Genomic DNA, 72,089 nt, shown 5'->3' on the forward strand with positions numbered 1-72,089 from the left:
TTTAAAAGGGGGCCACCTCCCTCCATTCGAGGAGCTTGAGTTGGGAAGAGGAAGACGAAGCTTGCTGGGAGATGAGCGGAGGTGGCAGATTGAGAGAGACAGAGAAGAAAAGGCAGTGACTGTGCTTGTGTAACATACTCTGTAGTGAGGAGCAAAAGGAAAGCGCTGCCCCACTTAAAATACCGGACAATATTTTATGTCTGCCCCCCGGGGGTCCACACTACTTAGGAGGTTCAGTTGAAGAGGCTCAAGGCCCACGCACCCATTCACAAGAACACAAACTGATCAATGTGACGCTCTTTAATATTCATAGAAAAATAAACGGAATCTCATCTTTTTACAAAGAGCGGTTTGAGAAAAGTCCACATGGGGTAACGTTGAGGTCATTCATGAACCTTACAGCTTTCACTGAAAGCAAACCATTCACTGCAACTGCCATGGCAGATAGAGAGGCAGCTGGACACTCTGTGCCACGTCCGGTCCAGTGCAAGCATCCGAGGATGGAAGGTGTCTTCTCCGGGACAGCCATCCAGATTGTCATGGTCAATTTGCTTTGATCTATCCACTGCTTTGAGGTCAGTCCTGGTCAGTTTGAACCCGTCAAGTCCTACCCTGGTCAGTATGTGCTTCTACCCTGAAGGTACCTTCAAGTCCCACATGTTTCTCACTAACCCTGTTATCCCAGTCAATGTTTTTGAGAACATGGTGGCTTCATCCTCTGCTCAGACACCTTCATGGTCAGTGTGCGTGTGTTTTTTGACTGGCACCATGGTGTGTGCCGTTCTTCCTTTTCATCTCTGTGTCCTTCTTTCCCAGAATTTCAGGGTCTGCCCATTCCAGGTGTCTGATTTGTGGTCAGTGTGCTTTTGCCCAGTCTGACCCATTGTGTCCAGTCCGGGTATCCAAGGCAGCTTTTAGTTTAGTGCAGTTGTCTAATCAGGAGCTTTGTGTTCAGCATAAACATCTCTGCAGCAATTCCTGGGTGAAAATGTCTCTTCCAGGGTACCAATACTTTAAAGCAGGGGCTGCAGAAGATGATTTGCCCCACTTGGACCCCACAGATTGCCATCAATCGCAGCTCCTTCTAATGGAGGACGGTACTAGGCCGCCTTACAAATGGCCCACAGCCACTGTAGGTGTTGAGCGGTAATCACTTCACTCGGAGAAATGTCACTTTACTGGCATCGGGTGCCAGTTTTGCCGAGCCCGACTTGAAGAAGACCAGCTGGCGACCTGTAAAGCAGAACAGAACCCCCGAGTTAGACATCGAGATGCGGTGTTCCCCCACGACTTGAGACCTAATGACGTGTGCTGCCCCCAGAAAGGAGACACAGAGACAGAGAACAAGGCCTTTGGCTCCCGTGACAAATCTGAGGGCTGAGTGGAGCAGGCGGGCAGACAGGCCTCACGGAGGAATGTGCCAGCAGTTAGGATTCACGCTTGCAGCGATGACATCTGTGTTTCAGCTGCACGCTTGAGCTAATCATCTAGAGCCCGCGCTCCATCAAGTGGAGGAGAAGGACTTTGATGACAGCTGCCTCTCCTGCAGCTACCCAGAGGTGTCCGTGCCTGCTTGCCATTTTCCCCAGTGAGATGGCGCACTGAAAGAAATCTTGGCATTTAGTTTGAGAGCAGCGAGGAAGACCTCTCAGCTTGTGCGTGGGACATAAGAGGGCATTTTCTTAATCAAACTGTAGCGGGCAAGCCTCACATTGCATGCGCAAATTTGCTCAAAGGTAAAAGCAAGACCCTCACCTGTCCACGTGGTCTGGTTGGTGAGCACAAATGCACGACACTGGCGGTGACTCTCACAGATGGCAATGGCTTCACCAACATTAAAGACAGACAAAAGGCAACCTTCGTGGTGGTAGGAGGGCCAGCAGCGGTAATTCTCTCCAACGATGGCAGAACCAGTCACTGGCAAGAAATCTGAAAAGAAGTAAATGCCACCATAAATAGTACAAGTGCCTACCTACAATCTGCCAACTCTTCCCAAGTAATGTTAGTAGAAAACAATCTGCCCTGTCTGGCCAATAAACAAGTGACAGCCGTTCCAAAATAGGACCCCCTCATTTAGGACATTGACACTCAGTGGCTAAACAAAACCCGTCAGTAATTCCAAGAAGTGCCAGTTGTTAGATTAAAAAAAAAAAAACTCTCCCAGAAGTGCCAACTGAAATAAACAAACTCCACTCCACCCTGGCATGCTAATCCACATACATGAACTGCCCTCTGCAACTGCAATGCCAGTTTGAAAAAAAACACCCCCCACCCTCACCAATCCATGCCAGTGCAGATAAACATACTACCATCTTTATAAAAGTAACCCTAACAGTGCCCATCTCAACTGAACTCGTTCCAGAAATATTAATCTGGGGAAAAAGAAAAGCACGTCGTCCAAATAGTACCAGCCTCAAGCTGTGCCAACAGGAATAAACAAACTGCCCACCAGTGAGTGGAAAGGGCAGTCAGTCAGGAGGGGTGTGGTGAGCAGGAGGACAACGGCACAGCCGACTACTGCAAGTAGCAAGTAAATTGGCATGAAAACTCACCTGAGTGGGACACATCAGGAGTCGAATTGCGCAGATACTGGCCACTCTGGTACAAAGTCAGGACCTTCTCTAACTGGGCAAGCGTCTGGTCAATCCCCCATCGCAACTCTCCTGAAGAGAACAGAGCAGAGAGGAGGGAGGGCTGCGTTAGAGAATGAGCTGGCACGGGTGACACTGGCAACACCAGTGGGGAGAATTGGCATGTAGGACTAGCTTCCTAACGACTAAGGGGAGGTGGAAATCGGGACTGCTACGGGGTGGGGGTCTTTAGCGTTAGGATCTGTGCATTCATCCCAACAACTGAAGGGCTTTTCATTGGGATCCATAATGTTGTCATCAGGGCTCACGTGCAATCGAAAAACCGAGCAACTGCCATTTTTACTCTCTCGTATACTTAGTATAGGGCAGTGGTTCTCGATCTGTGGAGCGGGCCCCCCTAGGGGGGCATGAAGTAACAAAAAGGGGGGTGCGAAGATGTGAAAAAAAGAAAACAAGAATCAAAAATATGAAAAATACATCTATTGAAACTAAAACAAATTAACTTAAACTACATTCTGATACTAGAAAAATAAATATAGAGTTAGATAAATGTCGATAAAAGTTAAGTAGGTATAATAAAATATGCATCTATGATATATCATTAATTAAAAAAAGAACAAATTGGTATTAGTGGGCTCCTTTCAAAAAAACGTTAGGGGGGGCGCGAATAAAACTGTTATGAAAACTCGGGTCGCAAATACTTAAAGGTTGAGAAACGCAGGTATAGGGAAAGTATTAGAATCGTCCAAAAATTTGATTTTCGAGATCTGGATGAATCTCAACATTTTAGACCTCCCAGAGTCCAAAAATACCATTTTTGGAATTATGTCTCTGTGTGTGTGTGTGTGTGTGTGTGTCTGTGTGTGTAAACACGATAACTTGAGGGCGCATTCACTTAGGTCAACCAAATTTTGCATACAAGTATTAGGTACAAAATGTAGATTTCTAACAACTATTGAGCTATTACATCTCGCCTGAAGAAGGGGCCTGAGTTGCCTCGAAAGCCTGCATCTTGTAATCTTTTTAGTTAGCCAATAAAAGGGGTCATTTTGCTTGAATTCTCATGCGCTATTTTCTCTAACCGAAAATGGTATGTTACCTGAAATGTTTCCTCCAAAAATCTTAAAAATGTGATCATTTCATATCATATTATGGTAAAGCACCATATTTTAAGCATTTTTTGTTGCTTTGCCTTTTTCCGAAAAACGACCAGTTTTCGAGATAATCGCAATTTTCCAGTTGATGTTCGAACATACATACAGTATTTAAGAACATTTTTGCTTTACTTAAACACATTTTTGTATAGGAGTATGTGAAAGCCAGCCCGACCACAGACAGACAGACACCATCTTAAGTCCACCACACACGATTTATTGACAGTATATACAATGTCCACAGTCGTCCCGCACAGCACACAGTGCTTCCAGCACCAAACACCTCTTACTCAACCTTTCCCTGGTCCTCTTCGGGCCACCTTCTCTCCACCCTCCGAAGCCTTGTCTCCTTCCGCCCGACACCAGCTCCTCGACTGTTGGAAGGCGGCCCCTTTTAAGCTGCCCCGGATATGCTCCTTGATGAACTTCTGGTGTGGCGGAAGTGCCAGCTGAGCAACCGAGAGCACTCCAGGTGACCCTGGAATACCCTCCGCCACACCAGGAAGTGCTGGCTTCCAGAGCTTCAGCATCCAGAACCCGCCCCCTGGGGTTGGCCACGGGCCCCTATAGGGTTGAGCTTCCCAGCTCGGTTCCCATGACCCCCATAGCAACCAGGGCAGCTGTCCTCTCCTGGCAGAGGTATGGCACCCAGCCGCCCGTGACAAGTATTACAGTACACACAATTACTAAAATCTCTTGCAACTTTTGGCCCACTTCCGCTTACTGAAAGTGGTAATTTACCTGAATTGTTCGCCAAAATAAAATTTTTTATTCATGCAGCTGCCTAGTCTGATTTATTAAACTTTACTTTTACTGTATACTAATTGTTCGATATATTATTAATTTGATTTGATTTGTCGTTGATGGTTCTTTATTGTCAGTCAGTCATTTTCCAACCTGCTATATCCTAACACGGGGTCACAGGGGTCTGCCGGAGTCAATCCCAGCCAGCACAGGGCGCAATGCAGGAAGAAAACCCTGGGCAGGGCGCCAGCCCACCCACACATACGAAGCACACACACACTAGGGACAATTTAGGATCACCAATGCACCTAACCTGCATGTCTTTGGACTGTGGGAGGAAACCCACGCAGACACGGGGAGAACATGCAAACTCCACGCAGGGAGGACCCGCGAACCCAGGTCTCCTTACTGCGAGGCGGCAGCGCTACCCACTGCGCCACTGTGCCGCCCGTTTCTTTTCATTGTCTTGCGGTTTACTCCTCAAATATCCATCCCCATATCTGAGTATACAAGAAAGTCGAGGAGGGACCACTCCCGATTAGTTTCAAAATTGAGTTTGTTTGTTTAGTTTTTGGAGTTACTAGGTCTTTCCTGATGTTATAAGGTAGTGGTGATGGCCAAATATGTCTTCATTCCGGTCATAGGACGATGGAAGAAGCTCGTATGTACTCAGTATTTTACATACTCCACTGACCAATGAGGAAAGCCTGCCTACCAATGAAAATGTCGGATTACAATCATGTGATTTAAATGCTGGGACTGCGTGATTTAAATGGCATGTGTTGTTGATTCATCCATCCATCCATCCATTTTCCAACCCGCTGAATCCGAACACAGGGTCACGGGGGTCTGCTGGAGCCAATCCCAGCCAATCCTGGACAGGGTGCCGACCCACCGCAGGACACACACAAACACACCCACACACCAAGCACACACTAGGGCCAATTTAGAATCGCCAATCCACCTAACCTGCATGTCTTTGGACTGTGGGAGGAAACCCACGCAGACACGGGGAGAACATGCAAACTCCACGCAGGGAGGACCCGGGAAGTGAACCCGGGTCCCCAGGTCTCCCAACTGCGAAGCACCCACTGCGCCACCGTGCCGCCGTTGTTGATTCATGAAATAAAAAAACAATATTGTGTACATGAAGCTCAGGAAAAACAAAATCTAGAGATTGTAAATTATAGGGGTGACATAATTTTTTCAATTTGCTGAAAACTTGAAAGATGAGGCATACTGGGTTTGTCCATAGTGGGTGAGAGGGCTGTATGGCCATCACAGAACTTACCTTGAATTTCACTGGACAACATATCATCTCCATTATTGATCAGTCTTCATAAAGCACATTTCACAGAGCACTTTACGAAGCAATTACTACCACACATGGCACTTTCACTGGGGATAAAAAAGTATTAAGGGCCGAATGTCGCCTTGAACACGGGATCGGCTCTAGCCCCTTGCAACGTCAGATTGAGTGGATTGCACCGTGTTTGTATGTATTATGACCAAGGCGGAAACTGGCAAGTGAGAAGAATTGTGAATAACAGGAATCGGGAGATAAGTGGAGCTTTTAAGAAAGAAGCAAAGTGAGAGTCGCTGAACTGAGTCAGAGAGTCGCACCCAGGAAATCCAACAAAGAGAGACAGGCCAGAAGTCTGAACGTAACTAAATATTCTGTACCTAACTTACCAATAATCTCTTGAAAATTTGCCATAAATTTTTGTGGACATTTCAAAAACGTTCACATGTCACCATGTTTTATATAATGATGGTTTCACATTGTGATTGGCAGCCGTGCATGGTGACAGTAGACATGATGGCGTGACTAAAAAGTCATAAAACACTGCTGTCTACTGTATGATGATTGAAAATGGCAACAAAAACAATTATTAAATTACTAAAATAATAATGAATCGCAACAGTATGTATGCCATGTGGGTGCGATTCACACTGTCATTAATGGGATCCATGTGGTCTTCACCAGACACCAGACTGAAGTCTGGTATGTAGTCTACCATGACATTCCAAGCAGAGTTCATGGTTTTCATCAAAATCCAAACAGTGTGACCTGAAATTAGATACAGTTCACTAGCAGCCGCGCCGTCTGAACTGAAATCGACATTTTCTTAAGTGGTCTTCATCAGAAGTCTAATCTAGCATATGTTCAATCTTCAAAATCTCTCATTCCATCCAGTTGGGTATGGGTGGCCTTCACTGGGATTGACGTCACCTTAGCAGGGATTGATGCTCCCATATTGTCCAGACTGGAATCCAGTTGGTGTTCACTTGAAATCTGTATGGTCGTCTGTCTTTTTTAAAGACCCTCTTTATATGTTTCAGATAACAAGAAAGGCACCAACCCAATGCACGGCACACTCATGTCCGCACCCATAGTCACTCACATCACGTAGGCCAACTTAGGGTTGCCAACTAGCCTAAAACACACAGATGTAATGTCACCGGAGATAAATGGCTCAGGATCCCATCCCTTTCCATTTCATGTCCTGACACAGATAAACTGGCCAGGAAGTAAGAATGGACAGCCTATCTGTATGAGCGTAAGGTTTGAGAAAGAGCAATCACACTGAGTGATCTCCTGAGCGGAGTCCAAAGGCGTTGTGACATGGATTCATTCGGGGAGGGGTGAGTGAGTGTAACGGTAAGAGCCACAGTGCAAGTGTACCCCTGCAGTTAGAAACATGGTGGGCTGTGGAAATTTCCTTTAGTTCAAATGGATAAGACACCATCTACTGACTTGGAGGCAAAGTCACGGCCATCCTCTCCATGTTAGGGCGTGAAATGGAAAGGAAGGGTGGGCCATGTAACAGTAACACATGGGGCAACTGACATGTCATTGCTGTTGCTCTGTCACTGGCTTTAGTTTTGCTTCTTTTTGTAATTTCATTTCTTTTATTATTATTTTTTTGTTATTACTTTCTTTTATTATGCAATTTGTTGCATTAAGTTTTGCCATTTACATGAATCCTTTTGTAATTATCATTGTTTGGTTTCCTCGTCTTACTTTTCTCCTTTCGCTCTTTATGTTGAGCCGAGGGGGGTGGGCCCTTTCTGGTGCTAGAGGTGTGTAGCTAATGGGGGCTCCAGCTCGTTCAGGCCCTGACGTTACTGCTGACCACCGATGTCATTGGCTCTTTAGCCACTCATTTCTTGGAATAATTTTATCTTTTTTATATTTGGTTATCCTTGTCCTTTAGTATTTTGACATTTTGTAGCTCTTAGCTTTTTACAGTCAGCCTTTTGTACTTAGTACTTTTGAATTTTTTGGCATTTAGCATTTAGGATTTTTGCAATTCCTGGACTTTAGCAATTCTGAGCCTTTTAATAATTTGGGATTTTAGCAATTCCACTTTCAGCTGTCAGAATTCTGGGCCTTTCTACATTTTTGACCTTATTGTAATTTTGAATAACGTGGCTCTCTGAATACATTGCCTATGTTTTATGGATTTATTTCATCACTTGGCCTATCTTCTTTATTTGTATTATTAAAGTAATGAATTAGCTAATAAATCAGTTACATTTAAATCAAGCTTGTTTAGGAACTCACAGATTTCGTCTCATTTCTTTCATCAAATATCATGACAGGAATGTGCAGTGGCTGGGCCAGGATTCACACATCACCTCCTGGAGTTATGGAACAGCTAGCATTTCATCCTTGGTTCAGATGTCTTCTCTTTTTTAATTCTTTAACATATTATTTTGTAATTGAATGTAATTTTGTACTCTGTTTTGTAAATATTATTTTGCTTAGTTATATATATATATATATATATATATATATATATATATATATATATATATATATATATATATATATTCACGGCATTCATAGTCTGAATGAATCACAATCTGATTGTATGGGTGGTTACCTACCAGGTAATGCTTGTAGTGATTCAGACTACGAATGCCGTGAATGTAATTACCCCGATCTACATGCTGTCAAATGAATGAACCACACGCCGTGGCACAACGTTAGGGGCTTCGCCTCTGGCGCTGACATCCGAGGTTCAATTCCCGAGAGGGAGTGCAGTGAGTGTGTACGCCTGATGAGCCCAGAATTAGGGCGAAACACGTGTCACGTACTCTTTGCATTATTTGACAGTAAACTATTTCAACCATATATATATATATATATATATATACCGTGGCGCAACGTTAGGGGCATCGCCTCTGGCGCTGACGTCCGAGGTTCGATTCCCGAGAGGGAGTGCAGTGAAGTGTGTACACCTGATGAGCCCAGAATGAGGGTGAAACACGTGTCGTGTACTCTTTGCATTTATTTGACAGTAAACTATTTCAACCATTCTATGATCTGCTCCTCACAAACTGAGGGCACCGTGGCGGATGTTAGCAGATTGCTGGCCAACCACAAAGCGTTACCTGGTAGGTAACCACCCATACAATCAGATTGTGACACAGACTACGAATGCCGTGAATATATATATATATATATATATATATATATATATATATATATATACATATATATATATATATATGTATAATATGCTTAGATAGATAGATAGATAGATAGATAGATAGATAGATAGATAGATAGATAGATAGATAGATAGATAGATAGATAGATAGATAGATAGATAGATAGATAGGAAAGGCACTATATAGATAGATAGATAGATAGATAGATAGATAGATAGATAGATAGATAGATAGATAGATAGATAGATAGATAGATAGACAGATAGATAGATAGATAGATAGATAGATAGATAGATAGATAGATATGAAAGGCACTATATGATAGATAGATAGATAGATAGGAAAGGCACTATATAATAGATAGATAGATAGATAGATAGATAGATAGATAGATAGATAGATAGATAGATAGATAGATAGATAGATAGATAGGAAAGGCACTATATAGATAGATAGATAGATAGATAGATAGATAGATAGATAGATAGATAGATAGATAGATAGATAGATAGATAGATAGATAGGAAAGGCACTATATAGATAGATAGATAGATAGATAGATAGATAGATAGATAGATAGATAGATAGATAGATAGATAGATAGATAGATAGATAGATATGAAAGGCACTATATGATAGATAGATAGATAGATAGATAGATAGGAAAGGCACTATATAATAGATAGATAGATAGATAGATAGATAGATAGATAGATAGATAGATAGATAGATAGATAGATAGATAGATAGATATGAAAGGCACTATATGATAGATAGATAGATAGATAGATAGGAAAGGCACTATATAATAGATAGATAGATAGATAGATAGATAGATAGATAGATAGATAGATAGATAGATAGATAGATAGATAGATAGATAGATAGATACTTTATTAATCCCAAGGGGAAATTCACAATACTGATCAATTCAATACTAGGTCTGTCCATCTGTCGAATTCAGAAAACTTGAGGTAGTGGCAACCTCAGCAAGCTGACCTGCACTTGTGGGTTTATAACAACAAAGTGATAGCCAAATGAAGTTGCAGAGCAGAAAGAAAAAAAAGAGCAGCTGAGCATCGAGCCAATCGCAGAGGTCGACGATGAGATGAGAAACACCATAATAGGAGGAGGAAGAAGAAGAGGAGAAGCACCAGCTGCTGAATGTCAAGTGCGGGATACAGAATGTGAGAATGAGAAAGACGGATAAATGCATGGGAGCTGGGGTCCTTGAGCAGCAACTGGAGCTAGACTAATAAGCGTCCAATGTGGGATACAAAATGCAAGAACAACAAAGATGGAGAAATGTATGTGCATTTCACTAGTAATATTATATTATATTTCTGTATGAAATATTATGTTATTTTTATGTCGTCTATTATGCATATTTGGCTTATGTTCCTTGTCTTATGTATGCTGAACCCAAGGAGGCAGGGCCCACTAATGTCAGCGCTGAGGGACCACCCCAATTTCATTTAAGGAACTAGCAGGCCATAAGTGTACTGACACAGAGGTAGTTGTACCGTTTAATGGAAATGGTCAGGAGATGTGAAGTAGTCAAAAAATCAAGCCAAGTTCAGTCAAGTAACGTTCGTCAAGTTCAGAACGTTAACCAAAAATGAAAAGTCTTGTCCAATTAACAGGGCAGAAAACACAAAGAATCGCAACACCAACATTCAACTTTTTATCCGGAAATGCACAGGTGACCTTCATACAGTTGCTCAGGTGACGTCACACGCTGCACATTTCTGAGTCATATGGGAATGATCACCATGGTAACTATTGATGTGATTGTTCTTAAAGTGGCAGCACCCATAAACAAACAACATGGCATCACAGAATAAATGGTAACTTTTTAACAACTTTCTGCATGTGAAGTAATGCCAACTTCAGAGTCCATAACTTAAAAAATCCAAACTGCACGCATATATTTTCAGAAGAAACCTCTGGAAAGGAACAAAAAAATGAAAGAAAAGTGCCAATCATAACAGTAAGCTGGCATCTGTGGCATTAGTTTTCAGCTCTTTTTATTTGACACCCATTTTTGGATTAATATTGTGTTCTGGATTGCCATAAATGTAATTCTGCTGGATTTTGGACTTTCTTCTCTGCTTTAGGATTTTGATTTTAGTTTTCAGTTTTAAGAGATTTCTTGCAATTATTATTTGAGTTTCGGACGCTTGCTTTTGAATAAAACTCCCAAGTCACCCTGCGCATGATAAAGCTGATTTAGTAAATGGATGGATGGATGGATTATAACAAGGAAGCCAGGTTAAGGATGCATGACATAAGGATTTCAAATAAGCACCTAGACCGTAATCCTCATATTTTTAACTGGGATCCAAGTGGTCTCCATCAGGATCTAAATGATGTTAACCTGGGATTTACCAAATCCTCACGATCCCCCATTTTGTTCTCCTAACATGCGGCGTTTAGTGCTTTCTCAGTCCCATAGACCACGTTCTGAGAATGGCATCATGAAGCATAGCTGGAGGCCAGTGGGCTCAGTTGCGACTCACCCTGGCCATGGACGCCATATACACCGATGAGGGGGCTGCATCTCATTCCCTGCGCCCCCCCCCCCCAACACCGTGGCTGCAGACAATGATTGCCCTGTTGAAGATGAGATAGCATCATGCCCCGTCTTTCCGGCTCAGCTTCACGCACCAGCAACAAGCAGACGAACTAAAGTGCCGTCTGACATGCCATCTGTCTGATGAGCGCACAGATACTAAGAAAGGCAATGTGGCACCCATCCAAGTCAGGCAGGGGAGAGGACTAGGAGAGCCGCTGCAACACGATCCACCCTGCAGCTAAAGCCATCAAACCCTGGCATAACAAACCAAATAGTGGGCATAACTAGCAGGGCACAGAGTACTTCTCACCTGTGGAATTGACGATTTCGTCCAGCAGCGGTCTCAGGGATGCAGGGGCACTGTGAGGCAAGAGGTACGTAAAGAAGAACCTGCCAAGACAAGGAATTAGAAGAATGAATACCAGTTGAGGGCACATTCTTGCCAAGGCCATGACTCCCAGTAACCTCAGCCTGGCACCAACCTGTAAGCGTTGTACAAGTTCCTCTTCTCATTCATGCCCTGGCAGTAGCCTTGTCTGGAACAGTTCAGGGTGAAGTTTCGTGCAGGGAACTCCATGAAACAATCTGCGCTTGAGGAACACAGGGTCTCATCTACGCTGGCATCATCGAGATCTGTCACCTTCAGCTCCCCATCCACAACTACAAACTGCCGTGGGCGGAAATCCAGCAGGGCGATCGAACCCAATGGGGAGTGGGCCAGGTATTGCAGGAGTCGGACCAGGCTGAGACAGATCTGGGTGAAGGGGAAAGAAACAAGAAGGAGAGGCGTCAACTTGGAAGACGGCAGATGTCTGGTGCCCCATCTGACCCTCTGTGTTCCAAAGGGTAAGGCACAACAAAGAAGAAGTAACGACGCTGAGACAACGGCGACGCTGTGGGCACTGCTGGTGCCACAGACACAACAATGCCCTCTCTGCATTCTTTGTTTGCAATGAACAATCTCCCATTGTTGTTTTCTAACCAAGATGCCAAACGCGTGTTAGCAGTACGACAGTTAAATAGGAGGCCAGCCAGCTCTTCTATGAATACGCCTGCTGTCCAGTCAGTTGTGGCAGAGAGCCTTTAAGGATCCAGATGTCCAGTCTCACAAGTGGCATTAGGATCTCCATAGAGCACCACCGTGTCATGGCATCAGTACCCTGACCACTATCTCCTGGCATCAGCAAACGTTCACACTAGAGCATAAGTCTCTCATGGAGTCAGCTGGTGATTTCATCCCAATGGCATGGCATCAGTTGCTGACTAAACAGCACCACAACTACTGCATGGATTTGCCCACTGACCACACTACAGAACCACAATTCCCTGGCATCAGCCTATGCCCACATTACGCTACGGGTCTGTCATGGAGTCAGCTGCTGATTCACCCCAATATCATTGAACTAGGGGGCTCCGCCCCCTGCTCACTTCACTCGCCAACCCCTGGTGTTGTGAATTTACAAAGAGTGTGATGTATGAATGAGATATAGCATAGTGTGAAGGTGTAGATGACGCATATAGGAAGCAAATAAAGTTGTCCATGTCCAAAAACGGGCTCAGAGAGGTAGATGCTAAGTTTGTGTATGGTTTGTCCTTGTGATTTGTTGATGGTTATGGTCAAGGCAGGTCTAATGGGGAACTGTCGCCGTTTAAGTGTAAAAGGTAATTCCAGGTCAGAAGTTGTAAGGTAATTGTAGGAATTAGAACAGTATTGTTAGCATGTGATTCTGTAAGAAGTTTTGCTTTAATAACATTGTGTGGCATGGTGCTGACGACTAAACGTGTACCATTGCATAAACCCTGTTTAGTGTTAAGGTTTCTTAATAGCATGATTATTGTTCCATTTTTAAGGCTAAGATTGTGTTGTGGTAATCCGGCTGGGTTAATAGTGTTCAAATATTCTAAGGGGAAATTAAGATGGTCGTCGTCGTCATCAGAGTCAACTTTGTCAGAGCTTAGAAAGAGCTGTGCCACTGCAGGAAGTAATGAAATGACCTGGTTATTAATGTGATCAACATTAATATTTTTTGGACAGAATATAGTTCGTTGTGTTAAAAGGGGTATTTGGTGTAATGAGATTGTTGTTCCAAATATCTCCGTAACTCTATTGAAAGCAATGCTAAATGTCTGCGTGTTTTAAGGTGGATTGAAGAATAGCTGAGCGCATGGCATGTAGAACAACAGCTAAGCACTGTGTAAAATCTCCTCCTAATAAAAGTACCTTTCTTCCAAATGGAATATTATTAATCATCAACGTTTGTAGAAGTTTATGAATGGTGTTGAGTAAGTGACTGGATGCCATTAGATGCAAAAGCAAATGAACTATTGTAGGATCTAATGCAGTTCATAAAGTTTTTACTTTTAGGTACTGCGTTAGTTAGAAGCTTCTGTAGATATGCAGGATATGAATGTAAAGGAGGCAGTCAAATTTGACCCTTCTGACAATAACGTGTAAATTCATTACTTGTATTGCCAGTTGTTTCTTCAGGGAAGTTAAGTGAATGACAATGATTGCAAATGACATCCATTAACCCCAATGAATTTTCATGAATAGTGGACTCATTATTGAACGCGTTGTGAGCTAACTGGCGCAATCGTTTAGCAGGTGTCTGTCGTTGATGTCCTTCACGTGAATGTTTTGTCTGTGCCGTTTGAGAGGCGCGTCGTTGTATGTGCAGGATTTGGGACGTGCTATTCTGGAGCTGTAATCGATTTGCCTGTGCTGTGTGAGAAGCTCGTTGCAGTTTACGGCGTTAATTGTTTGTATTGAGCCTTGCCCGTTTTTGTATGTCGGTTAGTCGTCCGACATGTATTTTTTTTTTCATGCGGGTTCGTGTGTTTGGTCCCGTCACTCGAGCCGTATCGTTTTGTACCCGTGAGCGTGAATTCATGACTTGTTTGTTCTTCAGCGTTAGAAATATGGATAAGTAATAAGGAGGATCGTACTCACTGTTAATATGGAGCCTTTTCTGTGGTTGAACGGTTAATAGTGCATCAGTGTAATGAGATCGACCTATGCTGCATAATATGAATGTGTTCAGATGATGTATATTTAATACGGACAGTTCGTTCAGTAATGGGGCTTTGTGTCTCATTTCTTATTTATGTTAGTGTGGTCGTGGGTCCGAGCTGTGCCACTCCAGGAAGTAATGAAATGACCTGGTTACTAATGTGATCAACATTAATATTTTTTGGACAGAATATAGTTCGTTGTGTTAAAAGGGGTATTTGGTGTAATGAGATTGTTGTTCCAAATATCTCCGTAACTCTTTTGAAAGCAATGCCAATTTTCTGCGTATTTTAAGGTGGACTGAAGAATAGCCGAGCGCATGACATGTGAAAGAATAGCTAAGCACTGTGTAAAATCTCCTCCTAATAAAAGTACCTTTCCTCCAAAGGGAATATTATTAATCATCCACGTTTGTAGAAGTTTATCAATGGTGTTGAGTAAGTGAGTGGATGCCATTAGATGCAAAAGCAAATGAACTATTGTAGGATGTAATGCAGTTCATAAAGTTTTTACTTTCAGGTACATCGTTAGTTAGAAGCTTCTGTAGATATGCAGGATATGAATGTAAAGGAGGCAGTCTAATTTGACCCTTTTGACAATAACGTGTAAATTCATTACTTGTATTGCCAGTTGTTTCTTCAGGGAAGTTAAGTGAATGACAATGATTGCAAATGACATTCATTAATCCCAATGAATTTTCATGAATAGTGGACTCATTATTGAACGCGTTGTCAGCTAAGTGGCGCAATCGTTTAGCAGGTGTCTAAATATGGATAAGTAATAAGGAGGATCGCACTCACTGTTAATATGGAGCCTTTTCTGTGGTTGAACGGTTATAGTGCATCAGTGTAATGAGATCGACCTATGCTGCATAATTTGAATGTGTTCAGATGACGTATATTTAATACGGACGGTTCGTTTAGTAATGGTGCTTTGTGTCTCATTTCTTATTTATGTTAATGTGGTCGTGGGTCCAAATCCTGCTTTTTGTGTATGTTTCGTGTGCTATGTCCGTAGTCTGTCCCGTTTTGTGTCCAATGGGTTTGTGTGTCGCTCGCGTCTGACTTCTTTTTTTTTTTTTTGTGCTAGGGAGCGTTGCCTCATTTGTGTGTCGTGGGTCTCAATTCTCTTCTTTGTGTATGTTCCGTTTCGCGTCTGACTCCTTTTTTCTGTGTGCTATGGGCGCCTCATTTCTTATTTTACGTTGCTTTGCATCCGGTTTCCGTTGCTTGGAAGGGGGGTTTTGTGGGGGCGCTTGCGCAGTACGTCTTTTGCGGCTACGGCCCATGGCCGGATGTCCCTGCGTCCATCCGGTTTACCATTCTCGGTTAGTAATATGGATCAGCTGCTCACCACACACTTCATGGAGTTGGCTGCCGACCACACTACAGCATCACTGTCTCTCAGCATTGGCCATTGACCAGGCTACAAGCACAAGTTTCTCATGGAGTCACCGTCTGAGCAGACTACAGCACAACAAGCTCCAGCCCTTGGCCACTGATCGCACTAAGGCACCAGAATCTCATGGCATCATCTGCTGACCACACTAATCTAATATTCGAATGCTCCACACCACCACCACCTCTTCATGGCAGTCGTCGGCCTCCACACTACAGCACAAACACCAAATGGAGCTGGCAACTGACCACACTATAGCACCACGTCATATGCCACCAGCTCTTGACCACACTATAAATACCAGAAGGGTGTCCACTCCAGTACTTCTAAGTCCAAGCATGCCAGGAAGTCTGAGTGGTGGCTACAATTGGTTCAAGAAGTCACTGCTGGCCAAACTGTGCTTACCCTGAAGCGCTCCTCCCAAGATGTCTGCAGCAGCTGGATCATTTCCAGAGGTGCTCCCAGTTCAGTTATGGTGGTCAGGGTGTCCTTGATGTCACTGTTATCCTGGTAACAATATCCATAGAGCTGCAGGAAAGAGAACATTTGGTTAAGAGTGCGGGGGAGGGGGGGGGCAAAAGCAAATGTCCAACATCAGGTATGGTGACCACACTTTTTACTGCCCAGAAAACAGGAGAAACTTGGAGAAACACACATCACGACCATATTGACAACTGAAGTCAGGTGAAAATCCTAAACATGGTGGCCACACTGATGCTATTTATGGAGGTTTAACGCAGGACAAAGTCGGGCATTGGGCACATTTCAAAAAAATGACAATGACAAGTGGAAATCAGAGACCAGCTATGGCTCAGTCATACTAACATGATGTGCTGTGACTTCCTCAAACACCTAACTGAGAACCTGGCAACCAGCCCGAGGGGTACACAGTTACCCAATAACGATGCCTAGTGAGCCCAGACAAGAATAAAGAAGGCAGTAGTAATGTCATTTATATATATATATACTGGAAGGGGTACCCAGTGCTGCCCAGAAAGAGGGCACTGACTAAATGTTGGAATAAAGGATAGATAGATAGATAGATAGATAGATAGATAGATAGATAGATAGATAGATAGATAGATAGATAGATAGATAGATAGATAGATAGATAGATAGATAGATAGATAGATAGATAGATAGATAGATAGATAGATAGATGTAAGGCACTATATGATAGATAGATAGATAGATAGATAGATAGATAGATAGATAGATAGATAGATAGATAGATAGATAGATAGATAGATAGATAGATAGATAGATAGATAGATAGATGTAAGGCACTATATGATAGATAGATAGATAGATAGATAGATAGATAGATAGATAGATAGATAGATAGATAGATAGATAGATAGATAGATAGATAGATAGATAGATAGATAGATAGATAGATAGATAGATAGATAGATGTAAGGCACTATGTGATAGATAGATAGATAGATAGATAGATAGATAGATAGATAGATAGATAGATAGATAGATAGATAGATAGATAGATAGATAGATAGATAGATAGATAGATAGATAGATAGATAGATAGATAGATAGATAGATATGAAAGTCATCAGTCATCGTCCAACCTGCTATATCCTAACACAGGGTCATGGGGGTCTGCTGGAGTCAATCCCAGCCAGCACAGGGCGCAAGGCAGGAACAAATCCCAGGCAGGGTGCCAGCCCACCACAGGACACACACACCCACACACCAAGCACATCTATCTATCTATCTATCTATCTATCTATCTATCTATCTATCTATCTATCTATCTATCTATCTATCTATCTATCTATCTATCTATCTATCTATCTATCTATCTATCTATCTATCTATCTATCTATCTATCTATCTATCTATCCTTAAACAGTCATGTATAAATGGTAGTTGGTTATTAGAGAAACCTTTGTAATTGCATTAACACCACAGAAACTTGTTATTCTGTTCACTTGGGTTGCAACGTACTGGCATTCCTATAATTGGATTCTGAAACCAAAGGTTTCATACAAAGGGGTCTATTCATGTCTTGAGAGAAGTGGGCAAACAGGATCTAACCAGGAGAGAAAAAGAAGGGGAAGGCCCAGATGCACAACTGCACAAGAGTATAAAGACGTCAGACTTTGCAATTTGAGAAACAAATGCCTTACAGGTCTTCAGCTGGCTTCTTCATTAACTGCACACCAAATGCCAGCTTTATCTGCAACAGAGCTTTTGTGCAGCTGTCCGGCCATGGAAACCCATCTCATGGTGTTCCCACTGCCCAGTTCTTGTGCTGTGTGTGCTGATGTTGCTCTTAGAGGCAGTCTGGAACTCTGCTGTGTGTGATGAAACAGTGGAGACTCAATCTTTACCCTTTACTGTACGTGCTTCAGCACTCTGCTCTATCACTTCGTGGCTGAGCTGTCGGTGTTTCTAGATGCTTCCACTTCACAATTATAGCAATGGGTTCTGTGAGGAACCACACAGCCCAGTAAAGAGCCATTACAGAACCAGCGTTTAGAAGAGCAACAGTGAAGAGCACAGGCTGCACCACTACCACCCTTAGGTCCCTGATGATGTTGTCTCGTCTTTTTTTTTTCACTTTCTGCAAGCCAACTTCTTCATCTTAATATATAAATACTTTTTTTTTCTTATTTATAAGAAAAAAAGCTCCTGAAGATGAGCTACACTTGTATAATTAAAGGTGCCAGGGTAGTTCTTCACAGTGATGCCATAGGGCAGAGGTGTCCAGCTCCAGTCCCGGTGGGTCACAGTGGCTGCAGGTTTTCATTCTAACTCTTTTCCTAATCAGTTTTCACTGCTAATTAACTCCTCTTCCCATCATTTTAATAGCCCTGTTTATAAGGATTCAGTCCTCTGAATTGATTCCTTTCTTCATTAAATGGCAGCCAAACAGAAATGAGATGTGAAACAAGCCGACAGTTGACCAGCTAAACTGGGATTTCAAACTCCAACCAATTCCACTCCAACCAGTTTCTTAATGAGAAGCCGATTCTTGCTGTTAATGAAAGCCGTTATTGACTATCAGGACTTGTCACTGCTCTCGTTCTACCACAGCAGACTGTTGATATTCTGTTTTTACCTAAGACCACCGTCAAGATGTTTTGGTGACATGAGCAGACCAACATGGCCGAGACCTTTATTTTTGTAGAGCTCAAAATCACACAAGACGTGTCGCAATGGACTTTAACAGGCCCTGCCTCTTGACAGCCCCCCAGCCTTGACTCTCTAAGAAGACAAGGGAATAACTCCCAAAAAAAACCCTTGTAAGGAACAAAATGGAAGAAACCTCGGGAAAGGCAGTTCAAAGAGAGACCCCTTTACAGGAAACTTGGGTGTGCAGTGGGTGTCAAAAAGAAGAGGGTCAATACAATACAATACACAGAACAGAACACAAGTAATCCTCAGTCTTCTTCTAATATATAATGCACAGTCGATGTATATATGTATGTGTGTATGTATGTTTGTTTATCCGCCATACAAATCTCCACCAGGCGTCCGATCGCCACCAATCTGACTGACTGGTGCTATTTGTTCGCTTTCCGACGTATTGTAAATAACGTACACTGTGGTGCTTATTCCATACTTAATACCATGTCACACATTATAATTGTCCTCATTTCCTCTAATATACCCATGCCACCGAAAAACAGACATAGAATTAGAAAGTCCACTTCCGATGCCAGAAAAAAGTCTATTTCAAGGGTGTCTGAAACATTGCGCAAGACGTGAAGATGTTTTCATACCAAAAATTCCGCTGATTCCGAATGATTTACCCTTTGATTTCAAACGGCTACAATTTCCTGTTCGTTTGGATTTTACTATGTCAATTAATAACGCTCAAAGACAATCACTGCAAGTTAAAGGCATCAATTTGGAAAATCCATGCTTTTCACACAGACAACTCTACGTACCATATTCTAGAGTGGGCAATCCTCAGAATTTGTTCATTTTTGCACCACAACGTAAAACATAAAATATAGTGTATCCAAAGGCTCTGGAATGACCACTTATATTACCTATTAAAATAAAATGTCAATCAGAAAACTGTTTGTTCTATTTCTATGTTCTGTTTCTTTCATTTGGGAAATTCACCGGTTATAGATTCCCAGGCAATGCTGGGTACTCCTGCTAGTATATGTATAAAAATAAAAATATTACAAGTATGGAGCAGAATTTAACAGTAGATGATATCACATATTAGGATTTGGATTTATTTAGAGTCCTGGGGGGTATTTTTCATACGTGGATTACTCATTTAGCCGGATGTAATTGTTGACGATTTGGCCTGATCCTGGATCTGTTGGTTTTTCGAAACTCTTGCTGGATGTGTTGTCATAGCAGCACATCCAAATCCTCTAACCTGCTTGGAGCAGGTCTGCTCTACGTAAACAAGGATTAGCTCACACACGTAATCAGTGTCCGTGCGTGGAATTCATTCAGTCATGACTTCAGCGTACATGAATGAGCGACCAATTGATATCGGTACGCAAATTATAAGAAGAGAATTTCATATAGAGAGGGTTTTGCGCGATCGGCAAGATCCTTTATTGCTCCTGGAGGAAATTCTTTTTGAAAGAAACCGCTTTAGCCAAAGGGGAATATTGTACCTCAAAGATTTATTAGGACCTTATATTCGAAGTCAAACTCGGTGAAGTCGGCCTCTCACAACCACACTGACAGTATGCATTGCTTTGAGGTTTTTTGCAAGGGGCACTTTTTTATATACTGTAGGCAATGCGGAAAATCTAACTAAAAGTGCAGTTTGCCAGGCAATTCGTAAAGTCTGTTTGGCTCTGAAATATTTCCTTCGGGTTTTCATAGTGTTTCCTGGACACCTGTGTGTGCAGACAATAAAAGAGGCGCTTCATGCCATTGCAGGTAGGCAACACACAGGCAAAAACACTCACAGTTCCATGAAGAATCTCACAATCAGCCTAACATTCTCATTACCCAGATTTTCCAAATGTGATTGGGGCACTGGATTGTACGCAGATCCGAATAATCAGACACAATGTCTTCATCAAATATTTGACCTTCGTCAATATCTCATTGGTCAAACACAGGTTCTAGGGATATGACATTATCTGCAACTAACCCAATAAAAAAGAGGGCTATATGGAACATACCTATGGCACACATCGATGACAAATATATGCAATGACCATCCTTTACCTGAAATGAAGTGATCACTGCATCCTGCCACTGGTTCTGAGGAGGACCTTTGCCCTGGAATGCCCTCAGAAACAGGGCGATGGGCATTTTGCTGGATAGCCAACTCTTCTGCAGGGGTTAGGTCTGGACCGCGTGGACCTCCACCTGTTTTTTGCTTGTCTGCCTTCTTATTAGCTTTAGAATTAATGTTTTTTTTATATTATATATGATTCTTTATGTCAACAATTCTTTAAATAGTTATATACCAATATTTACCAGTTTGAAGTATATTCTTGTACTTCACTTTAACCTGTTCCCATGTTCTCTTTGTGCTCACATTTGATCTGGAATTATGACATATTAAATATGAATTTACATGCATATTTAATATATTAAATGTGAATTTCCTCTTGGGATTAATAAAGTATCTATCTATCTATCTATCTATCTATCTATCTATCTATCTATCTATCTATCTATCTATCTATCTATCTATCTATCTAATTAATCTGACACATATGAAATGAAACGCTGCATTCAGTATGTACAATGCTTAGCGTTTAATTTGTCGGCCACTTTTTGCCAGCCGTCTTTTCTGGTTTGGGCTGCTTTTGCAGTGTTACCCTTTGTGCATATTAAATCTTGAAATTATAAAATGTCCTTCAAATAAAAGGTCCTGCTCTGCTTGTGTGAAACAAAATGAGCCCGTTCTTTCGTCATTTTGTTACAGCCTATCAAAGACTTGCTGATCATGTTTTCTAGACTCAATATATATGGGCTTTTCAATCAGCGCGGGCGCACACATTCATCTCAGATGATTAGATCCATCTAAACTAATCTAATACATGGCTGTGTTTGAAAAACCAACTTATCCCGGATGAGTTTCACTGGCATTAACTCATCCAAGATGAGGCATCTGATCTCGGATGATTTAAGTGAAGTACGGAAAATACCCCCCTGGAGACCTCAGCCATCAAGTTGCCTCCTCCTATTGGCCATTCCACAGCTGAGACAGTGCTGGGCCAGCCAATCCGATGAAAGGACCCCTCTACCCGACAATTCCTGCGATCCTCCATCAGAGTTGACTTTACCTTAGGCAGGCAAAACAACTTGGCAGGTGGGCCGTGGCACCTTTCTTTATTTTCAAGTTAGCTGGTCTTGTTTTGTGTCTCGTTACTGTTTGGCTGCTCATTAAGGAAAAAGAAACAACTAAGGGGTCTGAGTCACGTCAACTAAAATGAAGGCAAAAGAAGTGAATCAACAGCAAAAACTGGTCACTAATTAAGGAGATGGTTAGAATGAAAACCTGCAGCCACTGCGGCCCACCAGGACCGGAGTTGGACACCCCTACCATAGTGAATGTGAATTTCCCATTGGGATTAATAAAGTATCTATCTATCTATCTATCTATCTATCTATCTATCTATCTATCTATCTATCTATCTATATATCTATCTATCTAGGGGAACCACTTCAGTTTCCAGAAGACCCATCCACATGATGGCTCCTGAAAGAACCTTTCATTTATTTGGATCCATAAAAGGCTTTATACAGTAAGTAACCATGAAGAGGTGGTAACAGATTTGTGAAATACCAATAAGTCCAGATTTTAAAAGGACTCTGGCTGCCTACAGTAACACAGACTAAGCCCAGATTTTCATAATCTGTTATGTAGGCTACCTTACATTACAAGATTTCAGTTTCTTCTTTCTAATATCACAAAGCCCTTCAAAGCACAAAGCACCAACTTCATATGTAAAGAAACTTTCCCAGAATTAAATGGTGCTCTGTCAAGCAATGGCAGTCTGAGGAACCACACAGCCCGGTAAAGAACCCTAAAGCAAAGGGTCACCAATTCCGGTCCTGGTGGACCACCATAGCTGCAGGTTTTCATTCTAACCCTTTTCTTAATTTGTCACCTGATTTTGCTGCTAATTAACTTCTTTCGAATTAATTTTAATTGTCTTGTTCTTGAAGACTCAGACCCCTCAATTGTTTCTTTTTCCTCAGTTAGCTGTCAAAGAATAATGAGATACAAAATGAGCCAAAACAGGACCAACAAACTGTAACCTTCATAGAATATCTGAAAATAAAGAACGGTGAAGGTCTCAGGAATGTTGATCTGCTCAGGTCCCCAAAACATTTGACCAGAGCTCTTAGAAAAGAGAAAATCAACAATTTCAGAAATGTCTGCTAAAGCACCACGAGAGCAGCAACAAGACATGGAGTTAAAGAACGGGTTTAATTAACAACGAGACTCAGAGCCTAATGAAGCAACTGGTTGGAATGAAATTGGTTGGAGTTTGAGGCCCTGACTTAGCTGGTCTTCTGTTGGCTCCCTCACTTCACATTTCATTTCTGTTTGGGTGCCATTTAAGGAAAGAAATGAAGCAATTCAGAGGTACGGTGAAGAAAGTCAGGGAAACAAATCTTAAAAGAGAAGTCAATTAAAATGAATTCACAAGAAGTTAATTAGCAGCAGAAACAGGTCACTCATTCAGAAAAGGGTGAGAATGAAAACCTGCAGTCACGGTGGTCCTCCAGGACTGGAGTTGGAGATCCCTGCCCTAAAGTGCCGTTAAAGAAGCAGCATTTTTAAAAGCACGGGTGTCCAACTCCAGCCCTGGTGGGCCGCAGTGGCTGCAGGTTTTCATTCTAACCATCTTCTTAATCAGTGAGCGGTTTTTACTGCCCATTAACTTCTTTTGCCTTCGTTTTAATTGACGTGACTCAGACCCCTTAGTTGTTTCTTTTTCCTTAATTAGCAGCCAAACAATAATGAGACACAAAACAAGACCAGCTAACCTGAAAATAAAGAAAGGTGAACGTCTCGGCCATGTTGGTCTGCTCAGGTCACCAAAACATCTTGATGGTGGTCTTAGGTAAAAACAGAATATCAACAGTCTGCTGTGGCAGAACGAGAGCAGCGACAAGTCCTGATATCATTAACAGCGAGAATCGGCTTCTCATTAAGAAACTGGTTGGAGTGAAATTGGCAGAAGTTTGATGTTTCAGTTTAGCTGCTCATCTGTCGGCTCGTTTCACGTCTCATTTCTGTTTGGCTGCCATTTCATGAAGAAACAAATCAGTTCAGAGGACTGAATCCTTCAAAACAGGGCTATTAAAGTGAAGGGAAAAGGAATTAATTAGAAGCGAAAATTGATTAGGAAAACAGTTAGAATGAAAACCTGCAGCCACTGCGGCCCACCAGGACCAGAGATGGACACCCCTGCTGAGACTCCCGACGTGATATAAAGCACGTGAAGCAAACACCATGCTCATGTACTATTCATTTCGAAAGATCAATAAAGTCGAGTTTTCACTAAAGAATATTTATGTGTGATTAGTGAGGGAAAAGGTTTTGAAATCATTTTAATAAAAGTGTTACATGGTAGCACAGCAAAACGCAATTCACAAGGCACGGTGCCTCACCACAATCCTGCTAAACTGCCAATCGAAATGATCGCCAGGAAAACATTGGGCTCCGGGTTTGAATGGTTTGACTTGCAGGGCCCTAAGCTGAAGAGACAAATTGAAATATGCCGAATAGACATTTACCACACGGAATGTTTTATTTTACAGGTTCAGCTGTCACTTGGGGTGATGAGCCACTCCGGGACTGACACCGAAAGGGACAAGTCGATAAGAAGCTGTGCACTTTGATTTAACTGATAGGGTGAGAAAAGCACTACATAAATCTAACGTCGTCTTCTTCTTCTTCATTAGAAAGAAGAGCCCTAATGTGCGGATATTGAAAAATGTGGCCCCACCGTTCTAGTTTTAATGCTAAGATGGGCAGGTGGAGACCACACCACTGGCAGCGACGGGCAGAACTCCGAGAGCCCATACGGGTAGTTTCAGAAAACCGAATACTAAATAAAACTCAATCATTGTGTTCAGGACATTTACGTCAAGTTTATGCCCAGTGGCCCCCTGACTCACCTGTATGAGAAAAAATGCCCACATACTGTATGACACCCCATTCAACTCACCTTGATGTCTACATACCGTATACAAGATGGGAAGCTTTTTGGGGCGTCCCCCTATTTTTGGTCCAGTGGACATGAAAACCCTTATAATAAAGAACAGGACACTCTTATAATAAAGAGAACCCCAAATAGATGCCCAGATCAGAAAGGTTTGAAGTTGTGTGAGCCACATCCACTTGACCCCAGGGGCTCACCCCATCATGGGGGCCAAAGTCACACTCCTTTTCACAAAACTTCGTACAGGCATCAGGAGTGGGCTATACTGGTGGTCCCAGTTCTACAAGAGCCACTCCCAGAATATTTTAAATGACAAATTGTCTTAATATAATAGTAATAATAATACATTTTATTTATATAGCGCCGTTTCCCATGCTCAAGACGTCTCATGCTATTTCCAGGTCAGTGATTACGAATATATTATTTTTGATTTTTAATCATTTACTACTAATCTATGAAAATTACACATTTCTGTTAAAATGGAGAATATTTAGACTTAATTGACCCACACATATTAATATTTCAAATATCTGACGCAACTATTTGTACTTATTACGTCCTTCTACCTCTGAAGTAAATCCTTACATTTCTTTCAGAGAACGCGCCAAAAGAGGGCGGCTCACGAAAATTCGGACTTTTTATTTATTTTGAAATAAATTTATTATTGAAAAAATCAACCGCGACTTTTATAACTGAAACTCTTTCAAATAAAGCGTAAGAGTTTAAGGTGCTCCTTCTGTACCAGCGGACGGTGCCGTGTAACGGTTAAGGAAGTTGGACCCGAAACAAGAATGTCGTCTCCCTCGGTCCTGTCTGCCTGCGTCAGCTCGTCAGCTCCCTTTCGTTGGCGCTCATACTGTAAAGCCTCTCGTAAGGTTATTTTCCCATTAATTTGTTACAATCGACCGTGATATTTAAATGCATTAGCACATTAGCAAAAAGAAAGAATTCAGATGACGGGTTTTTTACAGTTGGCTTAACTGTGACAGACCTGCACACCATACGGGATCACAAGCGCTTCATTAGCGGCCGAAGACTTAATCGGATTTACTAGAAAGAAAGAAAGAAAGAAAGAAAGAAAGAAAGAAAGAAAGAAAGAAAGAAAGAAAGAAAGGGGGCGATTTTTCGTGGGCGGGTTACATGCTCTCTAGGGTGAATATTCGCATGTTCACACTCAAGATCACAGATTGGCTTTTGTTTAATTCTGCCTTGTGTTTTTTTTTTTATTATTATTATTGCAATGATGCCTCTGTAGTGGATACAAGGTTAACAGTTTCGGGTAGGCCCGGGCCGAGCCCCTCTGTCCAGCTCCCGTAGGTCCCGTTCCCCTGAAGGCCTTTTGATTTCTAATTCTCTTTCTAAGTCACACTATCTAAAAAATACACTTTTATCGGACAATACGTGACTCATCTGTTCGTGGGTGGATGGTGTGAAGTGCAAGGAATTTTGTTGTCTGAACGCATTCTTTAATTTGTACATCAGCTACACTGCAAAGTCAACAAGACGTCCCTCAGCTGCCCTCCCACTTACTGTCCGACGAGGAGTCCGAGTCCACCCTTCGCGTGAAAGATAAGGATCGCACGGAGTCGATTTTCTGAAACAAACCCAAGCTCCACACACACACAGCGAAATGTGTGGCTCCCTGGCTGACAATGAAAACGGCGTTACGCTTTTAAAAACGGGTGTTTGCTCTCCGTGACAGAACAAACGAACCCCACGTTCATACACGTGTGGCGACAGACCCGAAACAAGCCAAAGCTGCAGCCTCGTCCACCACCCAGTGCTGCACACAAAACCAGCTGTCTGCTCCTCTTCATTTTCAGGGTTATCAATGCTGATAAGGAGAAATAATAATCCTGCATACGGAACGCATTCCCAGCAGGGTACGCTAACAAGGAATGAGTATTTCGAAATCTGCTGACTAGAAGTTTAAACTGTGCGTCAGCTTACCTTACTGAGTTTCGGGAAAGAAAGAAAGAAAGAAAGAAAGAAAGAAAGAAAGAAAGAAAGAAAGAAAGAAAGAAAGAAAGAAAGTCGCTTGCCGTGTTATATCACAGATGAACTGTGAGTCTAATGTCTCCTCGTGCGCTTGTGCGCGTCTTTAAGTTAAATGATCCCTATAAACCGGGCACAAAAATAATGAATGTGCCAAATTATAAACAAGCTAACCTGGATCCTACGGAAAAAACACTTAGTAAATTATTTAGTCGTTTGTGCGCCAAATGTAAAAATGTAAAAACTCGGTCCATGCAAACACACACATCGGTGATGGTCGTAAACAATCGGATTGCTTATCCATCCATTTTCTATACCTCTTAGGCGATCAGGGTCGCTACACTTTCATAATATTTCAGCTTTTGAATATGAAGGTTACATATGCCATTAATCAATAATATTATGTATACAGCGACGGATCAATGGGCGAAAGGCAAGAACCAGACACGAACTGAGCGCCGAAAACAGACACGCGCATGAAATACACTCAGATCGTATCATCTCACAAAAGAAGACGTCTTGGAACTGATTGACCCGAACAGACCCGCGTACGACTTTATTATATGTGTTAGTACTAAATGTGTGGTCTGCAACCGTTTTGATAATTATCACCGTTGTTTCTGAAAGAAAGAAAGAAAGAAAGAAAGAAAGAAAGAAAGAAAGAAAGAAAGAAAGAAAGAAAGAAAGACTCGAATTATTATTCCAAAATAATTCTGCAGTAATTCAGTAGTTTTAAAACGCTGAAACGGCTTTGAAATGGGGGCATAACGGCTTCTTGGACGGGGAGCCGGTATTATTGCCGTTGTTTCTATTATTGTAAGACTATTGGAGAAAGAAAGAAAGAAAGAAAGAAAGAAAGAAAGAAAGAAAGAAAGAAAGAAAGGATGTGGATTCCCACTTAAAATGTTTTACTAAATGGTGGCATCAAGGCGTCTTGGGCGGAACACCAGCATTATTTCAGTTTTTTCTGTTGTTGTACAGCTGTTAAAAAGAAAGAAAGAAAGAAAGAAAGAAAGAAAGAAAGAAAGAAAGAAAGAAAGAAAGAAAGAAAATCGCGAACTGGATCACTAACGATTATAAGTGGATCCACAATCTTAAACATTAAAACGGCTTTCTAAATCTCCAACAACAGACCGGGCGACGCAGTTGACCGCATCTGTTAACGATAAATCTCGCGATCGTCTCTCATTATTCAGTAGTCTCGAGGTTTGCCCATCAGTCTAATTCAGGTGTAGACGGCGGCCCTCCACGTATAGCGTGGGTTACAATGACAGGTGGGCGCTACGATGGCGGGGAGGGGGGGGGGGGGTCTCTTAGGGTCCTGCTGTAGATCCAGTTGTTTAAGCCAACTCTGTCCACCGAGTTTCCGACAGAGTCGAAACCCACGGGAGGCTCTGTTCTACGAGGTGTTTATTTGCTTTGGTTTAGTTATATGGCTACCTTTTCTCGAGGGAAATCACGATCGACGGCTGTAAAAGAAGCAGAACCGTTCACACAACTGCGACTTTCCGCAAAGCTCGGCTCCGCCCGCACCACCGGTGTCGCTATGTGAAGTCAGTGAGTCGCATTTTTACAGTACTTGTATATCTTGCCTGTATGCGAATTTGTACACACAAGACTGTTCTGGCAGCATAACGTATTAATTCCTTCCAGTGCTGGCACATATCCAGAGCCGCCAACTATAATAATTATCATTATTGTTGCGATTATGGAGATTGGTGAATTGCTCTGTTATGAACCCCCCCACCCCCCGGCGGCACTAGTCTTCGTTTTCTGATCCCCAGCTGCTTTGGGCAGCAATCAAAACTGTGCAAGGTTCACAGTCCTAGAAGAGCCCGCGCTTCTCGTTTCCAAACAAATGTCCGCTTTAATTTGTAAAACTGGACGTATGATAAGCAGAAACGTCTCGGGCATTGATAGGAGGGCCGGCCTCCTTAACCCGAGGCGACGCACAAAGGGCGCTCGTTTCACTTAATTCCGAGGGTCAGAGATCTCTTTCATTCTGTGGACATTCGAGTGTGTTTTAAGGTCTCTGCACCAGCGGGGACGTGCTTCCCGGCCGGGCCAAGCTCCGCATTTTCTTTTATTTCGATAAACCACGCAGGCCCACATGGTACAGACACAGAAGGCAGCCGTCCATTGACAGCATTAAGGGAAATTTTCAAGTTGTCAGGATCAAAAAGAAGTCATGACTTTAGCCTTCTAGTGAAGTCGCGGTTTCTCGTTTCTGTTTACTTTTCTTAATTTTCATATCTACTAACATGGAGTGCACACCCATGATAAGGCGACCTTTGCTCTTTTTTGTTGTAGAAGTGGGCGCCGAGCGGTGACAAACTGCCCTCTTGCTGTCGGGCTCTATCAGTAGAGGTGATTTAGACGCAGTCTGTAGCGGTTTATTCGGGCTCACTAACAAAAGCGTATCTATTCGGATTTATATATATATATATATATATATATATATATATATATATATATATATATATGCGTGTTTCTGTTGCGAGGTAAAACTGCACTGAAGAAGAGACCCCGTTTTAACTGCGACTCTTTAGGGTTTCGTGTACGGCATCTGCTAGATTAGGTCCCAGAAACCCGAGAGTGCGTGACATTGTTGAGGTTTAATTCAGAAAGATGCCCATTTAGTTGACCCAACTATCTGTCAGATCTGTGCTCATCGAAGTGACAGCCCCGATATTAGCGCCCGGCGCTTCTGACAATTCTTAGACATTTTTGGCGTTGCCACGCGTGACCGCACCCTGCCACCCGAATCCGCTACCTTGAGTATGTTAGGGTGCTTCAGCCGCTGCAGGAGGATCATTTCCTTGACGATCTTGTAGGATGCCAGTCTGTAGCAGTCTTTAGGAGACGCGTACTTCCTCACACAGCTGTCCATATCGTGGCCCCCAAAGTCTACGGACTTTAAAGCCACAGAGAACGTCGCGTTGAGAGATGCTTTGTAGACGGCTTTGGTGTAGCCAGAGCCCAGGTACTGAAGGCTGGTGACCTTGTCCAGGTCCCTGCATCCCAGCGGCGTGGTCATCTCCCTAGCATGTTCCCGAATCGTCAACCTGTCCGTTGCAGGGCTTCTCAGAGCCAGGTCCATCAGCCGTCGCCCTTCCAGCAGGCGGGTCGGGTTCGCCCGGTGACGCTGGTACCGGACAACCTCGTAGTAGCGCTCCTGGATTTGGCTGTGCAATTCCACACGCGGATTGGAGACTGGCAGCTCGGTCGCCGCGGATGGGGAGATGTGCCGCTGGCTGCGTCCTTGCTGGTGATGCTCGAATCCGGGGACGAAGAGTAAATTCACCAGAGTGCCCACGAAAAGAGAAAAGCAGAAGCCAGCGGCCACGGCGACCCTACGCCGCTTCATGCTCTGCCAAATGTCGCCAGAATAGATACGGAGCTTGCAAAGAATCCAGCCACTCGAGCCTCACATCGGATCCACCCCTTATAAGGCAGAGAGCGCAGTGTCACCCGCTCGGCCAAGACAGCTACTGATTGCCGGGGTGGCTGCTGCTGTCCCACTCGCCAGGTTCCAGCCCTCTTGTGAGCCCCGGAGCAAGGCCCCCGGGCACTCTGGGACATGTAGTCATCATCCCCGCCGGGCAGTACGGCCAGAGGGGCTAGCGGATTATTAGAGAAATACAACTCCCATGCAGCAAAGCACAGGCGCCACCAGCCAGTCACCGAGGAGAAGGGGCGGAGACGCCAGCGAGTAGTGGACGGCGGAGTGTCCTGCCAGTGGCCTGCCGGAGCTCGGGCGACTCGGCGTAGTGACTTTGAAGGGACGAGAGGGAGAAGTCAAGTCAACGGATAACGGAACCGCGTCTGCGTCGGCATTAAGAAGAGGGACGACTTTCGCTGTTACATTTACTCACGGCGTCAGCAGTAGCCTATAATAACGTTAGAGTATTTGTTAATATTTTATTAGAAATTCAAGATATGAAATGAATATATCTGTAGTTTATGAAAAAGATCCATTTCTTTAATGAAATCGTTTGTAACAAAATGTTTCTTACATTGGTTCGTTCGTTCTTGTAAAATTTTGCCTGATATTTTGTTCAAATTCCATCGACATTTACAGATCTTTGCTTATTTTATTACTACATACTACATCCAGTACTTTATTTTATGTCTGTTTAGGAAGTATATTATACTACGTTGTAGAGTTCATGATATGAACTATAATCATCTTCAGTTGAATTTAAAAATGAACCAATGGACTTGTGTTTCACTGACGACTATAAGCATGGATTGAGGTGCCCCCTTCTTTAAGTGGTTGAAGATTCTCATTTTACAGAACTAAGCTTACCACAGACCCGCAGACACTTGTATACAGCTTTGATGTTCTTTTAGGGCATTTTTGTATAAAATAATATGGATCATTGTGCACATTTAAAAGTCTGTACACATAGGCACAACAGCAAAACCCTGCAATTTAATTGTGACTTCAGTTTCCAATCATTACATCTTTTGTTTTGTGAAAGTCATCACCAGGTATACTGTATATACTATAAGGCATTGCAGCACTAAAAACCATAACATACACCATCAATTAAGTAAATCTTCACAAACATATTTAAATAAAGGTTATTCATAAGTTGTAGTGCAGGTCTTACAGTTCCAGAAACGCAGGTTCATTTGCTGGCTCAGCACAGTCTGCCTGTTATCCTCTTACCCACACTCTTAAAAATAAAGGTGCCAGAGCGGTTCTTCAGAGCAATGCCATAAGGGTAACATTTTTGGTTTCTAAAAGACCCATCCACATGAAAGTTTCAGGAGGAACCTTTATTTATTTAGATCCATGCAGTAAATAGCCATGACTAGTGCATAGCAGAAATGCCAATAAGCCATGAGTTTAAAAAGACTCTCGCTGCATGCAATCACTCAGGCCAAGTCCTGCTTTCTTAATCTGCTAGTGTCCTGCTAGGTAGCCTACCATACATTTGAGATTTCATTTTTTTTTCTACATGTTAGGAAGTTTTTTCAAAGTACAAGGTACCAACTTCATATGCAATGAACTCTTCCCACTATGAAAGGGTGCTTTGTCAGGCATTAGAGGAACCACACAACCCAGTAAAGAACCATAAAGTGTCATCAAAGAACTTTTATTTCTAAGAGTGTACTTGCAAATCCTGGTTCTTTAATGGCACTTCATGGTTCTTTACTGGGTAGAGTGGGCAGGTGCCGGAGCAGTTCATCAGAGTGATGCCACAGGGGTAACATTTTTGGTTTCTAAAAGACCCATCTGCATGAAAGTTCCAGAAAGAACCTTTATTTACTTAGATCCATGCAGTAAATAACCATGACTAGATCATAACAGATTTGTGAAGTGCCATGAGTTTAAAAAGACCCTCACTGCATACAATCACTCAGGCCAAGTCCTGCTTTCTTAATCTGCTAGTGTCCTACTAGGTAGCCTACTATACATCTGAGAATTCATTTTTTTTAGGAAGAACCGATTTCGAACCACTTCAGAACAAAATGGTACTTTATAAAGCAATGGCTCCAGGAGGAACCACACAATCCCACAAAGAACCATACAATGCCGTTAAAGAGGGCACTTGAGTTGCCTTCAGACATACAAAGACCTCGGTTGAACTGTGTGTGCCTGTAGATTGTACCTGAAGGATGGTGTTTGGTGCTCCATGAAGAAGGACCTCCTGTCCCGTCCTGCGAGCAGGTCTAAGGGACGTGCAGGTTCAGGTACCAGATGAAGGCTTGGAGTCCATGTGGTGAGTGACCAGCTTGGCTTTACATTTGCATAGTCTTTTCAAATTGGTTCCATCACAAGACACATGACTGGGCAAACAAAGATGGCAATACATTATCAAGTATGCAATTAGTACATTAAAGAACAGACACAGCACATAAATAAACCCAAAAAGGAGGCGTTGACACATTACTGTACGTGATTCACAACTCAGTATAACTGATGTCTTGTAACATGGAGCAGCTCCACATAATTACTAGAGTCTGAATCAGTTTTTTGTTGTTTCGTGTCTGGAGTTACCTGTCTGTTTGCCTTCCCGTTGTTTAGTCCTGGATTGTCTCCTGTTCGGTGTATGGACTGTCTGGTGTCTTCCTGCTGCATGAGGACTGTATGAGAATTTGTTGTCGACCTCTGAAGAAAGGAGCCACACCTGATCCCATTCACACGTCATCATCTCATCAGGAAATGCTGGTGGGACTGATCTTTACATTCACATACAGCGAGCTGATCTCTGGACTATCGTATCTCCATCGTTTTGTTACATCAGTTTATGGACTTCATGGTGTGTGGTTTTTGTTAGTTGTTTATGGTTGAATTTGTGTTTATTATCGTATAATCACCAGGAGGGTACAGGGGTGGGATTGTTTGTGTATTAGATGTCTTTTATTGTTTCATACACTAAAGGGATTTGCCCAACACTCACTTCATTCGCCATACCCCGGGCCTACGCGCTAGCCTCTTAGCGGTTCTGTCGCTTGCGTATGGGGATGCAGTTGTACAATTTAAACAGATTGTTATTTTCATGGGAATTGTTACATTTGTATAATAGAACTAACTATTTTACATTACAGCGAGTAATTAACCATATTAAAAAATAGTAAAACATAATAATTTGAAAGTTAATTATGCTTCATGTTGTGTTAAGAAGTATTTGTTGCGTTATACGATTTCCTTCTGTTTTGCTATGAAATTAACACACAAATACTTTTTAAACTTACACGTTTACTGTAAAACTTCAGTAAAAACATTTTTTTAATTAAATTTTCGCATAACTGTGAATTTTGATTCTTTCTCTCTATTAAATAAAACAACTTTTTAGATGTTTGGCTCTGAGATTTGTTAATTGTCTTTGCAAAAGCTATTCTAACGGGAAACTGTTAATGTTTTAATATGAATGGCATATCAAGATCTCCTTTGTTGTCTAATCTTATCCCCTGAAGATGTGCTACATTACCTTTCTTGGATACATCTTTTTTTCTACAGTAATTCGTGCAGTGGTAGACCGGACGGTGTTAACGGTTGTAGATATTCTACGGGATATTGTAAGTTGATGTTTTCATCTTCCGCACCATCACCACCAACTGTTTCAGCAGAGTCTATTGATACGCATTTAAACAATTTGCCGTGTAACTGATCGACATTTTTGGCGTTAATTTGTTTGACTTAATTGTTTCTCGGTGCTAGGATTGGCTGTGTACTCATTTTTTCTGTTGATGACCCTTCGTGATGAAATTCTTCAATAAGATTTGGACATAATACATCTTCTTTAATTGGGAACTTAAAGTGAGGAAAGCGTAAAAATTTATAAGACCTGAGAGTGCAGGAACTGCGTCTGACAAAAGCATTCACACGAATGAGAGCTGAGAGGACCGCGGGCCATTAACTGGAAATGGTGGAGAGGAGGGCGGGACTTGAAAGAATCTCATGGCCAAAGTCTTGTCTCATGAGACTTGAAAGAATCTTCAAAAACGTTTCGTCTCATCGCAGGATTTTTTTTATATAATAGAGAGATTAGTTCATTTCTGTTTTAACATTGTTGCTTCTGTGTCTCTGTGAGGAAGTGTGTCGGGCCAAGGCTGGGTGCCCCAAAAAAAAAAAAAATCACCGTTGAAGGCAGTGGTGAAACTTATCTGGGTTTTTTAGACAAGTTGCAATATACAACGACAAAGAACAGCAAAGGTCAGACAAAATTACAATACAATACAGAAAAAATGGAGACATTGTGGTCCATGCTAGTGTACAGCACGGCAGGGTCGTGACTACCAGCATGAATAGTGGGGTCTACTTAAACTTGTAAAGAATGGACAACAAATAACAACTGAAAGAGAACAGACTGGTCTTTAGTCTGGATGTGAAGGTCAAAGCAGATGGAGCCTCTCAGACTGACCTAAGCAGATGATTTAAAAGATCAGGGACCACAAAGCTGAAAGTCTTGTGGGACAGCAAGAAGGAGGCATCACAACTACATTGAAGAGATGAACAATGTTTCAAGCAGTGTAGGTGAGTATTGAGGAATGCTGCCATGTTGGTGTACGCAGCTTTGTTCAAGTTTATCCAAGACGACTTTCAAGATAGATAGATAGATAGATAGATAGATAGATAGATAGATAGATAGATAGATAGATAGATAGATAGATAGATAGATAGATAGATAGATAGATAGATAGATAGATAGATAGATACTTTATTAATCCCAAGGGGAAATTCACATACTCCAGCAGCAGCATGCTGATAAAAACAATATTAATTAAAGAGTGATAAAAACACAGTGCAAGTTAAAAAATGCAAGGTGGAGAGTGCAAGGCAGGTACAACAGACAATAACTTTATATAATGTTAACGTTTACCCTCCCAGGTGGAATTGAACAGTCGCATACTGTGGGGGAGGAACGATCTCCTCAGTCTGTCAGTGGAGCAGGACATTGACAGCAGTCTGTCGCTGAAGCTGCTCCTCTGTCTGGAGATGATCCTGTTCAGTGGATGCAGTGGATTCTCCATAATTGATAGGAGCCTGCTGAGTGCCTGTCGCTCTGCCACAGATGTTAAACTGTCCAGCTCCATGCCTACAATAGAGCCTGCCTTCCTCACCAGTTTGTCCAGGCGTGAGGCGTCCCTCTTCTTTATGCTGCCTCCCCAGCACACCACTGCGTAGAAGAGGGCGCTCGCCACAACCGTCTGATAGAACATCTGCAGCATCTTATTGCAGATGTTGAAAGATGCCAGCCTTCTAAGGAAGTATAACCGGTTCTGTCCTCTCTTACACAGAGCATCAGTATTGGCAGTCCAGTCCAATTTATCATCCAGCTGCACTCCCAGGTATTTATAGGTCTGCACCATCTGCACACAGTCACCTTTGATGATCACGGGGTCCATGAGGGGCCTGGGTCTCCTAAAATCCACCACCAGCTCCTTGGTTTTGCTGGTGTTCAGGTGTAGGTGGTTTGAGTCGCACCATTTAACAAAGTCATTGATTAGGTTCCTATACTCCTCCTCCTGCCCACTCCTGATGCAGCCCACAATAGCAGTGTCATCAGCGAACTTTTGCACGTGGCAGGACTCCGAGTTGTATTGGAAGTCCGATGTATATAGGCTGAACAGGACCGGAGAAAGTACAGTCCCCTGCGGCATTCCTGTGTTGCTGACCACAATGTCAGACCTGCAGTTCCCAAGACGCACATACTGAGGTCTGTCTTTAAGATAGTCCATGATCCATGCCACCAGGTATGAATCTACTCCCATCTCTGTCAGCTTGTCACTAAGGAGCAGAGGTTGGATGGTGCTGAAGGCGCTAGAGAAGTCCAGAAACATAATTCTTACAGCACCATTGCCTCTGTTCAAGTGGGAGAGGGATCAGTGTAGCATGTAGGTGATGGCATCCTCCACTCCCACCTTCTCCTGGTATGCGAACTGCAGAGGGTCGAGGGCATGGTGGAGCTGTGGCCTCTGGTGGTGAAACAGCAGACGCTCCATGGTCTTCGTCACATGTGACGTCAGGGTGACAGGCCGGAATTCATTCAGCTCACTAGGACACGATACCTGAGATAGAGAAAAAGGTAGAAAGATAAAGTCCTACATGGAGCTGCTGGAAAGGCTGCCACTCACGGCGGCGACTAACTAACTAGTCAAGTCACAAGCGCAGTGCTGGGTGGGTGACGGCTTGCCTGGGTCAAAACAGGACCATGAAAAAGCAGGGCGGTAAAACTGTCTGCCATCTCTCTTTCTCTTAAAAATAAAGGTGCCAGCGTGGCCTTTCAGAGCAATGAAACAGAGGAACCGTGTTTTGGTTCCCAAAAGCAGCCATCCACTTATTTAGATCTGTAACAGGCTCCATAATGGATAGATGATGGATGGATGATAACAGATTTGTCAAAGAGCAGGGCGTTTAAAAGGACTCTTGCTGCCATTCAGTTATGCAGGCTCAGTTCAGGATTTCTTCATCTGTTTCTCTCCCACTTGGTAGCCTGCTATGCACTAAAGATTTGGGTTTTATCCACATATTAAGGTCCATTTTTGAAGCCTAAAGAACCAACTTCATATGCAAAGAACCCTTCACAGAATGAAATGGTGCTGGTCAAGCAATGCTTATGAGTGCCGTTAAAGACCCACGAATTTAAAGAATGGTCCCACCAGTTAGACATGCTGTCTGGCGCAACAGAATACAGAGAATTAAAATGATGTTTTAATCATTCCTGAGAGTGCCAGTTTGACAGCAGAGCCCCTGAATGAATCAAAGGCCACTGCTTCTGTTTCTAATGTTGGGGGCCCAGCCTCAATGTCAGTCAAAGTTAAAACTTTGAGAATCTGCTATCTGCTCCTTTTTTATTATTTTTTTAACGAAAAAAAACAAACTTTAAACTGTGTAACATTTTTAGGTTAATATATATATATACTGTGCTTTCTAAAGGTCACAAGTAAATGATTGCACACAGGTAAATGTTTAACACGCATGTTACAGTTGTGAGGCTGGATTTCATTCCCACCCTCCGGCCTTTTTGTGCAGCAAATGTGACTATTTTAACGGCGTTGACTGGACTCTCTCATGTCCGCCATCACTTCGTAAACCCGTGGTACTGAGATGAGGGGGCTGCAGTCAGGCAGCAGTGGCGGTGAGATGATCAGGTTGAATGTTCCCATTCCTGTTATCAACCCACTTCTTCACATAACATGCTGCAGGTCCTAATATCTGGACCCTTTTTTGATAGTCCTCTTAAAATATGCTGTCAGCTTTGGTACCACAGAATCTGACATCAGGTTTGCAGATATCATGACTTGCATTGTGAGTTTCAAAAACGAGTTTCACAAAATATCCAGGATGGAGTGAACATCCTGAGATAAACCTTGGACAGGACACCAGCTCACCATGGAATACATTCACCTTCATGCTCCTCTCGGACCAATCTAGAATTAGCAATTGATCAAACATTCATCCAATAATAATAATAATTAATTACATTTATGTAGCGCTTTTTACACTACTCAAAGCACTTTAGATAGTGAGTGGGAGGTAACATCAACAACAACAACATTTATTTCCATAGCACGTTTTCATACAAATAACGTAGCTCAAAGTGCTTTACAAGATGAAGAAAGAAAAGTTAATAAAAAATAGAAATATTAAAATAAGGAGGACAGAAAAAACAAAATCTGCAGGGGTTCAGAGGCAATGAGAAAACCCAGCATCCCCACTGGGCATTCTACCTGACATCAATGATCTCAATCGGTTCTCGTGGTTTTCAGGCTTCACGTGAAATAATCAGATGATGATGGTCATGTGGACCTCAAGCCTTCAGTCCATTAATGTAGCGACTGCATGGTGCCCTGATCAGTGGTGCAGATCGCCACCACAAAGAACCAGAAAAAGAACAGCAGAGAAACAAGGGGTTAGTACGGATTGCGGAGCCATGATAGAAATTATAATTAATTGCATATACAGAATATCAGGGTTACACTAAAATGAAGATATGAGAAAGCCATGTTAAAATAATGGGCTTTTCGCAGTTTTTTAAAGTGCTCCACCGTATTAGCCTGGCGAATTTCTATCGGTAAGCTATTCCAGACCTTAGGTGCCTAACAGCAGAAGGCCGCCTCACCACTTCTCAACCATCACCCACCTGGCTGTTGTGACGACAGCCATTTTTCTGTCGGTATGCTCACCACACATTAGTCATTAGGTGGTTAAGGGGTAAGAGAGATAGACACGCAAGTAGAACCAGGGGATGATTAGGGGGCCAGAATGACCAGGCCGTGGTGTGCAATTTAGCCAGGACATTGGGGTACACCCTACGTAAGATGCCCAGCAATCTTTTATGACCACAGAGAGTCAGGACTGGTTTTACGTAAGGACGGCGCAATTTTTTTCAGCTTGGCACTAGGGTATTGGGATCCACACACCGACCGTGGAGTAAGCGCTCCCCATGCTGACCTCACCAACACCTCTTCCAGCAGTAGCCCAAACTTTCCCAGATGGTTTCCCATCTAAGTACTTTCCGGGCCCAAACATGCTTAGCTTCACGTGGATGAGCTGTTCTGCAGAGCAGGTGGTATGGCTGCTCACATGCTAAGAGAGGAGACAACACTCATAAACATAGCATTGCCAAAGAGGGTCTTCATAGGGAAGGCATTTCCAGTTTCCAGAGATCCATCTATCAGAAGGTTCCAGAAACAGCATTTATTTATTAAGATCTGTAACCAATGTAATAAATCACCAACACGAGATGGTAACAGATTTGTGCAATTCCAGTGGGATTCTGTTCAGATTTACTAAACCTGTCAGAATCCTGCAAGGTAACTGACTACACATTAAAGATGTCTCTTTTGTCCACATATCTGAGAGCTTTGCAAAGCCCAAAGCACCAGCTTCATATGAAAAGACCCCCTAAACAAAGTGAAATGGTTCTTGTCAAGCAATGAAAACCAATCAACCCAGTGAAGTGACATTTTAGAACCCCAAGAGTGTTCGCTCCAAAAAAAAATAAAAGGTTCCATAGTGGTTCTTCAGAGCAACGCCAGGAGTGAAAACATCTTGGGTTCCCAAATCCACATGAAAGTTCCTGAAAGAACCCTTTATTTTGATCCATAACCGTGGATAGACAGTCATAGATTTCTGTAATACCATGAACTCCAAATGACTTTTGCTGCCTACAATAACACAGGATTAAGATCGGGTTTTCTTGACCTGTCAGTATCTTTTTGATTTGATTTACTTTATTGATTCCCAAGAGGAAATTGTCCTTTTCACATGACCTTTGGGGGTCAGAGCACCCCTGGAGCTATTTTCAGGTCAAGGGCCCAACAGGTTGGGATCTCTTTTGAACCAGATAACAATGTGGATCCTTAGCCACTGGGCCTCCACTCCACCTTACCTCACATTGCAAACTTCTGATTTGTCCACATATTAGAAACCTTTTCAAAGCCCAGTGAGCCAACTGCATATGCATAGAACCCTTGTCAGAATAAAATTATTCTTTATCAAGCCATGGTTCTCTGATTAACCGCGGAATGCAGTGAAAAGCCATGTTAGAACATTAGAACACTCTAGACGAGAACAGGCCATTCAACCCAACAAAGCTCGCCAGTCCTATCCACTTATTTCTTCCAAAAAAAACATCAAGTTGAGTTTGTTTGTGCGAAATTTACCCTTAGCAAGTTTCCCGTGTTGTTGAGGAACTCATTTTAAAATAACAGTCTCGATCCGCTGTACTAATTCCCTTCATAATTTTAAACACTTCAATCATGTCACCTCCTAATCTTCTTTTGCTTAAACTGTAAAGGTTCAGCTCTTTTAGTCTTTCCTCATAATTCAACCCCTGTAGCCCTGGAATCAGCCTAGTCGCTCTTCTCTGGACCTTTTCTAGTGCTGCTATGTCCTTTTTGTAGCCTGGAGACCCAAACTGCACCCAGTACTCCAGATGAGGCCTCACCAGTGTGTTATAAAGCTTGAGCAGAACCTCCTTGGACTTGTACTCCACACATCAAGGCGCTATATAACCTGACATTCTGTTTGCTTTCTTAATGACTTCTGAACACTGACGGGAAGTCAATGTCAATTTATTTATACAGTGGAACCTCGGGTCACGACTGTAATTTGTTCCAAAACTCTGGTCGCAACCCGATTTGGTCGTGACCCAAAATAATTTCCCCCATAGGATTGTATGTAAATACAAGTAATCCGTTCTGGACCGTACGAGCTCTATGTAAATGTTTGTTTTTTTTTAAAGATCATAGAGCACAAAAATAGTTAATTATACCATAGACTGCACAGTGTAATAGTAAACTAAATGTAAAAATATTGAATAACACTAAGAAAACCTTGAACATTGCAAGAGTTCACGCTACAGCCTTACGAACTGCTCACTGTAAACACTTTTTTTAATGAGTTTTAAGCACAGGGAAAAAAATTAATATTTGAAAAATCCGTAATTTATACAAAAACTAACCATAAACAACCAAGAAAACTGACCTTGCATGAGTCGAGTTCTGGCATGAAGGAAGTGAGAAGGAACTGGGTGGAGAGGAGATTACAGTTTTGAGGTAAAGTCCTTCTGAGCGATGCACGTCTGACCGAGAACAATGTACTGTACAGGGAGAGACTGAACACGTGCGTAAATCACCGGCGCATACGAACCGGAAGGGAAACTGGCTTGTTCATCACCCGAGTGTGTGGTCGTGAACAGATGCAAAAGTTTGGCAAACTTTTTGGTCATAACCCGATTTGTACGTGTTCAGAGACGTTCGTGAACCAAGGTTCCACTGTATAGCACATTTAAAGCAACATAGGAATGCTGTGGCCAAAGTGCTTTACAATAATAGAAGAAAAAAACATACAATTAACATAAATAACATAAATAGAAATGCAATAAATGAACATAAATAATTAATAGAAGTAAGATTTCATAATCACAATGAGGAGACCATCAGTATTACTGAAGGTCACAGAATGCAAGTGAATAGAAACGAGTCTTTAATCTCGTTTTGAATTGTCGACGACTCCTTTACGTGACGAGGTAAAGAGTTCCACAGGCGAGGAGCAGCAGCTGCACAAGCCCTGTCTGTCCCCCTTAGTTTTACACTTGGTACGAGGGACCACAAGAGACAACTGACCAGAAGATCTAAGCACTCTAGATGGCTGGTGTAAAGCACACAATTCAGATAAATAGGCAGAAGCGAGTCCATGTAAAGATTTAAAAACTAGCAACAAGATTTTAAAATCAATTTGAAAACTGACAGGCAGCCAGTGTAAAGAAGCTAATGTTGGAGAAACAGAATCAGACTTTCTTGCCCCAACCAGAAAGCGAGTGGCAGCATTCTGGACCAACTGTAACCTTCATATCAGAGATTTGCTAATCCCAGAATACAGCGAGTTGCAGTAATCGAGGCGAGAAAAGATAAACGCATGAGTAGCTTTCTCAAGATCCCTAGAAGATAGAAAAGGCTTGATCTTACCTAACAGACGAAGCCGGAAAAAGCAACTCTTGACTACAGAATTAATCTGTTTTTCAAAAGAGAGGTTACTGTCAAAGATAACACCAAGATTGAGGACTTGAGGTTTGGAAAAGACAGAGAAAGAGCCGAGAAGTCCAAGACCAATTTGGGATTTAGCTGATGGACTCACTGTAAACACCTCCGTTTTATTTTGATTCGGATCAAGAAAATTATTAGCCATCCAGGATCTTAGTTCAGACAGACAGTTGTGCAGTTGATTCATTGCAGAGTTGCAGGCGGGAATATAAACCTGAGTGTCATCAGCATAGCAGTGAAAAGAAATGTTAAATTTCCTAAAAATAACTCCAATAGGGTGAAGGTATATAGAGAATAAAACAGGACCCAAAATGGAACACCACATTTAAGAGGAGCAGAAGACGAAAAAGTCACTGAAAAGTGTCTCGATAGCTTAGAGTCCAGAGTGTATAAAAAGTGCCAGTGTGGCTCTTGAGAGTGATACCATAGGATGAAACAAGTTTGGTTCCCACATGAAAGTTCCAGAAAGAACCTTTCCATAACAGGTTCCATATATAACCCTGGATAAATGCTAACAGATAGGTGGAATACCAGGGAGGATCCTAATATGTAAAAAGCCTCTAGTAGCATACACCAATGCAGGGTAAGTTCAGGTGTTCTGGATCTGTTTGGATCCCGTAGGTCGTCGACTGCACATTAAAGATTTAGGACTTGTCCACATATTAGGAATCAATTAAAGCTGAACCCCATATGCAACGGAATCCTTCACAGAATGAAATGTCTCTTTGTCAAGCGATGGCTCTGCAGAGAACCAACCATCCTGGTGAAGAGCCACTTTAGGTGCATCATTTTTAGGAGTGTCCTGATTTCAGTGGGGGCAGCTGTGCCCTCATGCCAGAGTGCTGCTCACTTGTCCTGCACCATGTTAGGCAGTGTAGACTCCCTAGAGCTTCCCTAAAAGTTGAAAAAAAAAATAATATAGATTGGCAAAAACGGGGATCTGTTTGCTGACCATTTAGCATCACCTCCATTGGCGACCCTTCATATTTGCTTTCTTTTCTCTCTCTCTCTCTTTCTTGCTTTATAGATTCATATGCATTGGGGTGCTGATAGAAGAGAAGGACAAAGGCCATGGACATCGTTTGATTGCAAACGAAGAAGCTGCAGTGCAGGGCCGGATTTATATGAAAAGAGGCCCTAGGCTCTTCCACTTATGAGGCCCTTTCACCTTCCATTTTTAAGTTTGTAAATTACATGAGAGATAATAAAATACGTAATACGCGTTGATCTTAACCAATACATTTTTATGTTTGTTTATTAGTCATATGCGTAGAATTTCTCCTTATTTTCGGTTCGGTGTTTTAGTGTTCACTGTTTTTAGAATAGTGTAATTTTAATTTTGCTAACAATTTGAATGTAGGCCCCTCTTGATCTTGAGGCCCTAGGCTGAAGCCTAGTTAGCCTATAGGAAAATCCAGCCCTGCTGCAGTGCCATGGGCGGAAATGAACCGGACAAGCATATTTGAGCACCTCACATGTCACTGAGACATATTAGAAAGATTACAGAGTGGTGGCTCTGAGGCTAGGGATCTGCACTGGAAATCAGAAGGTTGCTGGTTCGAATCCCATAAAATGCCAAAAGGGACTCTGCTCTGTTGGGCCCTTGAGCAAGGCCCTTAACCCGCAATCGCTGAGCGCTTTGAGTAGTGAGAAAAGTGCTATATAAATGCAAAGAATTAATGAATTACCTTTATGTGCCCAAGAGAATAACATACACTAAATAAACCTGCTAATGTCTTGTTTTAAATGTCTGGTATACACACACACACACACAAGCGACACAAATCACTGGCTCAGTATGGGGCCTCCAGCTTGCTGAGCGTGTGAATTGGAGAGCTGCGGGCCAATGGTGCGGTGATCCATCAAGTCCACATTACGAGGCAGTTAGCAACTAATTAACAAACTCAATCAACGAGGAAACTTTACAAACAAAGCGAGCCGCCATGGGAAACCAATGAAAGGAGAGGTGATAAAGGAGGGAGGGCAGGCAGCTTTAGAATGGCGCTCCAACACCCCCTAAGTAGCGCTAATTAAAGCGAACAGCAGTTTATCCCAATAAACAATGTGCCTCTAAAGCGAGCCCGGGGCTGTTTGCTGTGATCCCTTCGCTACGATGGAGTCCGCATGTGGTCCTGTTGTGTATCATTTAGATAATGTGATTTAGCGCTAATAGCACGAGAAATCCCGGCCGTAATGCTTTGCTCTTTTGATGTAATGCCACAAAATATGAGGAAATGGATATCAATTCACAAAGCACACTATCAAATGAATAGGCTTGTGCCGTGATTATGGCTTTAAACCCCCCCCCCCCCCGCCACAGTCCCCAAACCGGTTACACACCGTTCTCTCCGTGATCGCATATGTCCAACTACTCCCCGAAAGGCCAGCCCGCGAGCCCCCCAAGGCGGGGGGGGGGAGAGAGGAGGATTTTAATGAACTGCTTCGGGCATCCTGCACGCTTACAGGTTAAGCTCGGCCGGCGGGCTCGTAATCGGAGGTGGTCTGCATACATGTTTAAAATCTTTAATCGAAGCTCCCGCCGAACTCAAAAGGCGCGTAGGACTTCAGCAGGCGACTCCACACCGAGAAGTGTGTTCGTGAAAGGGGGCGCTGCCCCCTAACCTTCTTCTTAATGACTCTCTCTTCTCGTTTCGTTTTTCTTGGGGGCTGCAGTTATGGCAGGATGACGAGCGCGAAAGACAAACATCGCCTTGTAAATCAGCAGACGAGGGGTGTCATTGTGTGCTCGTCCAGTGTCAGGAACGCGGCGAGGGTCCACAGTGGCATTTCACACCCCTCCCTGCTAATGACAAACTCGTGGCCGCTTTTATACCCCTTGGGCAAACGAGCGGCCGGGCACGTGAAAGTGCTGCAACACCAGCAGTCTGAAGCCCACCAGCCACCCCCCGTCTTTATTTATGTGCACTGAGTGCCAGTCATTTCTTGAGTGTGGCATACTTAACAAAGCCTTTGAAATCTTCAGTAATATTCTCCATCGTGGCTGCCTCAATACCCAGAGTCCCTCCCTGCGTGGCCTTTGAATGTTCTCTCCGTCCTCCTTACACCCTCAAAGGCATGCTGCTTAGGAGATTTCGTGTGTGTGTGTGTGGACCACACTGTGCTGCCCCTGCCTTACACGACCCTGAACTGACTTGAATTAAACGATCTAAACAATAAACGGAGCCATACCTGACAACATTACCTTATCAGAATTCCTCTTTTAGTAAATCAATGTTCTCCTGTGGCGTAAACAATGACCATCCAGTCTCCTCTGTCTAGTATTGAGTGTGTATGTGGGGTCTGCATGTATGTTTGGGGGGGGGTCCTCCGGGTTCCTCCCTCCGCCTGTTCCCAAGTGCAGATCTGCTATGAAACTAATGGAGGTTAATCTTCAGGACCCCTAATCCTAGAGGGGCCCCACAAGTGACTTTAGTCCACATTGCTTAAAACATTTGGGTGTCTACTGGAAGAGGTGTGGGCTTTAAAAAGTATTAATAATAGTGTAGTGTAATTCAATACAAAATAATAGCTAAAATAAAAATGAAAAGTTTGTTAGAGTAGGTTATAGCCTTACCACTTTTTAATGTAATATAGTGCCATTCAAGGGAAATTCTCATATAATACGCACTCCTTTAATGAGGAGACCCTTACTTGGCTCTTAGTTTTATTGTTCAATCAGGGAATGAGCATAAACTAGAAATGGAGATACAGTATCTGAGAATTACAAATACTTTGATGGTCGCTGGGCTTGTACCTGCCACTTAGCTGCTCACCTTTGTGGCTGCTATAATAATAAGACTGTTGGAAAGAATTAAGATGGAGAACACGGAGAAGTAAACTCTGGGACTCCACTCAAACCAAACTTTACATAATGTAGTCTATTAGTATTATGATGAGGATGATGATGATGATGATGATGCCAGGGCACAGTTCTTGTGCAGGAGTGTCTGCCTCCATCTCTCCATCTTCTACACCCAACTGATTGATCAATAAGGGATGAATGTTTTCTTTATGTATATAATTTAAAACAATCATATTTGCTGGTATTACTTTGCTTTTTATAGCTATATTGAGAAAAATCTCTAACATGTCAACTGATGTTGAAACAAAACCATTACATTATTTTCTTTTAACAGAAGCGTAGGCAGCCTCAGAGACGGTTGTCATTACTCACCTATTTTATGTTAATCTTACCCAAAAGTAACTCTTTTTCAATACTCATAACGTGGTATTCCTGCTTTTTTTTTCAATACACAGTTGAATGAACTGAAAATAAACACATTTGATGTAGATGACATTGCATATAAGGCATAAAGGCTTTTAGTAGTGAATTTCCCCATGGGATTAATAAAGTATCTATCTATCTATCTATCTATCTATCTATCTATCTATCTATCTATCTATCTATCTATCTATCTATCTATCTATCTATCTATCTATCTATCTATCATATAATGCCTTAAAATTCTATCTATCTATCATATAGTGCCTTACAATTCTATCTATCTATCTATCTATCTATCTATCTATCTATCTATCTATCTATCTATCTATCTATCTATCTATCTATCTATCATATAGTGCCTTACAATTCTATCTATCTATCTATCTTTCTATCTATCTATCTATCTATCTATCTATCTATCTATCTATCTATCTATCGTATAGTGCCTTACAATTCTATCTATCTATCTATCTATCTATCTATCTATCTATCTATCTATCTATCTATCTATCTATCTATCTATCTATCATATAGTGCCTTACAATTCTATCTATCTATCTATCTATCTATCTATCTATCTATCTATCTATCTATCTATCTATCTAGAGTGATTATTATTATTATTATGGTGGCTTCTCCCCCTGCTCACTTTGCTCGCCAACCACCGAACCTCCCGGTGTCTCTCTGAGAAAGTCGCGTCTCGTCTCTCTTCCCAAGTTTTTTATTATAATAGACAGATTATTATTATTATTATTTATTTCTTCTAAATGCCATGGGATTTGTGCGGTTGTGGATGCTGACTTTTTGATAAACAATCACACGTGTTGCCCACCCTTCCTCACAAAAGCCTCTCTTTCTCTGCTTCCAATACAACGTGATAATCAATGTTAAGATTTTTTTGAAAACTGCCATCAACCAAAATAAATGAGTTGTGTTCTTCTATTAGAAATGGTTGTATAACTTTGTTAAAACCCACACCTTAAGGTTTTTTTTATTCTCCACAACCGCTGAAGTAATTAATGTGGAATAAATAATAGCATCATCTTCTTCTTCTGATTCTCTCAGCTACTCCCATTAGGGGTTGCCACAGTGGATCATCTTCCTCCATATCTTTCTGTCCTCGTCATCTTGTTCTGTTACCCCCATCACCCTCATGTCCACTCTCACCACATCCATAAACCTTCGCTTAGGCCTTCCTCTCCTCCTCTTCCCTGACAGCTCTATCCTTATCACCCTTCTCTCATTATACCCAGCATCTCTCCTCTGCACATGTCCAAACCAACACAATCTCACCTCTCTGACTTTGTCTCCCAACCGTCCCACCTGAGCTGACCCTCTAATGTTCTCATTTCTAATCCTGTCCATTCTCGTCACACCCAATGAAAATCTTAAAATCTTTAATCTTACCATCTTTAAATACTAGCATCATATTAAAATAAAATTAATTTACTTAGTAACAACAACATAACATGTAGTTTATTTAAATTACGATTATGAAACAAACTGTCTCAAACTCCACTCAAAATAGTTGAGGTGATTCTACTAAAAAACAACTGGCATATAAAACGTGATTATAAATTTGTGGGTTTACACGTGAAAAAAAAATTGTACAACCATTAATTGTTAAAAAATTAATTTCAAAAAAGCCTTTTTTTCAGTGTGGAAAACGAGCATCCCGACAGCAGTGCAGGGACTGAGTAGCCCGACGCACCGTCAGGAGGAAACATGAGGGGCGGAGCTCGGCTCCCTGGAGGCGTGGCCGGGCCAGCAGCTTTAACTCCCGCCTCATCGCGACCCCCCAGTTGTTTACATGTGTGTGAAAAGGGACCACAGGCAGGTCAAGTGGCTCGCTCGGGGTCACACCGCTGTGCCGTTAATCTTGCAGCGTCAAGTCCCAGGATGGGCACACTTCCGATGAGAACACACAAATGTTAGGCAGACACCCCGAGATGGACGCTTCGACACACGTTAACAGCCGGGCTCGCGCGCATTTCGAGAAGAAAAACAAAAAAGACGTTTGTAAATATAACGTGACATTCTCCAGCCCACCTAATCCGATTCAGGGTCGCGGTGGTCAAGCCTGTCACATCTATCACCGGACATGGCAGCCCGGACATAGTTTGGAATCGTCAATCACGTTTTTTGGGGGGGGGACCCCACCCGGGCACCGGGAGATTGTGCAACTGTCACACACAACAGTCGAGTTGTACAATTTAAACCTAAGATGAAAAAGAAGACCACCCCGTATGTGAGGTGTATTAACCTTCTCCGCCATTGACTAAGGAACACGGCTCGCTTCGGGGCACATGGATGGCGGGATTAGACTTTTTTTTTTTTTTTACTTTTAATTATTGACCATTATTTCTTATCTAGGAAGCTCAGCGCTTAACTGATTGATTTATCGAGTTACTCTTTAACTTCCTCCTCGTCTTTGTGGTTACAGACATGCTTGATTTGCAGATCCCCCCTCGACACGAACTCAACGCTGCATTTCAGTATTTGCCGTTTTCTCTTGATTGCTCTGCTCAGTTTGTACGCTTTGCATTGTTTCATGCCGTGTTTACTCTGTAAAACACCCCGTGCTGTCTGTTCATAGTTCATTATTCATTTCCAAGGTCGCCTATTCTCTTCTGTATCGCCGGGCGTGCATTTGTTTTAAAAATAACGGTTCTAAAATGGCACTTTGCTGGGCTGTGTAGTTTTTAGTAGAATCAAGCACTGCCAGTCGAAGCTCATTTGGGTCCCTGAGCCATAGGGGGACTGCGCCCCTTGATGTCCATAACTTCTAGTCAGTATTGAACTTCGACGACCCTGGTGTCCGGAGCGCGCGCCCCCTACTGGATGGGCCGGCTCAGACTGTAATCGCCATTCCGAATTTGTTGGTGCGAGCACTCCGTGCCACCCTAGTCAGTTGCCCATGTCGCCAACACCAAAATTCGTCACCACTGGCGTAGCTGGGCGGGGGGCGATGCGCCCCGGGCAACACTTTTTTTAGGGGCGGCACTGTTTTTTTTTTTTTATTTAACGATAGACCTTTTTTGACAATTTTGTTTTATAGGGTCTTGGCAAGCTAATGTATGTTTGCCTCTGTCAAAAATTACACCATTTTTAATGTTTAAAAACTGTTAGAAATTCTTATGTTGCGAAGTTTTATTTTACGAACGCGAATCTTGACCAGTTCGCAGACTTACTCCGACCGAAAGGAACGAACCCTTAAAATCTCATTATTAATATTTAATTATTCTCTCTGTCTCAAGATGAAGCGAACAAAGGAGAGCGGTACTGCTGTTAGAAAAAAGAAAAAGGCGAGCAAAGGAGTATTAAAAAAGAATGAAGGGGCATTATTGAAATATCTCATTAGTAATTATTAAGTAAAATATAGTTAAAACGATCGTCGTTTGAATGTTTTTTATGATATAACGTTTTATTTTGTAGGAGGCGGTGCGGCAACTCAAAGACCCCCTCGGGTGACAAAAACTCTTAAGTGTGCCACAAAGCACAATTTCATTTTGTGAATTGTTCTTTAAATGTTACATTTGGTTCTTTTCGAAGGTTCCCAATATTTAAACAAAACAGAAATCTGTAAGCGACCAGGATATGTAGAACAAGAAAACCCGAAGTTAGCCGTCATTGTACAGCAAGGGTTCTTTTCAAATCAGGAACCTCCTGCTATTTGACACATCTGTTATCGTCAGTTCGTTGTTATTTTTGGAACTGGACAGGCACCAAAACGGGGGACACCTTCATGTGATTTGGTTCTTTTGGGGATTAAAGATAGGTTTCATATGGCATCGCCCTGATGAAGCACTTCGGTACGTTTATTGTTAAGAGTGTTGGACAGATTAGGGTCCATAGCAGGTATGAAGGCCCTGGACTGAACTCCTGTTTACCGCGGAGCACACTGGTGGCCCACTATATATATATAAGCACTGTGGAACTGCAGCACCCCCTATTTCCACTTGATATTATCGATAACATTTAATATAATGAGTCCTTTTTTCTTTAATTCTTTCTTTATACTTGTACAATATATAATCCTTAAGCTTAATGTCAGTAGCCATCCCCCAGTTTATGAAAAAGATACAAAAATCTTTGCGCTTCACAATTCCAGCGGCGTGGTGTTTGGCTATTGTGCGCATGCGCACATAGGAAGCAGCACGCGAGGCTGCAAGGGAGAGAGCGCACTGTCGCTCCGCACTGCCGACCCCTGCTTTCAATGGAGAAAAATTTCCTCAGTTGTCATCCAGAAAATTATTGATCTTTTCGCGCAAATTAAAACAAGAAGAATGGATTTCTTTTTTAAATGAATAGATTAAGCTTGAACTGTAACAATTTGGGTTATAGTAATTAAAAAATGTTTGATTTTGTTCTTTTGGGATTTTATCAAGTTTCTGAATAAATTTTCTTTTTATACATGTTTGTTTCCTTTTACACAATTTTAAAACAAAGGCTAAAAATTTTCTTGAGCAGCACCCCCACTAATTTTAGCTACGAGCCGCCACTCCTGGCGGGTCTCCACATAACCTGACATGCCAGTCTTCGAGAGATGCGGATGAAGTACCGCACGGCTACGGGAAGAACGCGAGAACTGCGCATGCGTTGCACTGGCCCCCAACCCCACTCGCTTTGTGCCCGGGGGATCTGAAGCTGCCCGCTGGTACTTCCGCCCTAACACGTGTATAAGTGGCTCGATATCTCCCGAGACCTTCAAGTGGAATACACGGGTTCAGAAAATTAAAGACGAAAATGTAATTGTAGGAAAGTGTCCAATTAACTGTTTTAACATATTTGTTCTGTGTTAACTGAGACGTTTCACAACAGATGTGCAGCATTCTAAGCAATTTAAATGTCGAGGATAGCCGCCTCTTCAACTCGAAGTTCATAATTTGGGGGGAAGTTCAGAGTGTAAATTGCCGATGACCAGTTGTAGATAAGAATGGTGACTTGTTCGAAGAGTTTCCCGTGACTGCTCCGTGGAGACCCTCGCCGGCTGCTTTAATCAGAGGGGCGTCTTCAGTTTTAAAGCAGTTGTGCACGTTAGAAATCTGAAATTTCCCTCTTTAACTCAAGTAATAAGAGACGTGTACTCCTCCCATTCTCTCGGGGCTTCTTGCTGAGGTTTTCAGTTAAATGTAACACTCGTAGTCTTCAAGTTGTACAATTTCTGATGAACATAAACACAGTTGGCCAAATCGCATTTGTACCAGTCAGTGTCGGGTGTTAACTGGCATCAAATTTGATTTTATTTTTTTTGCCTGTTCTAAACGCTAATAAAGACGAGAACCCTTTCCGGAGAGCAGCACGGTGGCGCAGTGGGTAGCGCTGTTGCCTCGCAGTTAGGAGACCTGGCTTAGCTTCGCGGGTCCTCCCTGCGTGCAGTTTGCATGTTCTCCCCGTGTCTGCCTGGGTTTCCTCCCTGTTATATCTATGGGCAATAATATTGTACCAACAAAAAGGAAGAAGACGGAGACAGGTTCAAAGTAATAAACTTTAACAGGTCCTTTTACTAAGATCGTTTCAGAGTACACGTTACACAGCCATATTATTATTATCACTTCCTCAAAGCTCCCCAACACCCATAATTGAAGAGCTCAGTTCCAAAATTAGCTAAGTGCAAAAGATCAATTTTGGAGATAAATAGGAAAATCTGGGTCCGTAAGCAGATTTTGAAACTAAATCCCTAAAACTATAGCGCTACACTGTTGCAATTAGCAGGTTTTGAAGCTCAAACATATTTTCGGCGCATGACCAACTGCATGAAAAGTCACAATCACGTGTTCACTAAATTTTACCAAAAGGTGTAATTAGCAGATCCTGTGGTAGGTTGGCACCCTGCCTGGGATTGGTTCCTGCCTTGTGCCCTGTGTTGGCTGGGATTGGCTCCAGCAGACCCCCGTGACCCTGTGTTCGGATTCAGCGGGTTGGAAAATGGATGGATGGATGGATCTACAATTCCTTATTACTACGGAAACCCCAAAAGTCCAGACTACAATATACTACACTCACACGGTCCAAAGACATGCAGGTTAGGTACATTGGCGATCCTAAATCGTCCCTATAGTGTCTGGGTGTGTGTCCTGCGGTGGGCTGGCACCCTGCCCGTGATTGGTTCCTGCCTTGCGCCCTGTGCTGGCTGGGATTGGCTCCAGTAGACCCCCGTGACCCTGTGTTAGGCTATAGCGGGTTGGACAATGACTGACTGACTGACCCTTTCCGGATTGCCTAGAAAATGTTGATGAAATAATTTCTCAATATAGAAGAGGGAGACGGCAGATCAGTATCTTTAGCATGTCCGATTCTAAGCAGTTTCAGTTTGTTCAGCTGTTTAACTGTGGGGTGAGCTCTTCGTTACAACACGTTCTGTGGATCAGACTGGGCTAATGGCTCTCATACCTCACAAGTCTCTTTTAAAAAAAGACTGTATTAAAGAATGCAGCTTCTTTATGACAGACATCCACAGTCGCAACTTGGAAATCGGTAGTCCTATCACTAGCTTTTCATTCGCAATTGCTGTGCAGTTAAAGGGAGTCCGTTATTTGCCTGGAGGTTTGTGAAAATGAGCGAAAACGAAACGAGACTCGTTGAGAATGAATAGTATAGAAGCATTATTAGTAAGCGGGGGCGTGGCTACACGAGGGCGGGGCTGAACACTGACCACCCAATGGAAATACATCAGAAAAAAAGTCAAAGTCTAGCTTGTTTGAGCATTTAGTTGCGCTCTCTACACTCTTAAAAATAAAAGGTGGCAGAGCAGTTCTTAAGAGTCATGTCTGTTTCCCAAAAGACCCATCGATTCCAGAGAACAAACTTGTATTTATTTAGATCCGTAACAGGCTCCATACAGTAAATAACCATGACTAGGTGGTAACAAATTTGTGAAATACCAGTGGATTTCTGATTTTGTAAGGACTCTCGCTGCTTACATGGGATACGTTCAGGTTTTCATAATCTTTTCCTGCTAGGTAGCCTACTAAAGGAAATATTTCAGTATTTTTTTTTCTGCATATTAGGAAGTTTTCCAAAGCACAAAGAACCAACTTCATATGCAAAGAACTCTTCCTGCAATGAAATGATGCTTTGTCAAGCATTAGAGGAACCACACAACTCAGTAAAGAACCATAAAGTGTCATAAAGAACTTTTATTTCTAAGAGTGTGCCTGCCAATCCTGGTTCTTTAATGGCACCTCATGGTTCTGTACTGGGTTGTGTGGCCAAGTGCCAGAGCGGCTTATCAGAGCAGTGCCATCGGGGGCACCATTTTTGGTCCCCAAAAGACCCATCCACGTAAAGATTCTAGAAAGAATCTTTATTTATTTAGATTCGAAACAGACTTACCGTGATGATAACACATTTGTGAAGTATTAAATCAGTGATTTTAAAGGACTCTGACTGCCTACAATCATCAGGCTAAATTCGGGTTTTCTTAATATGTTAGTCCTGCTATAGGTAGCTATCCATCCATCCATTTTCCAACCCGCTGAATCCGAACACAGGGTCACGGGGGTCTGCTGGAGCCAATCCCAGCCAACACAGGGCACAAGGCAGGGAACCAATCCTGGGCAGGGTGCCAACCCACCGCAGGACACACACAAACACACCCACACACCAAGCACACACTAGGGCCAATTTAGAATCGCCAATCCACCTAACCTGCATGTCTTTGGACTGTGGGAGGAAACCGGAGCGCCCGGAGGAAACCCACGCAGACACGGGGAGAACATGCAAACTCCACGCAGGGAGGACCCGGGAAGCGAACCCGGGTCCCCAGGTCTCCCAACTGCGAGGCAGCAGCGCTACCCACTGCGCCACCGTGCCGCCCTATAGGTAGCTAACATACATTAAATATTTCGTTTTATTTCCTACATACCGAGACGTTTTTCAAAGCACAGAGAACCAACTTCATATACAAAGAGCCCAAGAATGAAATCGTGGTTTGTCAAGCAATGGTGCAACAAAAAAAAACACACACAACCCAGTAAAGAACCATAAAGTGCCATTAACGAACCAGTGCAGGATGACACACTATAACACCAGTTAAGTGAAACAAAAGCTGCACACCTGTGATCATTTCTGAGCTTCTGTAAGAAATCGGGGACAGGGAATTAATGGGGGTGGGGGGGGGGGGGGGGCAGCGAAAACCACGAACAGAGGCGTGCTAAGTCGGATTGAATGAAATGAGGTTTGCGGTAAAGTCAGACACTCCTCTGATTGAAAAAAGAAAGAAAGAAAGGAAAGAAAAGAAAGGATCATTGTAATGGATTTAGAATAAATCCTCCAATCGCCTGAACCCGCCTTTTTTAATCAAAGGGCTTAATCCTGGGACCACCATGCACATGACAGGAACTAGCCCGGGGCGGGTTGTCATTCCTTCAGGACACATTTGCACTCACACATCGGCCCAATTTACTGTTAAACTAAGCGAGCGCACTGGAGCACCCGACGGACCCCAACGCGAACTCCCGAAGCGCACGTGAGCCCCTCAAACAGCAAGCGACCCCCGCCGTCCCCATCGGCTCCAGGGACACAGAAGCCAAGTCAAAATCACCAGCATACCACAATTTGAGTTGCCAATAAAACAAAATGGCAAGCATTTGGAATGCCAGCACACAAAATAACATCTCCACGCAAACAGTGGCGGGGTTGCCAAATAGGGAGGCTAACCACTGCGCCATCGTGCCGACCATTTGCAGTGCATGAATGGAAGCTTTTACGAGACAAAAACGTGTGCTACATGCATTGAACCTTAATCAACAGGAAAAGCAAAAGGCTCAATTGTCAGGAATACATTACAAGCTACAAAGAATTTGTGTCACGCCTGCAAAACTCGTCAATGGAATTTAAGGAGGTCGTGCAAACGAAATAAAATCTACTACGTCTGCACAGACTATAATTTTATATTTCCAAAAAAAGACATTGTCGTAAATGATACTGCAAATAATCATATGTTCATTTTAGGAGTCAGTCCATTGTCCATCCATCCATCCATCCATTATCAAACCCGCTATATCCTAACTACAGGGTCACGGGGGTCTGCTGGAGCCAATCAGCCAACACAGGGCGCAAGGCAGGAAACAAACCCCGGGCAGGGCGCCAGCCCACCGCAGGGCACACACTAGGGACAATTTAGAATAGCCAATGCACCTAACCTGCATGTCTTTGGCCTGTGGGAGGAAACCCACGCAGACACGGGGAGAACATGCAAACTCCATGCAGGGCAGACCTGGAAAGCGAACCCGGGTCTCCTAACTGCGAGGCAGCAGCGCTACCCTCTGCGCCACCGTGCCGCCCCTCGGTCCATTGTTTCTTAAGTAATTTTCAATCAATTTTTGCCATGAATATTCTAGTGCAGGGGTGTCAAACGCAGTGGCTACAGGTTTTCATTCTAACCGTCTTCTTAATTAGTGACCAGTTTTTGCTGCTCATTATTTCTTATAATTAGCTTCACTCAGGTCCCTTTGGTTGTTTCTTTTTCATTAATTAGCAGCCAGACAATAATGAGATACAAAACGAGCCGCCACATGACCAGTTCATCTGTTCCCATCACACAATATCTGAAAATAAAAAAAGGTGAAGGTCTCAGTAAGGTTGATCTCTCAGGTCACCAAAACATTTTGACAATGTTCTTCAAAAAAAAAAACAGAAAACAATTTTGAAAACAGTTTGGAAAATGAGTGCTGTGGCAGAATGAGAGCAGCAACAAGCCATGGAATTAAATAACGGTTTTAATTAACAGCAAGAATCGGCTTCTCGTTAAGAAACTGGTTGGAGTTTGAAGCCCCAGTTTAGCTGGTCATCTGTCGGCTCATTTCACATCTCATTTCTGTTTGTCTGCCATTTAACGAAGAAAAGAATCAATTCAGAGGGTTGAATCCTTCTAACAGGGGATATTAAAATGATGGGGGAAAAAGTTAATTAGCAGTGAAAACTGGTCACCGATTAGGAAAAGGGTTAGAATGAAAATCTGTAGCTGCTGTGGCCCTCCAGGCCTGGAGTTTGACACCCCTGTTCTAATGGGTCATACCCGATTTTCGTATATGTGTGCAGACTTTAATTTCATTTGCGGGCTCTCTTGTTTTTATTCTGTAAATGATAGATAGATGTGTCCTGCGGTGGGTTGGCACCCTGCCCAGGATTGGTTCCCTGCCTTGTGCCCTGTGTTGGCTGGGATTGGCTCCAGCAGACCCCCGTGACCCTGTGTTCGGATTCAGCGGGTTGGAAAATGGATGGATGGATGATAGATAGATAGATAGATAGATAGATAGATAGATAGATAGATAGATAGATAGATAGATAGATAGATAGATACTGTATTAATCCCAAGGGAAAATTCACACCAAGGGGAAATTCACAATTCACAAATGAATACTATTATGTGTGCTGGGGAGTGATAAGATCATAAGCATGAAAACCAAATGCCATAGAGATTGTAACACAATAGCGGTTGCTCCATTACTACCTGCCTGCGTCAACGGCGCTAGCGGAGCCTCACTCTGAAGCAGCGCAGCACGTGACTCCGGTCTTAGTAATCAACGGGAGCGCGGCGCGGCCCCGCGGTAAAAGGACACCGAGGTGCAGCTCTGTGACGTGAAGCGACTCTTCTTCGTCGCTGCATGAGAACCATAGACTAAGACACGTGGCCGGAAAGACGCTATATAGGTAGTTAGCCTGGATAATCCTTAACTGTTAGCAACACGAGAAAGGACGAATGCCAGCTTCCCGCTCCACGCACCTGATTTGTACTCGTGTTTAGTTATACGCTTGGCACAACAGCACTTCATTTACAGCACGCTATTTATCAGAGATACAATACCTGTCAGTGCCTTTTCTGGATTTCATCCATCAAACCTGCTGAATCCAGTTTACAAAGTGGTGGTGCCTATAGCCTACAGCATCGTGCGCACACCAGAAGGGGCAATGCCAGCGCAAGGCACACACACTCCTCCTATGTGGCTAATTTGAGGTTGTCAATTAATGTAACATAAAGGTCTTTTGTAACATAAAAGATGTTTGGGATAGGAAAGAAGTCCCCAAAGGAGTAAAAGGGAGAGAGAACACGTTGAAAGTTGGAGAGCATGCCAGCTCCACACAGACTGTGACGGTGATGGTAACCATGCAGGACTCCGGAGCTGGACGAGTGAGGTGCCAGTCGCCGTGTCACCACTGCCTCAGCATCGATTGACGGCGACTTCTTTAATTCTAATGTCCTGGGAGTCAATGGCAGCACATTAACAGCTGTAAGGAGGCACAGTCATGTGAAAGGTGTCTGTATATCTTAAACTATTTTTCCACTTAAAGGACACTCTTAAATATAGCTGTTCAATAATAGCAGTTTACTGTGTTGTGTGGTTCCTTGTAACATTTTTGTTTGACTAAGAGCCATTTGATTTTGTCAAAGGGTTCTTTGGGCTTTCAAAGGGTTCCTAATATGTGTTGTAGATTCCACATGGGCTGGACGGGCCAGGAGAGGGGATGAGGAGGCCCCTAGTAGATAGAAAGGCATCCCGACTGGGGAGGAGAAGTGGTTCAAACCCAGAAAGAAGGACCAGAAGGGGTGCCCAGACAGCCCAGTGAAGAATGAAGATGTCCTCCCCCAGCACGCTAGATGGCAGCAGCCCCGGATATGGGTCCCCTAGTGAGAAGCCAGCAGAGCATGTAGGGAGATGTAGTCTGGTAAAGCTGCCCTGCTGGGGTCACTGGGTGCCACAAGAGGGCGCTGCAGGGAGACAAGCTCCCTGTTATAATAGACTTCCATATGACCCAGGGCAATCACCCTGGCACCGGAAGTACTCCCAGGTCTGTAATAAAAGGGTCCGCACTCCATTTATCCAGGCGAGTCCAAGCTGGGAGGAAGAAGGGCAACACTCGACTGGAGGAGGGCAGTGCAGTGGTGAGCAGGAATATTGTGGGAAGAGAGAGAAATCGGTGCTTTGTGTTACTTTTGAGTATTGTAGGGTAATAAACACACCTGTATTTGAACCCGAGACTCAGAGGACTGCTGACACCCCTGGTTCCATCATAATGGACAAAAAGTGTAGTTGGATGCTGACAAATCAAGAAAGATTGAACTTAGCCTGTGTGATTTAATATCAGTCAGTCAGTCATCTTTAATTAATATTGTTCTTTATCAGTATGCTGCTGCGGGAGTATGTGAATTTCCCCTTGGGGATTAATAAAGTATCTATCTATCTATCTATCTATCTATCTATCTATCTATCTATCTATCTATCTATCTATCTATCTATCTATCTATCTATCTATCTATCTATCTATTTTCAAACCCGCTATATCCTAACACAGGGTCACGGGGGTCTGCTGGAGCCAATCCCAGCCAACACAGGGCACAAGGCAGGAAACAAATCCTGGGCAGGGTGCCATCCCACCGCAGGGCACACACACACACACACACACTAGGGCCAATTTAGGATCGCCAATGCACCTAACCTGCATGTCTTTGGACTATGGGAGGAAACCCACGCAGACACGGTGAGAACATGCAAACTCCACACAGGGAGGACCTGGGAAGTGAACTCCTAACTGCAAGGCAGCAGCGCTACCCACTGTGCCACCCTCTTTTAATATCAGAAACCCATTAATGTTTGGCATATCTGTTATGGCAGACCCCCGTGACCCCGTGTTGGGATATAGCAGGTTGGATACTGACTGACTGACATCTGTGCATCGTTATTTATGGAGTCTGTTTACAGATATAAATACACAAAGGTGCTTTCTGGAGCCTTCATGTGGATGGTTCTTTTGGGGACCTAAAATGGCGATGCTCTGACGAAGCACTTTGGCACCTTTGTATTTAAGAGTGCGCACCGTTCTTATGTAGTAAACGTGTCTCCGACAGTTAGATCTTGAGCCAGTTTTTGAATTTACAGACCCAGTTAACCAAGAAACGTCTCTGATTAAGAGCTCAGTTGGGATGAAGACCAGCAGCCGCTGCTGTGGAGTTTGGTGGGCCACACTACTCGTGTGTATGCAAGTCCCAAGATTATCACATAGTTTTTATCCAAATTACAGCTTGTCATTTCCTTTAATTAGCTTCTTTGGGACCAGGAGGACATTTCCGATATCCCATACCCCATATATTTCTTTTTTTCAGCCTTTCTGCCCAATCTTTAGAAATTTATTCCTCGAGTAGAAATTATCATCAGAGAGAAAACGATAAAAGGGGCTCAGTGGAATTGTTTATTTTGAAATTCCCAACTTGTTCAAATAAATTAAAGGAAATGTATGAACCTACCCTGTAAAAGAAATGTTACATCTCTCTATTATAAAAAAGACTTGGGACGAGATGTGATCTTTTGAAGAGAAACACTTTCACGTCCCGTGAGACGGTCAAGTCACGTCATACTTACAACCTTTGGAAGCAAGTTCCGTGATACACATGCAGAGCAGGTTAGAGATAATGGAAGTAGGAAAATTCGAAAGTCTCAATAAAATGAGAGTAATGATCACAAACAAATGGAAAATATTACTCGGGGAAATAACAGAACAGCAAAAAGAGATCGAGTAGTGTTTGAGGATGTCTGGGGGAGAAGAGAGACAAGGCAGTGACTTTAAAATGTTTGAAGAGCCGCACAGGAGCAGCAGCAAGCCAGCAGCTGATCGAGCAAAGAGGAGGTAAAAGAAAAGGAATTTGTTTCCCATCGTATCACCATTTAAGAGGGGTTTCGGAGGAGTGGCCACATCTCCTTAGGGTGCGTTCAACCCCCCTCTTCACAATGGCGCATGGTATCAGGGGGAGTGGGGTTGGTGAAAGGGGTAGCGATTGAAGCGAGCAGTGGGCGAAGCCCCCTAGTTTGCAGTAAAAAATAAGGTGACAATATTTTTAGGTCTATTTTATAGTAAACCAGCCGTGCCCCGCGGCTCCACCCGCGTAGAAGTGAACCTGGACGGTGAGGAGAGTCCTGCCTGGCTCCCCACTCCTGACGTCATGCTTCCCCCTTCCCTTGGCCCACAACCTCTGTGTCGGATTAATGTGAATAAATCGCTCCAACAAACGAACTAGGATTCTTAGCGCGATGAGAGAAGTTGCAAAATCAACTAGAATGTTCAAGAAAATTCTAGAAAAAAACCCAATCTAAATCCGTTAAGTGGACAGACAGACAGATAGATATACAGACATTGTTTTTTTTAATATATATATATAGAGAGAGAGAGAGATAACTGTGCTTTCTTTGGGATGGCACCATGCCCGGGGTTTGTTTCCTGCCTTGCACCCTGTGTTGGCTGGGATTGACTCCAGCAGACCCCCGTGACCCTGTAGTTAGGATATAGCGGGTTAGACAATGGATGGATGGATGTTCTTTCTTTCTAGCACGTTACAACAGAAGTGAATGTTGAACCATAAAGTGAAATGCATGCCGTATAATAAATATGCCAATCATTAAACCAGCAGAAAATGTTGTCAAAAACACAGATCAGTAAATGGTTTGCATACCATTTAATTTCATTTTTTTATTGTGCAAATACCACTTTATTTCTATTGTCATGCAGATTAAGATCCAATAGTTACTACTAAGCACTTGCTGTTGTTTTTTCTTTCGTTCTTCCCGCCATCTCTGCAACTTTTTGCAGCTTGGAAATTAGGAAGGTCACGGTTGTTCTAAAATCATCTCATAAAAACTAAAACACAACCAAAAACTAAACAATTAAAATGAAGGTTCACTGTCTTACCTTTAACTGCTTTGACTTGGCTTTTCATTGTCCTCATTAATTCTTTCTGCCATCTGTAAGATACTTTCAATGGAAATACATTGATCTTTTGTGGTTAAAATATAACTGGCATTCCATAATGCCTGCTTTACGCCATTTATTTTTACCCGATATTTTTGAACTACATATCATTTGGCATATTATTGGGGAAGAAACCAAAACCCACCACCTCTTCTGATAAGGGCAGACCTGGTAAATGGTAATGGTAATGGTGCAACATTTACCATATTGAACAGATGTTAACTTTCAGATAAGTTATGGCAAGATGTCTGTTGGAGAAGTAAAGTTTGCTTTTGTGGAGTGTGGTGTCCTACAGGTTTGCCAGTTTATCAAAAGTAACCCACCATAAATCAGCTTCCATAGCCTCAAAAAACCATCAGCACTCAGCAAATAATTAAGTCTGCAGGCTCCATTCAAGTTTTTAACACCCACTATGCAAAGGTATGCGATTCACAAGGAACAACATGGTAGAAGGGGGTGTTTCCTTATGCAAATGTTCCAACTGTATGCAAATTTACAAATCAGTACCAAGAAAATAAATCGGCAGTGGTCTCCCCGAGACTTTCTCATATACTCAGATATGGGGATGGAGTAAACCGCAAGACAATGATTATATTTTTATATTATGTACATTACAGGACTATCAACAACAAATCAAATCAAATTAATAATATATTGAACAATTAGCATAAAAGTAAAGTTGAATAAATTGAACTCTGCAGCTGCATGAATAAAAAAAAGATGGAGTATGTGTTCAGGTGAAGTACCACCTCTGGTTGATGGATTGGGTCCAAAAGTTAATACAGATCTACAATTTTGGTGTAACAACCACATGCCAAATTTCATCCATCTATCTTGTTGCATTTTTGAGTTATCATTTTTACACACACGCACACACATAGACATAATTCCAGAAAACGGTATTTTCAGAGTCAGGAAGCAGAGCCGGCCCTAGACAATTTCGGGCCCGAAGCAAACTGATATCGAGGGCGCAGTGGGCCCTCTCCAGCTGTGGGCCCGAAGCGGTTGCTTTGTTTGCTTCGCCCTAAGGCCGGCTCTGCATGAAGGGGGTCCTCAATCACGGTCCTGGAGGGCCGCAGTGGCTGCAGGTTTTTATTCCAAGCAGTCCATGCTGATAATGAAACTTGGTTTTGACCCATTTGGCTTGTTAATGCTTGCATTCATCCAAGAGCAATTTTAATGGCACTGTAGAGTTTCCTTCTGTGAGAACGTTATCCAAGTGTTCTGTGGGCCAGAATTGATTTAAACTTGATGGTCCTCCCAATTCCCCTGTCATTCATTTCTAAATTTGTGACTTCCCCTTGGGATTAATAAAGTATCTATCTATCTATCTATCTATCTATCTATCTATCTATCTATCTATCTATCTATCTATCTATCTATCTAAACATTTTTTTTATCACAGATACTTCATGGTAAGCAGGTGAGCTGGAGAGCTGCTGGTTTATTGGTTATCTGCATCTCATTATTAACTAATGTCTGATTAAGAAAACGGGCAACGATTAAAACTTAAATGCAGCTACTAAAATCTAAAATAGGCAATTAAGGGGTCTGAATGGTAACAGGCAAGAGAACTAAAATGAAGCCCAACAATCGTACTGCTTTAGTAGTAAATAAAAGGGCTATAATTAAGAAACTGGTTAAAGTGAAAACCTGCAGCCATTAGCAGACCTCCAGGACTGTAATTGAGGACCTCTGATCTACAAAGGAACTCAAATTTGTATTTGACGAATGAAAGGCATAGAGTTAACACCAACTATCATTGTCAGCAAGGACTGAGTTCTAATTCAGACACTGCGGCCTTCCAGGACCGTGATTGAGGACCCCTGGTCTAAAACGTCAAGATTGATCAAAATCTCGAGGTCAAATTTTTTTTATGATTACTATACTTTCTCTAGACTTCATATATGAGAAAGTAAAAAATTTCTAGAAAATTGAATCATATGGCAACCACACAAAGTTATTTTACCTCGGGTGCACATTAATTAAAAGTAATATTGAAGAAACGGCTGCATAAAGCAAATGCATATAATCGTTTCGAGTTAAATTAATGTAAGGTCGCTTTTTAAAGTTAAAGAATATATTCTTGGTAACCATGTGACAGTGTGTTAGAGTAAACCACACACGGTCAGCAACATTTCAGTAAAAGGGAAGGTAGAATACGATTTCCTTTCTGATGGCATCATCTCATTTTTTGATTCTGTGATTCAGAGAAAAAGAATGTTTTTTTCTACGGGTTAACGATGTAAAAAGTATTATATTGGTCTGTACGTTTAATTTCAGTGCTTCGGTGTTACTGAAACATTTACATTTTATGTTTTTTTACCTGTTTAACAGTTTTACCCTGTAAAATTAACTGGCATTTTTTTACAGTGTAGTCTGAGTGAAAAGTGACGTTCCTGGTTAGGCGCAGTGGTACTGCACTTCATCATTTATCCGTGCTAACTGTAGTTATGTAGCTCAGACAGACACATAATGACTGCATATTTCTATAATATTCTGTCGACTGACTTCTACAATATTAGCCTTGACTGCAAGTCAAGATTCATATAAAGTTCATTATAATAATAATAATAATAATAATGTCATGTCAAACCTGGACAAGTCTCTGAAATCCAGCTGTTGTGCTGACATGATAACGTCTCAAAATTTAAAGCAAACGTCTTCATATTAATAATATCAGCCTGTGGGACTGGAACACCAAGAAGGCTATTGAATTACGATGCCACCAGAGTGGAGTGGCAGAATAAAGGGGTGGGTTAGTAAAAGTTTACAAATATTGTATTACTTATACTTCTTTACAAATGACTAACAAACAGAATCAGCAGCTCTAGTCAGGGTATGCCAGGCTAAAGTAATGAGTCTTCAGCCTGGATTTAAAGGCTGAGACTGAATTGCGGCATAGATAGATAGATAGATAGATAGATAGATAGATAGATAGATAGATAGATAGATAGATAGATAGATAGATAGATAGATAGATAGATAGATAGATAGATAGATAGATAGATAGATAGATAGATAGATAGATACTTTATTAATCCCAATGGGAAATTCACATTATCCATGGTGGCACAGTGGTAGTCCTACTGCCTTGCAGTAAGGAGACCTGGGTTTGCATCCCGGGCCCTCCCAGTGTGGAGTTTGCATGTTCTCCCTGTGTCTAGGTGGGTTTCCTCCGGGTGCTCCAGTTTCCTCCCACAGTCCAAAGATCAGGTCAACGCCATCTGCACATGGACGTCACGTACAGCCAAGGTGAGGCTAAGGCATCTGGGCCTCGACTAGAGACAGGAACACTTGCTGTGAAAGCAGTGAAGTATGGAATAGCAGAGGGAACAGGAAGAGGCTGCTGCTGAGTTAGGCATCAGATCCATAATATAATGCAAATCCAACAAAGGAAAGACATCATCCTGGACAAAAGAGCCTGGCACACGTATGCCTCCTGTGCTGTTAAAAGCTGAAAAAAAATCCAACAAAGGAAAGACATCATCCTGGACAAAAGAGCCTGGCACGCGTATGCCTCCTGTGCTGTTAAAAGCTGAAAAAAACTCAAAATGATCATGAGATTTTCAGGTGATTGAATCCCTCCCTTTATGACAGTCTTGAATAATTTTGGGGTCACCTCTTCCAAGCATTCAAAGATGACATGCTATTAATTCAGAACGTGAGATCACATCTGAAGAACATACAAAAGTGACAATAAGTCAGCCTCAGAATTAGTTTGTCACTTAGCTAAAGGGTGGTCAGGTTATGTCGGTCTTGTAAATTCACGAAGAGCAATACTAACATGTGCAACACCACGTTATTTCACTCGTTCAGAAAGTTCAAATGTCCCTCTTTACACAAACAACGGCGCTTGTATTGATCCTCTCTAACTTCATTCTGTCTTTGGAGGATGGCGCCTATTTAATAAAGGCAGGTTTATGGGCAAAACAAAGAGCTGCAGGGTTTCTTTGTTTGCTTTTTATTAAAACTACGTACAAGTGGCACTGTTTGCTGAGAGCCAATCTTCTGGGGTCACGTCAGCTGCAGACATCCTCCTGCCTGGCTGACGTCTTTCTTTCCTTCAGGCATTCTCTGATCTTCTGTGATTCTTGCACATCTTGTGAAAATCCTTGAAGGCAGCCATTCCCAAAACCACCACATGGCAGAAAGTAGTCACAATAGGAAGACAAGGTGACGGGGCTTGGAGACATTAAGATTTCTTCTGTTTACAAATTCTGGTAAAGTAAAATTCTTAACATGCATAGCTGACCAACACGCAACATGTCTCCATGATAAATTGGCTGGGTCTTCCTTCCTAAATACAGTGTCACACTGCACTCCCTTTCTTTGCATCCATCCATGCGAGTTTTGGAATTTGTTTAATTTGAATTTCAAAATTTGAGATGAATTCCAAGCTTTATTGAAATATTTCATGTTTGTTTATTCAGTTGTCACAATAAAGGATGGTGGCACAGTGGTCAATGTTCCTGCCTCCAGCTCCAGAGTTCTGTGTTCATATCTCACTCTGGTTGGCTATCTGTGTGAAGTCTGCATGTCCTTCTCTTGTCTGTTATGAATTTTTTCCTGATTTTGTAGAATTCCTACCCCATCCCAAAAATGTGTAGATTGAATGACTGGCAACATTTAATTGGGCCAGTTTGTGGTGGCCTGGGCACCTTCTCTGAAGTTAGCACCTGCCTTTTGTTCAGTGCTCCTGCAACCATGAAAAGAAAGAAGATCTGGGTAACTGAAGAAAATGATCGAATTTCTAATAATAATTCTCTTAACTCATGATTCAAAATAATCTGAGCCATCAGACTAGCAGAGAAAGCCATGAATACTGGATCAAACCATCATTTTATTCCTTGGAGCTAATTATTTCTACTGTGTCCATATGTTGAAGCTCTTTTCTCCATGCCACCTTCACACCTGCCTTCTTGGGGATTTATTGCTAAACTGATTATTGCTTTATTTAGAAACCACTTTCTACCAGAAGAATATTTTACAGTAACCACAATAAAACAGCAGCAGACGAAATAAAATCATATGCAAAATGTGCTATGATATGGAGAGATGTATAGATAGATACATGTGAAATGAACTATATCATAGATAGATAGATAGATAGATAGATAGATAGATAGATAGATAGATAGATAGATAGATAGATAGATAGATAGATAGATAGATAGATAGATAGATAGATAGATAGATAGATAGATAGATAGATAGATTTGGTGCCATGTCAGTACGGCTCCAAGAGTTCTCGGGGGGACAGTTAAAAGTGTTATAGAGAAGGAGGAGCCGGTGATAGGTGGGCACTTCATTGCATCAGGTGCGTGTGAATGGGACCACAGCTTCACACGCGTTATGTGCTCACTCAGGCCATAGCACGCAATCCACTCTTTTTTTTTATTGTTTTCACATCAAAACACATTTGTTAATCTAGGCCTGAATAATTAATCCACTGCTGGTGTGCCAGCCAAGAGGAGGGTCACTTGTTGGAAACGAAGTCCTTTTAGAGAAACTGGAAATACAAGGTTGAATTACGATAGCTCTCTGGACCCATTCCAGTCCGGCATATCCAATTCTAAACAGAAAATTAAAAGGACCCCATGAGTGGGTTGGAGTGGTGACGCGCCACTAAACTTTACCTCTCTAAAAAGGCCCTGCTACAGGCGCCCTGCTACAGCTTTTGAGGGTTGCGGAGCCCTCAGACATTGCATTGGTTTTTATTCTTAAACTGTTGTCTTCTCTTGGTAAGATGTAGATAGTGTGGCCACAGGGTGAGGCCTACTGTGATCTGCAATACCTTAATGTTACTGAGTTGCACAGAAAAATGGAGAAATACAAAAATGGTATGTAACATTGGGCACCAACAATAATGCTTATCATTTTAATGATACATTTAAAAAATATATCTATATTATATACAGTATATATATATCTACTCTATATTTATAAAATCCTAAGCCTAAAAGTGCAACAATTTTATGTGACGTTTTTATGTCACTTTTTTTGTCACACTTTAAATCAGGCTTATTTTAAAACCTACATATATATGTTTGGTATCATTCTTTTCAGAATTTATCAAACTTTAATGTGATGTTGTTAGATTTTCATATTCTTATTCCATTTCTAAATTATAAACAAAAAAATATCAAGAACAAACGTCCTGCGAGACAGATTTAACCACGCCTGGGGCCAGAAAAAAAAGTCAAAGAGTTATGACAATGACAGCTGCTGCACAGGCTTTTAAATGTTTGAAGCGCCATTCGAGATGTAGATCACACAGCACAGCAGCAGCAGCAGCAAGCCAGCAGCTGATCAAGCAAAGAGGAGGTAAAAAAAACTGTATTTGTTTCCAGTTGTATCACTGTTTAAGAGGGGGTTTTGGAGGAACGACCGCGTCTCCTTGGGGTGCGTTCATCCCCCCTCTTCACAACATGAGTGGCAGAGACGTGAAGTGGCTGACAAGCAAAGCGATCAGGGATTTGGTGAGCGAAGCGAACAGCGGGTAAGCCCCCTAGTGTAGCACACACGTGCGCTTAGGAGGCAGTCAAAAAGACTAAAGCTGAGTGAAATATCGTGAGACAGGGGTTTGCCACATGGTACTTACCTAAATCTCCCATTCTTCTCAGCAGGAAAACCAAAGAAAAATAAGAAAGCTACTTCAGGGTTCCAAGATGGCCGCCGGGACATCATTTCCGGTGCCCAACATGACGTCACTTCCAGCAACTCCCAATGACATCACTTCTAGTTTCCTGCCTCCATTTTCTTTTACTGTATAAAAACGCCATTTTCCCACTGTAAATCATCAACTGCTTATGCAAATTGCTTTTGATCATCATAACGTTTGTTTTTGTGGTTTTTTTTCTTGTCCGTTGGACAATATACAGAGATGGTCCCCAAAACTTCTTTTTGTGACGCTTCGTTTTATTTCTAAAGACGATATTTCCACAATATCTATCTATCTATCTATCTATCTATCTATCTATCTATCTATCTATCTATCTATCTATCTATCTATCTATCTATCTATCTATATTTTTTTTATGTATCATTATAAATAAATAACCTAACTTCTTGGGCCTTACATACAAAAATATACAATTTCTATGATTTAGAATGGCTGACCCACTTACCCATTTCCCAAGTGCCACCAGAAGATTTAAAATCCCCTTCAGACTCCTCAAGTCTGCCCGAGAATTGAAACAGAACAATTAAAGAACTTCAAAACTATGAAGAAATAAAGAAAGTTAATAAAAAAAATATTCAATACTATATAAACAAAACAATTCAAATCAATCAATTTTATCAACACAAAGAAGAAGGAAGCAAATCCCTAACTTTAAACTAAAGTAAGGGCAGTAATGGAGCACCAACCCCTCTTTTTTCTATTTTTCTTTCACTTCCAGGGCACCAGTGGGATTGCCAGGCTCCATTGCCATGTCACAGCCCCCGGTCCCCTACACGTCCCTGCCAGTCTGGTAAAATCCCCCCTTTGGAGAGTCCCTGTGTGACTTCTGGCTGCCTTGTGTAACTCTGGAGGCTTTTATATCCCTGGTAAGCCCCCAAGGCAGTGTGGTAGCCTTCCAGAGTGGTACACAGGGATAAGAGGATATCAGAGAAATTTACACAAAGCAGGGGTTTGTAATGTTGGGATGGGGGTGCGTGCTGCCCTTTACTTTCAAATGCCTTTTTTATATCAGCAGAAGGACAAAAACATGGAATGTACCCTAAATGAATACGTTAAATGACCACTTGGCCAATCAACTGGCTTCACAGTTGTGGCGAGCGCCCTCTTCTACGCGGTGGTGTGCTGGAGAGGCAGCATTAAGAGGAAAGACGCCTCACGCCTGGACAAACTGGTGAGGAAGGCAGGCTCTATTGTTGGCATGGAACTGGACAGTTTAACATCTGTGGCAGAGCGACGGGCGCTCAGCAGGCTCCTATCAATTATGGAGAATCCACTGCATCCACTAAACAGGATCATCTCCAGACAGAAGAGCAGCTTCAGCGACAGACTGCTGTCACCGTCCTGCTCCACTGACAGATTGAGGAGATCGTTCCTCCCCCACACTATGCGACTCTTCAATTCCACCCGGGGGGGTAAACGTTAACATTTAACATTATACAAAGTTATTGTCTGTTTTTCACCTGCATTATTATCATTCTTTAATTTAATATTATTTATTGTATCATTATGCTGCTGCTGGAGAATGTGAATTTCCCATTGGGATTAATAAAGTATCTATCTATCTATCTATCTATCTATCTATCTATCTATCTATCTATCTATCTATCTATCTATCTATCTATCTATCTATCTATCTATCTATCTATCTATCTATCTAATGTGACTCTAGTGGGCACAAGGCAGGAACCAATTCACAGTTAGTAGTTAACACAGTCATATCTGAGATCCTGAAGAAAATCATAGAACCCACAAAATCGTTCATGACCAAGTATTGAATGTGAAAACTCCATGCTGATGGTGGCCAATCAAGGGCTGTGACCATACTAGTAAAATATTCATCCACACCAACATTTTCATATCGTTTACAAAAGTCAAATGACTGAAAACACATGTAACACAGACATTCGCATACACCGGGCATGGGCGCATCAGTAAAAAAGGGACGTTAACACCACTGGCCACAGGGCTTATCACAAAGCTGCAACAACCAGAAAATGATTTATGCACACATGCAGCATTCAAACTGTACAAAACGTACATACATACAGGTAAACAGGACAACAGGCACAGTGGAAAGCAACCCTTCTGTGTCCGCCATGTGGGATTATGTTTGTTTTCTGTGGAGGGTGACCAATCGGGTGCAGGACCCAAGGGCCACATGATGATGAGCACAAACAAATCACAGCGCAATTATAGAGTCTGCATTTTCAAAAACTCGACCTTCTCACTCCTCCACATTGCAATGATGAGCCAGCATTTTCAGAAGTATACGGCTCTGGAGTGCGTTTTCACAAGTCGCCAGGGTAGTGTGGATGAAAGGTGAAAATGGAGACTAATGTCTGGGTTTTTAAATGAAAACAGACTGGTGTTGGACATACCCTAGGAATTGTACACGGCTCCTTGAATGTGTGGGACAGCAGCCATAACCACTATGCCATTGGCCAAAAAGTGAAAATAAGCCATTAAATAAACAGTTCAAATAGTAACAGATATCTGAAAAATACTCTCTTGGCCCACAAAACCAGTAACCACAGGGACGTCTCAGGATGCACCCTGATAAATCTGATCTGGGCCAAGCATTTCAGTCCAAACTGCACAGAGTTATGTTTCTGCCGCCAGGATTCCCCTCCTGCCTGGGGTTCACATTCCTTCCTAATGTCTTTGTTGTTCATTTTTGATTTTATTTTTTTTTTGTGTTTGTTAATATTGGGGTACCAGACAAGTTAGAGTAGGTCTGCACGAGGGGTTTTCTTTAAGTACTGACCTCTTTGGTCTGTCTATGGATGTATCAAGTCATAGGATTAACACTAGAATTACCAGAGCCTATGAAAAAACTCGTAAATCTGGCCACCTTATATCCCTTTGCACCTCTCTGTCAGCGTCTTTTGTCTTGTAAATGTGCCAATCAAGACAAGCAGCAAGCAGCCTACTATTCCATCCCCCCACCGCTGTAGAACGGGCACAAAGTTCTCCCAGTTCCGGCCTTGACTATCTGGGAGTGAAGTGCTGGAGTTTTAGAATGGAAATAATAGATCGTTATTTGGAACACATGCATCTCATGTGTGTTCCGTTTCTACAATAATCTGTGTAAACACATCGCTAAAACAGAAACATTTTTTTTATATTTTAGTAATAAATGACAAAATGTAGACATAAACTATATACTGTGTAAAGCCTGAAGTCCAGATATCAAATAAACACTTTCACAAAAAGGTTCAAGGATGACACAACAGCTCCCGTGGTGCAGAGGCAAGAATTGCTGACTTGTAATCAAGAGACCCCCGGTTCTATCCTGAATGTCTCGTATATTTGCCGTTTTGAGTAGTGATCTGCTCTTATCTATATATATAATTCACTAAGCCGCCGACAAGTAGCCACCCATGGAAAGCACGCAAGACAGCCACGGCCACCAACTCTAAGACCATTGGATACGACGACAACTCGCAGAGCCACGCCCACCAACTCGGACGCCGCAACTCACAACACCGGGCGTCATTCACGTTTGTCTCTGCTAGACTCCACATGCACCTCTGAGCCACGTTGACTTTTCATTAGTCAACCTCAGTGGAACCTCGGTTCACACAGAGGCAGCGTGAGAGAGAGCCGCGCACACACACAGGCAGCGCCAGAGAGAGACAGAGGCACACACACAGGCAGCGTGCGAGAGAGAGCCGCGCATACACATAGGCAGCACGAGAGAGAGCCACGCACACACACAGGCAGTGCGAGAGAGAGCCGCGCACACACACAGGCAGCGCGAGAAACTGCCGCGCACACTCACAGGCAGTTTACATTTAGTTTACTATTATGCTGTGCATTCTATGGTTTAATTAACTATATTTGTGCTTAAAAACTTAACATATATATTTACATACAGTTCGTACAGTCTGGAACTGATTAATTGTATTTACATACAATCCTATGGGAGAAACTGCTTCGGTTCACGACCAAATCAGTTTACGACCAGAGTTTTGGAACGAATTATGGTCGTGAACCAAGGTTCCACTGTATTGTTTTCGGTTATGACGCACGACCGCGTCCACCATCGCAAACTGTTTTACACGCCATTTTTCTTAGAGTTGGTGGGCGGGTCTCCGTGAGTTTCTCTTGTGAGCGGGCACATGACCAGGCGGTGTGTATGCTTCGAGAACGAGGGTGGATGCGGCAGGACTATCTAAGAAGAGGCATGTTTGTCACGGATGTGAATCTCTGTATGCGGTGTGTAAAACAGTTTCCGAGGGGAATCCCATGGTCTTAGAGTTGGTGGGCGGGTCTCTGTCAGTTGCTCTTGCGACCGGGCACATGACCAGGCAGTGTGTATGCTTCGAGTGCGAGGGTGGACGCGACAGGACCATCTAAGAAA

General features: G+C 42.5%; 1 protein-coding gene across 1 annotated transcript; it reads right to left on the minus strand.

Moving 5' to 3' along the window:
• Positions 1-285: 285 nt before the first annotated feature.
• pkdcca (protein kinase domain containing, cytoplasmic a) lies at positions 286-30,883 on the minus strand. The gene is made up of 7 exons (XM_028820735.2): positions 29,842-30,883; positions 16,339-16,461; positions 12,008-12,279; positions 11,836-11,915; positions 2,553-2,663; positions 1,756-1,929; positions 286-1,233 (listed from the first exon to the last, which is right to left on the minus strand). Exons 1-7 carry the CDS (start codon positions 30,433-30,435, stop codon positions 1,151-1,153), a joined length of 1,437 nt encoding a protein of 478 aa, XP_028676568.1. The 5' UTR covers positions 30,436-30,883; the 3' UTR covers positions 286-1,150.
• Between the last annotated feature and the right edge of the window lie 41,206 nt (positions 30,884-72,089).

The sequence above is a fragment of the Erpetoichthys calabaricus genome, chromosome 15, assembly GCF_900747795.2.
Source record: "Erpetoichthys calabaricus chromosome 15, fErpCal1.3, whole genome shotgun sequence".
Taxonomy (NCBI): Eukaryota; Metazoa; Chordata; class Cladistia; order Polypteriformes; family Polypteridae; genus Erpetoichthys; species Erpetoichthys calabaricus.

Bases quoted from the DNA above. Each gene is read 5' to 3' on its own strand.
- pkdcca (XM_028820735.2), bottom strand. From the start codon at position 30,435: ATGAAGCGGCGTAGGGTCGCCGTGGCCGCTGGCTTCTGCTTTTCTCTT. The intron at 16,462-29,841 runs GTAGCGGATTCG...TCTTTCCTGCAG, and splicing joins AGCACCCTAACATACTCAAG to CTCTATGGATATTGTTACCA. The intron at 2,664-11,835 runs GTGAGAAGTACT...TGTTCTCTTCAG, and splicing joins CGAAATCGTCAATTCCACAG to GAGAGTTGCGATGGGGGATT.